The following is a 71,073-nucleotide window of genomic DNA, read 5'->3' as shown; positions in this document are numbered from 1 at the left end:
TGAATCTGTATGAAAGCTACAAATACACATTCTATAAAAATCGCACATTGCTCCTTGTTACTAATTTGTTTGCAAAAAATCTCAAAACTAAAATTATGGATAGGCACATCAGTTAATTTGGAAAATAGCTGAGTGCACATTTCTGCCAGTTTCTTATTTGTATGTATATACTTTCGTATTTACCAGTGTAAAGTAGGTGTTACTTGTACCCATGGCCCTCCCAACCCCTCGGAACTGTGAAGTATTTTAATGTGAACTCATAAAAATCTACGAAGATAACATTGCCGATTTTTTGGATATTTTGCAAGAATTTCGATTTCGTCCTTGCATAATTTAATGGGTTTGTTGTGGATAGAGCAGGGTATGTAGGGACAATCCATTCTTTTTAATTCCTGTCCCAACTTTTTTCGAACTGCAGTCATGATGCGAATATGTCTCCTTTTTTGGTTTTAGACATGTTCTTTATTTTTATAATCATTGCTATTACATAGCATTTTATTTATAAATACATTATTTTTTTAGGGGCCTCCCCCATGGCGCAGTGGTAGCGTCATTGCCTTGTAATCAAGGGGTCCCGGGTTCGATACCCGGTGGAGGCACAAGTGGTTCGGATCCCACTTTAAACTGTAGGTCCAGTCCCGATTAGCCTTACTGTGCATAAAGTGGACTTAAAACACCAATTCAAAACCAAAAATTCAAACATTATTTTTTTAAACTTGGAATTATAGGGACTGCTAAATGGTCCTGGTGTAAGAAAATTAAAGGAAACTTGAAAACATCGTTAATCTGCAGACCACAGTGCTTTCAAATACTTCTGAGAATTGAATGTAAACTTAATAAGTTCCAAGCTGTATACTGTGCGACAGCCTTGGTTTGTAAATCTGTAAATGTTACCAGGGTTGTGGTAGATTTTCAAGGAAGACTTCCCTGAGGAGATGTTCTAAGTGGAAATGAATTCCTAATTTTCTACAGTGCCAACCTGAAAATTGCCAAGAAAAACCCTGCCTGTTTTAATATGTGCGCACAGTCTCATGTAATCTGTAGATTTGTTCACATTGAGATGGCCCCTTTTTCCAACAAGTAATGTCACAACACACATTACACTGGTAAGAATATGTACAGAAATTTAAAAAACAGAATGTTAAGTATAATTTTCTGTTATTTTTTTAAAAATTGTAATTTATTTTTGTGAAAAATTATGCATGTTTTGTAACTCTACTCTTGTGTATATTTTACTTCCCCTTTCTTGGATAAGTAGAGTGTAGGGCTTATTACTGTTGCTAGAATTGTTTTGTTTGTGCCTTTAGCATTTTTAAATTCTGTAAAGACACATTTTTTCTCACCCCAGGAACATTCAGTGCTTAAAAATAATATGGGGCATTCCATCGTCACGGGTGGGACATGTGGACTACATTTTCTTATATTAAAGTAACTATTCTGCTTAACGTTTCTCTTACATCTTCTAGGTAAGGAAATACGAAACTTAACATTGTTGATCAAACCTAATACCCTCAAAATACTTTCCCAGATTTGTAGCTGAAATGAGCAATTTTGTGTCATGGGTGGGACAGACGAAACACTGCCTCTTCCCTTAATAAGAAATGTTGCCAAACGTAAGATCAGTCTGTTCTTCCTCTCTAACAAAGCTTGCCACTACAACCGATGAAGTGAAAAGTCTATTGTCGTCTCTCCCAGCTCACCGTGCCCTAGCACCGGACAATATCAACACCATGTTCCTGAAGAAAACTGGGGAATCCCTTTCTTATCCCCTCTGCATTCTTCTGAATAGATGTTTCTCGGAGGGCGTCTTTCCTCACGCTTGGAAGCAAGCTAACATCACTCCCATTCACAAAAATGGCAACAAAAACCTTGCTTCTTCCTATAGGCCAATCTCGTTACTCTCTCCTCTGTCCATCATTTGTGAAAAAATCATCAAAGACAGGCTATATAAATTTGTTTCTCCGTACCTTAGCTCAAATCAAAATGGTTTTCTTTCTGGTAGTTCCTGTCTGTTTTTCCCTCACATGCTATGAAATGTATTTCAAACCATTCACAACTGACGTTATATATTTTGATCTAGCCAAAGCTTTCGATACTGTCAGTCATCGTCTTTTGATTCATAAATTATGCAATAGATTCAACATTCATGGTAACTTTCTTAACTTGTTCACAGATTACCTTAGCGATTGCCAACAACGTGTAGTCCTTCCAGGAACTCTCTAACTTTCTTCCCGTCCTTTCTGGAGTACCACAGGGCAGTGTTCTAGGACCCCTCTTGTTCATATTATTCGTCGATGACCTTACCGACCATCTCACAGCCGCCTCTAGTAATTACTCCCTCTGTCCCATAATTATTGTCCCGTACACTTTTGTTTGTTGTCCCATAATAATTGTACAATATTCAAACTGTGACATTGTATACAGAAGTAAATGAAACACGGGAATGTGTCATACAGCGTTATTACTCAAGGATCAGTACAAATTGGCTGATCAAGTACCCAAAAGAACCTAAATAAAAAGTTACCATTTTGGCATACCGGACAATAATTATGGGACAGAGGGAGTACCTTCTTTTCGCAGATGACTGTAAGATTTTCAGAGAAATCTCCACTTCCAATGATACTCATCTTCTCCAAAAGGACATAAGAACGTTTCTTTCATGGTGCCTGACATGGAAACTTAAATTAAATCCTGAAGAATGTACTACTCTCAACATCTCTCTCGAAAAGAACCTGTTAAAGTCATCTTACTCCATCTTTGGCAATAACATCAGAGCAGTATCCTCTCATAAAGACCTAGGCATTGTTTTCGACGAAAAACTCACATTTAAAGACCATATTACAGGCACGACAAAAAAGGCTATGCGTCTGTTAGGTTTACTGTATCGTTTCACCGAAATTAGTGACATCTCAGCCCTCACCTTGTACTTCAAATCATTCATCTCCCCAGTAATAGAATACTGCTCTCTCGTCTGGTCCATGGCATGTCCCACTCAGCTCTCCAGAATTGATTCTGTTCTTAACTTTTTCCTGGCTATAGTTCGTTACAGGGTTCCCTCATTCCGCAACTTTCCAACACCACATCTCCTGGCCTTTCTAAACCTACAGACTCCCTATCAGCGCCGTTTACTTAATGATTTTAGGTATCTTATCAAAATTGTCAATGGCAAAATCCGTTGCAACACGCTCCTTCAGGAATTCCACTTTCGAGTGCCTATGCGCTCAACACGCAACACAAATCTATTTTACACAAAAAAGCTTAGACTGGAAATTCAAAAAAGATCGCTCTTCCACAGACTTCCCACCCAATATAACAACCTCCCATCAAGTGCTGATGTATTTTCCACAGAATATGCCTTTCGGTCAACCATCAGAAGATATGTTGCTAAGTAATATTTAATTGTGCTATCTTGACTTATTTATATTAATATTTTGTCTTATTTTGCTATTTTTATTTTTGTTCTTTTTTGTTATTTTCATTGTTACTGATTTCAGTGTAAAATGGCTACGTGCTGTATCTGAAATTTTCTCAATAAATAAATATATTTTGATTTCTGTGAATTGTCAAATGATGAAAATAAATTGTTTCAAAGAGAGCAGGTAATTTACCTTTGAATATTCTAATGGAGGTGAATAGGAAATGTAACAGATAAAGAAGAATTAATTGTTTTTTGGTGTGATGGGTGGGACACAATAAAAATCAAAGGTGAATCTAAAAGTTAAAATAAACAAACAATATGTAGAGGACCTTCTACATTCTAACTTAATTATGTATAGTGTAGTACTTGAAATTTTATCCAAATGACAATTTGTTCACTCTCAAGATAAAATAAAGGTACAGCATTGCATTTAATTTTAAAAATTTGGATTCAGGCTTACTTCGACATGGAATGCCCCATATACATATAATTAAGAAATATTTCTTTGACTTGTCATACGTATGGAGCATAAAATATGCAGACATATCCCCAGTGGGAACCCCAAATTTTCAGTATTTTCCCCAGCTTTTTGGCAATTGGGAGCAATTTGAAAAGCACGGCAATTTTCTAGTTGGAGGCAGGGAAATAAAATAGTTGTGATACCTTTTATGATAGTGTTTGTGTTTATTAGCCGCCCTCTTCAAATCTTTATTCATAGACTTCAAAATAAGCCAACACTCAAATAATGAAACAATTTTATGAATATTTGCAACTTTCAACCATCTTGGGTTTATGATGTTTGATTTCATATCAGATTTCCACATATATTGAAAACACTAAAGCTACTTGTAGACAAGAAGACCCTGATATGGGGTGGAAACGTCGCATGTATAGTATAGTCTTGTTTTTTGTAAATAAAGACTGACTTGGCCAGCAGCTTTAGTGTTTTTCTTTAATGGAATCAATGCTTAATTACATTACCATTTATATTGAGCATTAAAAGATACGCTTTACGATAAAGGATACATCTATATTTTTATTTCAAAACAGTGGGCCACATCGATAACCAAACATGTTGAGTGATCAACTTACAATCTCAAACCAAAGGTTCCGGGTTTGAGTCTCACCCTGAATATGTTCCTTTGTGAGTATCCCTTCATCAAATGCCTAATCATCAGTCATTCTCATTGCCGCAAATAGTCCAAAGTGGCAGAAAAGTGACTCAAAACCGGAAACTCGCAGTGAAGTACATTTTTTTTTAGCATGTCAGTATTTTATCTAGCATGGAACCACAAACACTGAAACAAAGTCATGTGATGTTTTCCACATGGTAAGTCATCAATCTGGTTTTATGTTGTGTGTTCATTTCATGTGATTTGGCAATGTACTATAGTGTCTTGTGTCGGTAGTAATGATTGCATTTAACTCTTTTTCAATGGCTTGTGTAAGTAAAAGCATGCATTATGTGGAATTTTAATCAGGTAGCTCTTAGATCTGGTGGTGTTTTATGCCCTAAGGAACCATTGTTGAAATAGAAATACATTGTAAACACACAATTTAACATACAACTTGTGTAATTGTGTTGACAAATTAAATCTCAACAATTGTAGTGCCATTTACTTAATGTGCACTTTATATTCACATGTTTGCACTTTGAACTATTATTATTTGATAGGGAGGGAACTAAATTCTCTCTGCTCATAAAATTACTGATACTACCGTGCGTCCATTTCGATCTTCAGCCGAGAGATCGGGAGAAGCGTGGCGGGCGGCGCTGACGGAGATGCCGACATTTGCGGCCTGTAATGCCCGCTTATTTTTATGGACATATGCAGACATTTATATAAATATTGCAAAACGAGCACTAACCTGTGTTATAAGAGTATGGTTTTAATTTTAGTAGCTTAGTGACTGTATGTGCCGATGATTTTGACACGCCCACCTCTTGTGAAACACGGCGTAGAGGTTTGTTTGGAGAACGTTCTAACGCTGCACCAATATCATCGAGTTTTGCTTCGGTTAGAATCCGTCGTTTTTGCTTAGGTGTTTTAAAATTTAACGATCCAGTTTCTCGTAATTTAAGGACAAGATGTCTAACCGTATCTCTGTGTTGAGTTGAAACGCCTGGGAATTTCTGTACAAATTACCTACACACGTCTCGACACAAGTTTGTTTTCACATACGTGTCATACATAAAAAATCTTTGTTCTAACGTGAATCTTGCGGCTGGCATTCCAATCGTATCACTGACACAACACACATACACACTACAATAACACAAACAAGTAACTGCATGTAACCAAGAATAACACTCTTGCGCACAGTACGAAATTAACACGCTCTTGGTTTACATTGCTCGCCACTATATTCACAAATCTGTCTTCATCTAGTCGCGAAGGAACAAAAAACTCGAGCTCGGATATTTCGGATTGCAAGGAAGCTCACGAAAACCATTCACTTTTAACGGTTTCGTCTGCAGCGTAATCTTGATACAGTGTTGCACATTCGAAACTTCCAAACAATTCCCATGGCCACAAAACTCTTTCAAGGATATAAACTTAAATAGGATGTTACTGGTCAAAACTATGATTAAAATGCTTTATTATCTGTGGCTCTTAACATCGTTTCTATAGCGTATTTATTTGTGTATATAAGAGCAGAACTTGGATGAATTACAGAAGAACTTTTGCATGTTATAACAAAGGTTAGTGCTCGTTTTGCAATATTTATATAAATGTCTGCATATGTCCATAAAAATAAGCGGGCATTACAGGCCGCAAATGTCGGCATCTCTGTCAGCGCCGCCCGCCACGCTTCTCCCGATCTCTCGGCTGAAGATCGAAATGGACGCACGGTATATTTCTATTAACATTACGAGCTAAAATCAATGTCACTGGTATAAGTTTCAGAAAATACTGATTTGAATTTAATTACTGATGTGTAGTCCAGATAAGTATGCAAAGTGTGAAACTGCCTTTACTTTTATGCCAATATTGTGCGCAAAGGTGAATATCATGACTAAATTACAACTATTTTGATATCTCATGTGTTCTTGAAACATTTATAAGCAACACTCGTTAAGATTGATGTTGCATATTTGCATTGGAACACTTGTTTAATAACATAACTTTTATATGCAACTCTCAATTGTCATGATATTCAATTATAGGTATTGAATGGATTGATTGACTTTGTGTTTTAAGTCCACTTTATGCACAATAAGGCTAATCGGGAGTGGACCTACAGTTTAAAGTGGATCCAAACCACTATGTGCCTCCACCGGGTATCGAACCCTTGACCCCTTGAAGGTCACTAAAAAGTAGTCTTATAACTTGCTTCAACAAATCTATTTATTTATTTTGTACAAAATATCCTCTTACATAAATATACAATAACATAGTTGTCTGAGCTCAAGGCAAACAACCCTTTGTGAATGATGGCAATGATTTTTGTTTGATTTTCACAAGTTATACGTCATTATATATTTACATGATAGGTGAATTTTACCATGTTTGAGCTTTAAACTATGAATTCAGATTTTCAATTTTCTAAATAAGCAGTTTCTTCTTGCCGAATGATATCGAAGTTTGGCGGAAGTGGGGGGTGGGGGGGGGTGCAGCATTGGGGGAGCATAATTTGGGTATTTCCACTGAGCAAAAAAATCTGTATTTACCACCATACATTCAGTATGACTGTTATGTATTAAATATCAACCACTTCATGTTGTATCAGTAGATTATGGATAATTTCATATTGGTAGTGCATCAGAATCAATTAAAATTTCCTGTTAGCATGTATCTATAATTGGAATAATCAAATATGTAGTGTGAATCAATTGTAACACTGAAATTCGGTCACTTAATGGTACCGCAATAATAGTCGTGACTAAAGTATGATCTAGAGGTTATTATATCGTGATGCAAATTCTTTGGCATACATAATTTCATCATCATCAGTCATTCATCCTCATTTTCAAAGTCACATCAACAAAGACACCAAGTAAAACTAGTGGCTGATAAATATTCAGGGGTCTTTTGAAGACTTGTTACTTATGTGAACTTAGTATATAATATCCTTTACCTGTTTTCTTTCATGAAGCCAAGTTGATTTTCATCACCCTCTGCTTAAGAAGTGTTAACATTAATCTGTGCAGTAAGTATTGCATTTCCTTACTTCAGTGCTCTCTGTAAGCTGTTTTAGCAACCCTTTCGTTTCTTGGAATAGCTGTTTTTCTAGAACCCCACAAAGTTGTAGTGGTCTATAATGACTTTTAGTTAGAAAGTTGTGTATTTAGTATATATAATCACATGAACAAGGCTAAAGATTTGAACAGGAGAGATTTCCATGTGATTTCATCTCCCCCAGTACAAAATTTTGGACATATTTTCATTATTATTTTTTTGTAATTTTATGAAGTAATTTTTCTTATGCATACAATCAGTGGCAAAAATAACCATAGGAAAATTTTTCATTGCTATTTTCGTTCATTTTCCTTGTTTTTAGGAGTGGGGTTGTAGTTATTCTGGACCAGAGCTTGTCATCCACTTATTGGTAGAGTGGGATTCATAAATATTAGTAGTAAATTGTCCACCACAATATTTTTTTCCCTTTGTTTCAAGCAATGAGAGCTTCAGAAAGTGCAAGAAAACACCAAACAAACTGCTGACAATCGCCGTACGAGCAAAAACCAATTTCTTAAAAACATGCAGGATGCAAGAGAAAAATTAATGAAAATGTTAGTGGACAATTTGCTAAGCAAAACTTTTGCATCTCACTGTATGTTTGTTTAATTTAATATTCACATTGCAGATAACAGAACAAATTAACATAGTGGTGTATAATTTGCATACTCTTATCTTTGCCGTTGACTACATTTGCAGTCAGAACCTTAAACAAACCATGATTGCATGAGCAAGAAAAAGTGCACTATTGTGCAGCAGAGAACAATAATATGAAAAATAAATATGCTACATTTTTAACCATTAGGCAGAAATTTCCACTCCCATGGTGAATTCAAATAATTATTGAAAACTTTGATGTACCAACAAAAATTTCGAACCTGTTGTTATTTTGAGTAAGTTTAAGTAACTTTTTAATGGTGTTTAGGTAAATAGTTTTGTAACAAATGCAGACTAATTTTCAAATAATGTATATGAGAAAAGACAGTTTCTGAGCATCTGTTATTGTTTCATAGTATATTTCTTAATTTAAGAGTTTGTTTTGTATCATATTAGTTTGAGGAATTAACTTAAATTATTGTATGGGATAATAGCTAAGGAAGTACCAGCAACCACTCAAGGAATAGACTTGGCTAAATGATTTTGCACATGTTTACAAGTTCACTATTTAATATTTTCTACTATTATCTTCACCAGTAAATGATTTAATTCAGAAAGATAATATTCCCATTTTTTAATTCACAATTACCATGATGTACAGACAAATCATCTTAGTTTCAGATTATTTGAAATAAAAGATTGTTTGAAGGCACCATTTATATTTAATATCAAATCAAGTGTTAATATTATTGTTCTCATTGTTATTTCCTAAAATAGGAGAGAATGTGCAGAGAGGAATTATGTCTTGAAATATGATATGTGCACTTTAAAAAAAAATGTTAGAAAAATGAATTTGTATTTGTGTCACGTGTGATCAGTGTTTCATTTGACTGAACACACACACACATATATATTATATATTGCACTCTCCTGGGGAAGAAAATTGTTTCATTTCTAACTGAATATGTATGTTGTAATTTTATACTTGATATGTTTGTACTACTGTCTTTCTCAAATTTACACGATCTGTCTTGTCATATCATGTAAAATGTCGTATCAGAATTTATTGTTTATTTCAAAAAAGCAAGGCATATACTTCAAGTCAGGGACCATAACTATACGCTTTGCAATGATTGCTAATCTGTTCTGTGTATCTTTAATATGAGTTAGTAAATATGGAGGTTATTGAAAACTATTTTTCATTATCTTTTGCAGTCAAATGTGTTAATCGTTAGTGTGGCACAGTAAATTTGCCAAATGTGTTACAAAACTAAAGTGATCCAAACTATAAACGTTAATAATATGAAAGAGCTGTTCATATTGGGTTTTGTGTGTTATAAAGCCTCGGTCACTGAGATATAAGTTGTTTCACCCTGCTCTCGGCCCCTGATCTTCCCCTCATAACTTTCAAACTAATGGACGCAATTCAGTGAAATTTGGTATGGACATACATTGGTACATGAGAAGCATGGTCATGGAAGGATACGATTGTATCTCTCTACTGCAGCTCATTTGACGCTTGTGCCTGTGAGAATTGAAGGCCGATTGCGAATACCTTCCATAAGACGGAAGAGGCATGCCTCAATGCTCATGGCTGCCACTTTCAGTACCCGCTACGAGATCATCATATTTCTCATACAGCAATGAATGTTCATTTCAAATTTCACTGAATTACAGTCATTAGTTTGAAAGTTATGTGTGAACATCAAGGAGCACATGAAACGCCCTATATTTAGTCCAAGCATAACTAAATACTTTGTTTCAACTTGATTTATTTTTTAATAATAAACATATCATAACACTTCTGAGTTCTATTGTTGCAGCTCATATTGTATAACACTTCCAAGTTCTATTGTTGCAGCTCATATTGTGTGCCAGGAATACAAAACAAATACAGTAAGGGGTGCAAGAGGTATTATTTTTAATAGTTCGAATTTCTGGGCAACACCATACATATAATTTAATTAGTGTTGGTAATTTTTTTAGGGATGGAACATATTAATTGGTACTATCGGTTTCAGCAAATAGAGGCACATTCATAAAGTGCTGGTAATTTTACCTAGCTGATATTTCTATAAGTAGCCTGAAATTTAATGCAAAATTCTACCATGCTTTTACTTTTTAATGACAGGTATTTTCCCATTCTGTACAACAGTTGACGTACACTGTCTTTTTCTAAGACAAAACCTATTCCAATCACCTGGTTAGATACATTCAGGTTCTTCATGGCCCATTTTTAATTTTATATCAGATTGGTAGAATACCTTTATTTGTAAATTTAAGCACAACCTACAAAGGTTCTTTCTCAAAACAAGATTCAATTGTGCATCATTTACAAGTGGCCAAGAAAAAAAAACAAAAAAAAAAAACAATCCTGCCGATTTTCCACAGAATACAACAGAAGCTTGATATACCAGTGCCAAGATATGTAGAACCTTGGAAAATATGCAAACTACGTATAAGCTTCTCCCCCTCTTTCTTTCACCCCCACTGTTCACTCTGGCACTGTTAAACAACACCATTGCCACTCCCATGACAAACTAGTGGCACAAGTACCAATGCTTCCATCCCAGGGTTTCAAATATGACGGTGCCCGACCCTGTGGCCAAGTGGTTAGCACATAGCGCTGTGATGCCAAGGGTCCCGGGTTCGAATCCCGGTCGGGCTTGGTTGTTTGTGAATGTCCATTCATCAATTTCATCATTTCATCACTCATCCCCATCTTCGCAAATTAGCCAAGAGGCACAAAAACGCGAAGTAAAATAAACTAAATCAATAAATCAACAATCAATAAATCAAATATGATGGTGGACCTATAGCATGTATATACCTCTGGCTTGAAGATCCCAATAGGAAACAATGGATGAGCAAATATGTTGAAGGTAAGTTTAACATTTGTTTCGTTTGTTCTATAGTGAACTTTTATTTTGTATAGAGAACATGGAATTAAGCTAATGCAATCAAAAAGTTTTATTTACTTTTCCAGCAGTGAGGATCTTAGCTCAGGATGACTGTGACATTGCCACCAAAAATTTAGTGAAGTTGAGAAGAGGTGAGAATTGTTTTGTGGAGAGTTTTAGCACCTTTTCCTCCAGCAATGACACTGGATGTGTATATTTTTTCATACATATTTATTTACACTCTTTAGTAAAAATTATTGCTTAACCAATACCATTGCTTCAAAATTGTAATAATTAAAAATTGTTCAAAATATTGATCAGTATTAGTAGGTGATTATTCCACTCCAGTTATATTAATCAGTTTATTATAATAAGAAAATACCTGTTTTGTAATCACAAAATATAGTTTTTCACCCAACCTTGGTGCAAAATAAATTGAAACTTTGAATTTTGCACAACTTCCAGGATAATCATACTCCACAAAAGTGTTGTGTGGCATTTTAGTGGACCCCATGCGAGCCCAAAAACACCAGAAAATTATCAGCTGATATCAGTAAATAAAATAGAACTGATACTTTCCAATACCACTACATGATTGCATGTACATATTTTACAAATTTATAGACTTGTTTTCATAAAAAAAAATTTGCAATTTTCCAGGGTCCAATCCATTAGCCTTACAATTTCACTACTAAAAATTTTATGAGTGAATACATATTATTGACATTATTTTAATACCTTGTATTAAAATAACAGTTTGTAATGTAGAACCACAACTTCAGAATGATAGAAAACCATAATACTGAAATGTTTATTAATACATTAATAAATACATATACGTATTATAATACATTTCCTTACTGTTTATTCACAATATAAACATAAGTAGAATAGCTACACCTCAGCCCGGAAATAATATCTATAATTTCCATCACCTCGTACATTTAAAAATGCAATACTGTCATTTTTTTAATACAGATTGTAAAAATACATATTTGTCCCTGATATTGTGTCTGGAAGTACACTCACAGCCAGAAGCAGTTGCACTCATTAAAACCATCATGAGAAACATACTCAGTTCGTTTAGTGGACTTTTTCCCAGCACCAGAATTATTAAATGTCCTCCAACGAAACAAACTGCTTTGTAGTTTGAGCAAACCTTTTCTTTCTCGCACTCTCTCTCAAGATGAGAACCTGATGGTCATGTAGTTGGCTTTTCCCGGCTCCAAAATGTATCCTAGTTTCTTATAGAAAGATACCATCTGGTCGTTACAGTCCAAAGTTATCTTGTAGCATTTAAGTTCCTGCGCTAGTAGATTAATTGTGGAAATAATGCTGGAATGTACAAAAAAGAAAGTTTATAGTATGCTTTCTTTTATACCGGGAAATTTAACTGATTCAGATGGTGGTCCAGGTTATATACAGAGTTGCTACAAAAGAACTCTCAAATTTCATTTACATATTGCATGCATGGCATGAGACTTAATGGAGGCACATAGTGGTTCGGATCCCACTTCAAACTGAAGTTCCAGTCCTGATCAGCCTTTCTGTGCATAAAATGGACTTACAAAACTAAAAAAAAAATCTTAAGAGAGTCAGTAGAGTAAGTAACTCAACAAGTTTCATGGAAAATTCTTGGTTACAGTGGTGGCGTGTCCAATAGGAGATAATTCTCATGATGCAGGGGGAAGCAATTACTCCTCCCAACTGCCAGATTTTGGATATAGTACAGGGTGGGGCAGAAACATTTAGAAGATTTAAATTTGGCCCCACATCTACATCTTGGTAGGTGGTGTGGTGAAACGTGCATCCTTGAGTAGAGCAGTTTAAAGCCTTCCATTTGTCATGCAGTGTTGGTAGGAAGAACATCTAATATACCCTAATTTCTTAAGATTTTCGCAATCCAAATTGATTGATTTGGTGTTTTAAGTCCACTTTATGCACAGTAAGGCTAATCGGGACTGGACCTACAGCTTAAAGTGGGATCTGAACCACTATGTGCCTCCGGGTATTGAACCCGGGACCACTTGATTACAAGGTGACGACGCTACCACTGCGCCATCAGGGAGGTCCTCGCAATCCAAATGTATTGAGGGGGATTCAAATAATGAGAGCTGGGGCAAAGACATAATGAGTTATACTTTCTTAACGAGCCATGTGGAAGAGTCTATCTGGATATTTTTGGTTTGAGAAAAGTGTTAGGGAACTATGACAAAATGTCATTAGAACCTATTATAAATATTTCATCTTGTATTTTTTTTTAAATGTTCTATAAAGAATATTAATATTCATCAGAGGATGAAGGAAGTGCTATTGCTCCATATGTCGAATAAAACAGTAAGATATGTGCAATGAAATAAGTGATAGAAACTAAACCAAGGAATCATGCAACATGTACTGTAGGATCCATGATTAAATTCTGAGAGATTATAAATTTATATTCAAAGAATTTCAAATTTGCAATTAACTGTTACAATCAAAATGTTAGGAACAATTATTTCTATTGCATTTTATGCATGAAAGCACTGAATTGAAATATACTTACAGCTTTCCCAGCTGTTTTCCACGATACTCGTCACTAACTACCACGTCCTCAAGACGACCTCTCTGCAAGAACAAAAGAGAGAAATCTGTAACTGATCTCTTTATGGCAAGTGCATCTAATGATTTAAGAATCATAATTTTATTCCAGAAACTGCATGCAAGAATTATATACTGAAAATACATCCGCTTGCAAACTATACCAACCTCCATGGCAGAGTGGTCAGCATTGTCCTGGGTTCAAATTCCAGCCTGGGTATGTGTTCAGTGTCCCTTCGTTAATTTCATTTTACCATCACTCATCCTCATCTTTGCAAGTAGTCAAAAGTGGCAGAAAAGCAATGTAAAATAAACTCGATCAATCTTGCAAACTATGTATGGATATTCTTCAAATTGGCTCTTGTATACAGAAACTGATATTTTGTAGTTTTGAATTTGGAATTTCGAATGAGTTTTGGACCATGTGGATCTACTCTACTACATAACTCAGTTCTGAGTTATTCTGTTTTATACGTAAATTACCACAGGTCCCGACAAAATATAATTTCAGAATGTGCTGATTAAACCTTATTTGTACGTAATGCATTTATACGTAATTCTGTGTTACACGTGCTAATTTTCATGAAATACAGTTGATTTGTACGTAACCAAGCTACAACAATGTCACAGAAGTGACTGTTTTTAGCTGCTACTGGTCGGCCATGGAGAACGGAAAGAGGAAAAGTTGCACACTTGACGCTAAAACTAAAATGTATATGGGAAGTGGACGCTAATCCACATAGAACTAAAACTAAAATAACTGTAGATTTAGGCATCACTTACACCACACTTAGATGATTTTTTGAAAATTGGGTTCGGTATAAGTGTTCACTAATAAAGTGCAAATGTATTGTATTTAAAATTCAAACTTTTAGATTTCTTTAATTTAGCAAGCTTTATGACAGAAACAACCTGTATTATACTGTTTTTTGTTCCTCAAAATAGATACAATTATAGTATTTTAATAATATGACATGGTATCTAAATCTGATTTGTACGTAATTCTCAGTTATACACATTATTTTCTCTTCACCTTGACATACGTATAACCCATGTTCAACTGTACTTTATTTCTTTTAATCACTGCCCTCAACACCCAACAAATTACGTGTGATAAATTATACATTTAAAGAAGCAACTCACCACAGCACAACCATGGATAAATTTTTGTTCTACAACAAGAGATGCAGCTCCAACAATCTTTTTCTTGTTCCTGTCTTCCACAACAGTGACATAGTAAGTGCCTGGGCATGACTTCATTTCATTGAAGCGCTCTGCAAAGAGAGTAGTATTGTTAGTGCAGATAATAACAGTTCGAGACTTTTCTGCCTATAAATGAATTTTGACTAAGCAGAATTCTTCTACTGAACGCAAAATAGAGATTTTTAATCATCTTAGCAGTTATGCTCGTGAATATGAAGCCAGCATTAATAATTATGACAATTGAACTCTCAAATACTTCACTCAATGTTATTCAAGTAAATAGCCAGGATTTGTTGGGCAGGGAAAGTTAATCCCAGGGGACATTAAAATTTATACTCACTCTGGGACATTTAGTTTAATCCCAACATTACTCTTCCTGCCTTCTCATTTCATTAGCTTTGTTTGCTTTCAGAAACCAGCACTGGTTTTCTATGATAATACCTAGTGAGCTGGGCATTTGGAAGGGAGGGGGGCATGCCCCTCCTGGAAAATGAAAGTCAACCAAAAATTATATATTTCATACATATAATTTCATTTCAGCCACAATAATATGTGTTAATTATTGCATGAGTATGATAAATTCAAATTTAAGCAATGTTTTTTGAGGGAACAACAATATTATTGAGGGAAATGTGCCTTGTTTGGCCCTCTCTGGAAAAAATCCTGTGGACGTCCATGCTAGTGAGATGTAACAGTATAAAAAAACAACATACATACTTCTATTGAGGTAGTGTGAAAGTAGTACACACAAGCACTAAATAATATAAAATTGTTTGTTTCATCTTGTTGTTCCCGTAAAATGGCATATATATATTATATATGCATATATAATGGTATATATTGTCATATGAGAACCAGAGGAATGTAACTCCATGCAGTTTCCAACTTGGTTAAACTTATCTCCTCTGAAGAGCTATTAGGAGTCAGATCGACGTATCTCCATCTTTTCTCATTAGTCGTGAAGTTGTCAAATATCTCCAGTTTACTGATATTTTTTTTAGTCAGACATATTCCTTAGAATACATTTTTATCTCTCCTGTAAATATGATAAAATTGAAGTTACGTCCATCTGGTTTTCGCAAGATTAACTGTATGAGCAACCTGACTGATCTTTACTAGCAAAAATCAATAAAAAAAGACACTTACTAAGAAATAGTTCTTCAGATATATCACCAACAGCAGTGAGCTGTGACAGGAGCTGAAGAAAACCTGAAAAAAATGTTGCAATTTCACTACACTTTTTTTTTGCAAGCAAACAGATACATAAGGGTTTTCTTTATTAGTGATAACAAATCTACAGTGATTGTGTAATTCTGAGATTTATTAGCTAAATGCTGCAGAAAAGTTAATTTTTCTGTCTTTTCTGTCTGTTACTTCATCATGTCAAACCTGTCATAGAAATTTAAAAAAAAATTTAGATTTTCAAATTCTCATACTTTCCAACCAGAATCAATTATACAATAACGGAAGTTAGAGCTAAGCTGATAGTAATACATTAGTATCAGAGGATATTGAATTGTTATAAATAGAATTATTGATAACCAGCCAATTGAAGGTTGAAAATTTTCAATAGATTTTGTACAAGCTTTCTGTGCAGTTGCTCTATCAAATAAGATGAACAGTTCATATGCTAATGTATTTTAAACATACCATGGAACTTTGCAGCAAATTCTATGTAAAATATGTAACTTGTACAGTTTGTTCACTCCTTTACACTTGATATGATTTTCCTATCGCTTAATTCATTACCAACTCTTGAACTGCACTATCCAATAATTTGTGCTGAAAGAGGGGAAACCAATGTACCTTTTTCATAATCCCCTGCACACAGAGGCCTCACCAAGAGACCATCCCCTGGATCTTGAATAGAGATTGCAGGTTCAAAAGTAGCAAAGGCCTTCTTCAGATCAAGGCGTTGGAGAATCCTAGGATCATACAATGGCTCCTCTTTTTCAGAAATGGAACACTGAAAAATATACAACCGTAATTAGAAAAACATCAAATAACATAATTTCTAATTTACTAAGAGCTCAAAATTTAGTAGAAAAGAAAATTTTGTTCATATTCTGTTCCTAAAAGTGGCCAATCATCTGTAACTCTTGTTCTGATTTCAGATTGGATCTTCTGCTGCTTTACCATATGTCCTTTATTTTTAAACATAAATACACAGCCCTTATTAATGTATGTTAATGTATCTCCATTTACTCTTATGTTAATTGATGTTTTATCATCATAGGGCATTCGTTCCCATTAATCTGCTCATGGCAGAAAAGTTATGGGATGTCAATTTCTAGAATAATTATTAAGTACCCTTTTTTTCTTTCTTCATATTTTGAAACTTCAATAAAGTGTATTACGTAATCTCGATATTTATTGTGTTACAAGGATCTACACTGCGCGGGCTGTTGTCTGCAAGCATATCACGTGAGTGTTCCCATCCACTTACAGGAGCGCTGGATATATCACGTGCTTCTTCTTGGCCAACCAGAACACTCCTATCTTTCGCGACGAGGGCAAAATGACCTTTACTTTGCATTACTTTACATTGCGGGCGGGGAGAGTAGGCAACTGATGCGAAATGACAAAATAATTTGCACTGTAAAGGTAAAAAAAGTAAAGTGTTCCCCTGTGCATAGCACCACGCCATGAAGGCGTATAGGGGGTGTGGGGGTAACGCCCCACACTTTCTTGATCCGGTAGTGAGTGGGGGTGATGTGATCAGCATCACGCCCCTGACCGCCTTTACCCCCCAGGGTTTCCCCCCGGTACCCATGTTATTCGACGCTGGGTGGGCGCCGGGGCCGCTTCCACCGTTAGAAAAGTTCCCGGATTTGAACCGGCACTGTGCGAGCTTCAATAATTTGTCAGTACTTGCTTTATAGACTACAATTTTTGGAACCCACAGAAGTAATGAAAGTTTGTTTTCTCTTGCATCCTCAGTCATTCACATCTCGGAAAAATTTCCTATCGTTACACACAGGAACTTTCCGTCACATTTATCGGAGATTTTTCCGCTTCAAAGTTGGTTCCGTTATTTTGTGTGGGGTCGGACTCAAATTCGTTCGAAGATGCCTGAAAATAAAAAAAAAGGTGTGGAAAACCTCATCAAATCTATCGGGGCCCGGGTTCGATACCCATCGGGTCACAATACAGTGGTTCAAATCCTCCATTTTTTAAAATTGCATATCAGTCCTGCTTACCCTGAGAATTTATTTTCCTTTTTCAAATCTAAGTTCGATTTATTTATGGTCATCATAGACGTGGCACTGTGGCAGGAATAAATGAAAAATTAATTATCCCTAATTAACATTTCTTCCTAGCGGAGGAATAAACTAGCTGCGTTCGCAACTAAAACACACGCTTTCATATGTCTATGCTTTAATTAGGTGTTCTTAATTAGAAAACGCATATACTTGTCATTGCAATAAATACATGAAGGTGAAAACAATTTTCAGCATTCAATTACCAAAGTACTATCTCATGATAACAGAATCTGTGCACATGATAGTGATACGAACGATGTAATTTCGATTTTATCACGGCTCTTGATTAGATATATCTCAGAAACGTCAGACGTGCCTTCAACTATAATTATGCTGGGAACTAACGTTACGCTTATATGATTGTGGAACATAGAAAAACTGCACAACAGCTTTCATATTTTCTGTAAATGCACATAGATTTAATACAAACAGTACATAATATAAAGCTATGTTTACAAAACACACGTTTGTCGTAAATTTCTGACGGAGGGAAAATCATACACGTAAGATCTGCTGCAAAATAAAAGTTACATAATGGAATGTGCTATAATAAATTAAATAGTAAATCGAAATGTGCGTATTTACCTCATCAGCAAAACCCATTTCGCGTGATATTCAGCTATTTCTTTACCATATGTTGACACTGGTGCAGACTGTCCACGTTTGCGTCTGCAAGGAATTTCGTTTGTCGTCTGCAGCCCAGTCAGTGTTGTCGACGAAATGGGCCAAGAGAATATATTACAAATTCGTCAAAAACTTACTGCTTGTTCATAATGCTGTGAACGTGACGGTTGTATTGAATGTAGCTCTTCACTTCGCCGTGTTGAAATAATATTTAAATCTATGATTTCAATGATAAAACAGTTCTTATCCAGAATAAAATAAACTTGATCGCTAGACCGATCTTACAGCCAGTACGACAATTTTAAGAGCACAGTTCATTCCTTATGATTATTCGTGATCTGATCTTTGTTATTATTATTATTCTCAAGTACTCGAATTATTTAATATTCATACTTCATATTCAACCTGAAGATTGTGTTTTTGTACCTGCGAAGGATCAGGCAACGCTGATGCATGACTGGCCGCATCCATGTTTCTTGCAGAACACATGATAAATGATAATCCCGGTTATGTTTGTGCACCTGTTCAACTAGTTTTGAGTTTCAGATAAGCATCGGATTCGTCAGAAATAATAAACATGCCTCGTTATAGTACCGAGGAGTGTATTAAAATAAGCTGAGGCTGACTTACAGAGGTAAATTCAAGTACTGTAAAAACTGAACGCGGCATTTGTACTTTCCCCCTTGTATTGGTTCAATATTGCCTATTACGAAAGAAAGCTCATAATACGACAAATGAATCATTCATAAATTACTCCAGAATGCAGTCTAGATTCACTAAAGTGTGAAGTGCTCTTGCAAGGCTTTATTGCATCCAGAAAGTTTGGGGTTATCTTGTGCAAGGGTCAATATATAATGTCTATATTGCTTCTCTTAATGGATGTGCGACGGATATACCTACACCTTATCTCAAGATATCTGACATAACCAACAAAAGTGTAACAATTGTCACGTATAAAGTACTCGCACAGTTGCATGAGCTTCAGAATGGGAAAAATCACATTTCACAGTTTTACTAAGGTCTGTCTCTACACGAAGTTTAGAAAGTGTTCTAAAATACTGGAAACTATTTTAGAAGGAAATTTGAAACTTGGAGAAACTAATTAGCACAGCTTCACTAAGTATTATTCACCAGATTCAAGTAGCTTCTTGAACACCCGCAGCGTGCACCCATTTTTTTGGTATACCTTCATCTCAGACACTGAGAACTGGTATATTTTCAACAGGGCTCAAAGGCTATTTCATGCTTGAGACCAGATATTATGTGATCAGTTGGAAGCTTTTATGTACATTATTTTGAAGCTAAGACCCCTAAACGTATCCATCTAATCTTACAACAAGTATTTAAGGACATAATTCCCCTTCACACTTTGTGTCATTTGACGTAATAGTAGCAGCAGTCTATATCCAAGATAAAAGTAAGCAGTCGCTATTAGCAGACAAATAGCTACACATGTAGAAGTAGAGAAGGGGAAATCATTCGCCAGAAAGCATGCAGTACGTAATCAGTAAGCCTCTGAAGTATGTGGTAACATAAATAGAAATTAAATAACGTAAAAATGCATTCGTACCATGATTAATTCATAATTAAAGAATCAGAGTGATTATCATCATCAGGTGATATAGCTACCTTTTGTGCTATTTTCACTGGGTCTCATGATTTGTCAAAGTTTGGATTTCTTTTACAAGACATTCACATTCTCTTTTGAAAAAATTAATCAGGCAGAAATTATCACAGTATTGTGTGTAGGTGCCATAGTTTGGTTAATTGCTCTCTATAATAAAAATAATACTCATCTTTATTTTCCCATTTTGTGCTTTCACAATATGTGAAATATAACAACATATGTACTTAAATAAAAAATGCTGGTGAAAATACGGTATGAATTTACAATACCGGAAGTATCTCCAATTGCTTTCAAATTCGGCATACTCACTAATTTTGGCCTCGTAATCGCGAATCTGCAGTTAAAAATTGGCGGTTACGTCTAGAAATTGAAAAATAACCTTGTCAATTACCACTATGATTCTCCATACAGTAACATGGAAACTATATGAAGACATCTTCCTTTCCGCACAACAGTCTTGCTACCAACGTTGCTCAAGTGTTGTGCAATAAGTGAGAGCGTTGATTTGCATGTGAGAAAATGGCATCTTGCGTAAAGGTGGAAAACAGGTTTGCCCCACGAACCATTCACGGTAAGGTTAGGTTAGGCAAGCATAGTAAAAATTAAGGGTCATCATAAACATAGTTTTGAAACGCTAATCATTGCCAAAAATAGTTGTTTTCTTCATAAATCAAGTGTGTTTATTCCGTTCACGGACCCACTTTTTTCGACTTATTTTGCAATTTCTAGACCTGACCGGCAAATTTTAACCGCAGATTCGTGATTACGAGGCCAAAATTAGTGAGTATGCCGAATTTGAAAGGAATTGAAGATACTTCCGGTATTGTAAATTAGCTCCGAAAATAGCTCAAACTGATAGTCACACCACCTGGTGAAAGTCCCAAGTATGCATGTAGCCTAGTATGAGTTCCAATTGTGCAATGCCCAACCTCCATGGCTGAGTGGTTAGTACAGGACACTACGACACCAGGGGTCCCGGGTTCGAATCCCAGCCTGGACATTGATAGTTGTCGTGAATGTCCCTTCATCAATTTCACCATATCATCACTCATTCTCATTGCTGTGATTAGCCAAAAGTGGCAGAAAGGGTATGCTAAATACCAAAAATCCAATCAAACCAATTGAGCAATGATTTTTTACCAGTGAATGGTATATTGGGAATGAATATGGAAGTAAGTTTAAAGTTTTTAGAATTTAATTTTCACCTTTTGAAATTACAAAAAAATAAAAACATTCATGCATAAGTTGTTTTTTTTTCCTGTGAAAATGAACATTCAAACCTAACCTAAAGGTAAAGTTGCTCTTGCATCATATGGCAGTGTGTCATGGAGGCACATTTATGGGGTTTTGAGGGTGCCCCACACATTCTCGATCTCTGCCATTTTGGAGGTGATGTGATCAGCACCAGCTTCAGCCACCTTTACCTCTGAGGGTTGCACCCAGGTATCCATTGATTTGAGGCTGGGTGAGCTCTAGAGCCACTTTATGCAGGGACAAGGCCAGAAAAATTCAAACCGTAGATCACCCACCCTGGGAATCCAACCCGGGTCTCCTGTGTGGCAGTCAGACACTCTGACACTAGACATGTAGCAACATAACCTAACCTATTCAGGTAAGCGTATGGGAGTATTATGCACGGGGAAGTTGAACCAGAATTTAAATCTCGATTACTTATGCTGCAACGTCCACATCTGCACCAAATTCATTATTATGGTGTCCTAGATTATATCTAATGGCTTCAGTTGCTAATTTCTTGCAGTTTGGTGGTGTTAATAGTGGACTGCCCGTATGTTCATCTTCTACAATAAAATGTCCACTCTCAGATCAAAATCTGGTCTGTTGAGACTTGCAAGAGGGATGTGCATGTTTGCCACAGAGTTGACCTCCCTCGAAGGAAGGAACAGTGTGATGAGATGGCAGACACACTGGTGGCTCCCGACGCCTATTGCCTCGAAACCTTTCCGCCACCCCAGTGAAGTGTGTGTCATCATGAAGACCGTGTCGAGTGAGTTCCTAGCTTACTGCAGAATGAACAGGTACATCGTGCATGCTTGCAGCCTGCAGAGGTTGAGGTTGATAGAGCGTGGCTCGTCCAACTTTATCCACATAAGATGCCGTCGGATGTTTAGCAGTGACAATGAGGAGACGGGGACACAGTCGCAAGTGAAGAAGAAGCATTTGTTGGGAGACATGTTGCAGCAGAGGACGGAGAGGTTGCGGCAGACTGAAGAGAGGATTAAGCGAACTGGACGGACTGTCCTGAAAGACTTTAAAGAAGCGAAGGAGAAAATGAAGGAAAGGATGGAAGGAATAATTGAGGTATGCACCACTATTGATAAACATAAAAAGAGGTTTAATGATACCCAGAATAGGTCTGAATTCATGTATCAATTGAAACGGTGAAAACTGATTTTGGGGCATTCCAGTGTTACACGTGTGACATTTTACACACAAAATTTCAGGTGCTAGATATGAGATTGGATTAAAATATTGATAATGAACTGATTTCATAGAATTATGAAGTATTTTGTGGTGTCTGCTGATGAATGAATATAAAACAAACTGGCATAGGTTAAATGCGAAAAAAGCATTAACAAAAGTGTGTTATGTGTCTGACGCTTTAAAAATACACAAAATTTTGACTTCTGAAGCATATAGGTTGCAGATGCTAGTAACTTTTATTGGTGAAATATGCAAATTATATGCATTCACAAACATCTAAACCTTAATGCAATTAAAACAGTAATAATGTCCATATTAATTCATTTGTTATTTGTGTGGAGTAGGACCACGTTTTATGGAATCATCCTGTTGGATAATCCAATGAGTATGACTTTTCTATCATTATTTGTTATAGAGCAATTCCAGAGGTAACAGACTGACACTTTATTATATTTTATTTATTTGTATATGATTCATGAAGAATATAACCCAGGACATTTACAAATAGTAACCAATCTTTCTTTTTACATAGCAAAATTTCTTCCAATGTGTTCTTCCAACACTACATAAAAATAAATTGGTAACAGACTGACACAATTGACAACATATGAATCTGGATGTTCTCAATCAAAGTTTGTGGAATAGTATTTCACGAGGTAATGTTTTTACACACAAATGTTAGTGTTTAGAAACACATGTATTGTATATTTGCAATCATAAGATGGTAATATAGTAAAACCTCATTAATCCGGACATGCAAAAGAAAAAATAAAAGAAAAATGCAAGGTTTTAAATGTGGCTAGAATTCAACAAGAGAACTTCCCAAAGAAAAAGGCAGTCAACCACTGATGAAATTCTGTTTACCCGCAGACTGTACTGTACAGTAGGCTCGCGATTAACCGAGGGAGTGGTTGGAAAACATCGTGCTTCATAACACACACCCTGTTTGTTTATTGAGTCAAGTCACTGTCGGCGCTGCACGTGTTCGTTGCATTGTCAGTGTATCCGATTGTTACGGTGGTTTTTAAGTCTGTGTAGGCCTATTCTAAGCGGAAAAAGTAATCTTCTCATTTATGTTGTACTAGTAATAAATAATTACTATACAGTTTTAAGTGTTGTTTCGTCATTTACGACCTATTAGCACATTATCTCTGTATTATCCAAGTTTTTCCGTATCCAAGGTAATCTCTGTCCCAATTAGCTCGTATAATCGTGAGTCTACTGTGCTGTATAGTGTATTTAGCCCTATGCCCTTTAAATGCACCATAATAAACTTGTTTTGTTGCTATAAATGGAGTTTTAATCCACTTTGTACTGTTCTTTTAGGTTATTTCAGTTAATCCGGACTTTCGTTAAACCGGTCAACTTATCCCCTCCAATAGTTCAGATTAACGAGGTTTTACTGTACTATTGAGCCTTGTTTCCATATAAACACACTACAGGTGCTGACCAAGGCAGTTTTATTGTAAACTAATGACACTTGGCACGTTACGTTTCCACCCTATATCAGGGTCTTCTTCAGACGGAGAACTAAACTAAACTGATTAGATAGAAACGTAACATGTAAAGTGTTTTTAGTTTATGATCTAAAGATGTCCTTTATAAAAAATGTACAGCACATTGCTCTTCACTGATATATACTTTTGATCATCAAGGTTGAATTTTTTCTAGATTTGCTCTGTGGCACACGTAGCTGTAAGAAAGTTGGCTTTTAAGAATGATGTTGGAATGATCACAATAGCACTGTCAATCACTTACAGGTTAATTTGGCTTGTGTTAGATAACAGTGGAAGATCTTTCAGAATTTTTTTTTTACTTATGATACTTAGGCAGTATTCAGTTGCTGGCTGATTAACATGATACAGGGTGCGGCAAAAAGATCTGATGGTTTGTAAGTAGAAATACAACTTCAAAACCTAAGCCTTTGTTGTAAACATTTTTTTTTACTGCCTGTTAAATGGTACATGTACCCCAATCTCTTGAATACATAACCATGTACAAATGTTGTTTAATATGTTCGTTATTTTTACTTACAAACCATCAGATCTTTTTGCCACACCCTGTACAAACTAAAAGGCCGCGGTGGCTCAGTCGGTAACGCGTCTGACTACCATGCTCAAGGTCCCGGGTTCGATCCCCGGCCGGTTCAAATCCGGGAACTTTTCTAACGGTGAAAGCGGCCCCGGCGCCCACCCAGCGTCGAATAACATGGGTACCTGGGGGAAACCCTGGGGGGTAAAGGCGGTCAGGGGCGTGATGCTGATCACATCACCCCCACTCACGACCGGATCAAGAAAGTGTGGGGCGTTACCCCCACACCCCCTATACGCCTTCATGGCGTGGTGCTATGCACAGGGGAACACTTTACCTTTTACCTTGTACAAACTAAATTGGACAGTATCAATTGTCTCTTATTTCTGTATTTTAATTTTAAGATGAGTTCTGAATAATACGTGCCATTCTATTTCCTGGTAGTGCAGGTGTGAAACTTTTAAAGATCTGAATTTTACTTTTCCATGTCGAGTATTTTGTATTTGTTCTTGTAGAATGCAGACATAAATATATAAGTATGATAAACAGACAAAATAAATCAAGGTCTGTTGTATTTATATTTTTCAATTTCAGAGAGAAAATGTCCTGACTATTCCGAATATACTGTGCGTGACTCGGATGCTTCTCACTCCGTACGTGGGCTACCTTATTCTCCACACAGATTTTGACTTGGCACTGGGAATTTTTGCATTTGCTGGTGTCACTGATATGGTATGCAAATTATTGTTGTCACATATAATATAGTATGTTTTTTGTTTTTTTATCTGGTAACTTCATCTTGTTTTGAAAGTCACGGACCCCTGACTTTAATCCCTTATAATGTTAATACTAGGATAGATATTCACATAAGGTTTTCTGCATTATGAAGCTTCTATTGCAAAATTTTAGAAAGTACTTTGGTATCCAGTTTATTAAATAAGGGAAACCTAGGAATTAATTAGTGGCTCAAATCATTTTTTACAATGCCAATTTTGGGGCAGAATAGAAATCAGATTGGTGCCATGCTAATCTGTGGTTTGCAACTGATAGTCATGTTCAGCACTAAATGGGTTTGGAAATGGCAATTTTATGGGCAAAGTGAAAAAGTAATATTATAGTGGCTCATAATATTGGTTGGCAACACTGACAGTCCAGAATTTTGACGGTAGATTCAGGCAACAGTTACCCAAGCACTGACCATACAACCACAATCGTAATTTTGTCTTGAAATGTCACCTCCGAAAGATTCTTAATTGCACCTGGCTACTCTGGTTTGTCTTTCCTACACTCCATTCAAACAGTTGTGGTATTGCAGAAGACTTCTGGCAACACCTTGCTCACCAGCATAATCTAAGTAGTGTTGCCAGGTGTATCGAAATTTACTGCCAAATTAAGATATTTAAAACTTGGTTCACTCCATGTGGCAATGTCTTAACATAATAAAAGTTAGGCCACAACTTCCATAGGAATAACACGTTCTCTGCCAGGGTGGTTTCACCAATTCATTCCTCTTGCACCAAAGTGGTTATTGAACTTTATTTTGCAAATTCGAAAAGTTCTGCTTTTTTCCTGTACAAAATAGAAGAGCCAAACACTATTATGTGCACTTGACTCCCCACACCTTGTCAGTCATGCCGTATGCTCATCATTGTTATACTTGTGACCGACGCCACCCTAGGAACAACAAAGTCAAGCCACATGTTTCGGTCATAATGAGCAACATGGTGCGATGGGTGTGCACCAGTTTCAGTCATTATGACCGACCTGGCAGAGAATGTGTTAACCTTCACATTTTACATGTAGCACTACAGTGATTTTAACCTTCCTAATGGATACCTACTTTTTGCTGCAGTTTCAGGGTGTAATGTTCCTGTTCATAATATAACCCTGAAGAAGCCAAGTAAACTATGCAAAATACAGGGTTACAAACTTCATGATGTGACATTTATTATATTAAAATTGTTATTTATAATTTTCCATGCAGTTGTGTGATCAGCACTTGGGTCCATGTTTCCTGTGTCAATCAAAATTTTGAACTTGTAGTGTTGGTAACTCAGAGTATATGCCTCTTTTCACTTCACCAATAATATTGTTAGTTCCAAACCCCTAAGATATTCCACATGAGCATTATTAGTAACTTGCCACAGATTAGCATGGTATGAGTCACAACACTTTGAATTGTAATCCTGCAAATAATAATAATCTTTTTCCTGTCTTGAAAATAATTCTCTCTGACTTGCCTCCTTAATTAATTTCTGGACCTCTGTGTATGGAATAAGTTCAGAATGTAGGTATTTTTTAACAAAACATATACCAAGTGGCAAGACTCGAAGATGCAGAGAACCTGGTGTAATTATGATGCATGGTTTCATGTTATTCTTGATGAAAGTTGGGTTACACGTACTTTGAAACACCCTGTCTTTTAAATAGATATATTTGTTCTTTTCATAAATAGGGATCTAATTTCTGATCGTGGAATGTTTTTTTTTTTACTGTTTATAGAGGAAGACTAGGGCAATACACATAGAAATGTATTTGAATGTAGGTTTCAAGAAAGTAATTTGCATCCCCTTAAAATCATCAAATTTTATTGAGAAATATTAAGAAAAATTGCCCCAATATTGGAATTAAATTAATTGTGTACATTTATGCAATGGTTAGAAAATAACTATAGTAACCTCACTGGACATGTTGACAACCCTGATTGAAATATAAATTATTATACAGCTGTTGTCCAAATCTGAACTCATTATTTTGTTCTCCCTTACATTTTTCTGGTCATATAGTTCTTACTTGTAACAGTGATAGAGAATCTATGGTAATTATTACATTTTAAATTTTCTAGTTGGATGGTTGGATAGCAAGAAACTTCGAAAACCAGTCATCGAAAATGGGAAGTTTTCTGGATCCCATGGCTGATAAAATCCTTGTGGGAACACTTTTCATCTGCCTAACTTATGTTGGCCTTATTCCAGGTATGATTGAAATTGTATGTTGTGCACACAGCTTCATATGTTGCGTATGTGTTACTGAGACTGGACCATGTCACCTCGATCTGTTGATTTTGCATGCTTTTTCACGGATTGGAAGGACTCTTGTTGCTTTGGTCTGATGCAAACATAGCTGATGTTTCTGAAATATTACACGAGTCAAATGAGAACCTTAAAATTCCAATAAAAATTGTAGGGCAGACTGCATACACGTTCATATTTACTATGTGCAAATTACTCACAAGATTAACAATATAAATTACAATTTTACTTACGTTTTTTGCGAGTATAATACGTTTTCTTCAATTACGAAGTTTCGAGAGATAACTTCTCTCTTCTTCAGGCGCGAGGCTTCGAAAGAGCAAGATTTTGAACTAGATATGACGTAATCAGGAGGGGAGAAATTATGAACAAAAGACAGCCGGTTCGACTGCTTCCACATTCGCAAGGGAAGCTCGTTGCAGATAACTTGACTGTGAAATAGTGAACGGTTTTTAGACTTTTAAAGGTTTTTAGTTTTTAAAAATTCATGCAGGAGGACAAATAAGTTTGTATTATAGGTTTTAACTTTGGTAAACCATGGCTTTAAAGGACGTAAATTTTCAGTGCATAATCGATCATCCTATACTTTTTCCCCGCTCGCATTTCACCTAACCCTTAATCCTGATGATTATGGAAGAAATATTTTGACGAAGCTATGACTTTATGAATTGCTTATAAAACACCGAAACCTGAAGAAGAGAGAAGTTATCTCTCGAAAGTTCGTAATTGAAGAAAACGTATTATACTCGCAAGAAACGTAAGTAAAATTGTAATTTATATTGAGACTGCATACAGCTCAAATTTACGTGAGGTATCAACTGTTATTTATGAAACTACCTCAAGGCTGCACTTATCAAGTGAGCTTCAAAATGCCAGTTTAGTTATTTTAAAGATGGTGTCTCCTATGCACACTTGCACCAGTGAAGTGTGAATGCTTGCCCTCTGTCAGCCTAAAACTTACAGAAATTTGTCGGCAGATGGGTGGAAAAGCCTTCGCAGTGACTCATAGGTGAGACTGCACGTGGACCCCAAAGACTTATTCTTCTTAAGGTATACAGGCACTTACTCAAAGTTGAACATATATGTAGATCAGGAGTAGGTCTGCTGAAGTGCAGCAAACTTGTGCAACCCTACATACAGAAATCTACTATATAAGAAACAAAAATAAATTTGTTTTCATTTGATTCTCCATTGCATTTAAAAGCATGGTTATTATTTAAATTATTTAATTATTAAAAATCTATATAATGAGACTGCTTCATTGTAACCTTCGTTCTGTTTCCCATGGCCACACTACATGTAATCACCTTAATCACGCCTGTGTATAAAGCAAAAGTAATAATCCTGTGCTTATTATATTAAAGCTTATGCAGCTAATCTACATGGCAGAGTGGTTAGCACACCATGTTACACCAGGGGTCTCGGGTTGGAATCCCAGCTTGGGCCAGGCTTTGTGAGTGTCCCTTCATCAATTTCTGATCGCCACTCATCCTCATCTTTGCGATTGGCCAAAAGTAGCCAATTTTCATTTTGGATCCTTGTCTTAGTGATTCAGACATAATTGCAGACAAGGCAAAATGTCCACCACGTGCCATCATTTCACTAAGAAGCTGGAGTCCAGTTTAGGCATGTACTTACTTTTTTCAGTTCCTCAAGCTTTGGCCACATCATGTGGCTTCTTCAGGAGTTAAGACAAGAATAGAAAAATTTTAAAACTCATCTTACCTTCCTATGTTTTAAACTTTGACTATTCTTGTCTTAACTCCTGAAGAAGCCACGTGATTTTAACACTGCAGTTAATCAGGTTTTACATATTTTCCTAACATCCTCTTGCATTTTCATCTTTCAAGTGTGTTGTTAGTAGAAATACAGTATGTAACATTCTTATTCGTACACACAGATTTTCAAAGAAAATGCTTTAGTATCTGAAAGGAAATACATTCTTTTGAAATTGTTTCTTTACAATTCAATAACTAATATCATTACGAACATAAAATCTTACCCAAATTCTGTATAACCAATGACAATAATAAATTAAATGAAACAGAAAGAGAAACATGCCATTTTTGTACAACTTTTATATTCATACACTTAATAATATGAAAGAAAAAAGTATATTCAGAGCAAATTGACTGACAGTTCTAATACTTTGATGCGCATCCTTTGGGTTTAATTACTGCTTGACACCTGTTCTTAATAGAATTAACCAGTTTACGACATGTTTCAGAGCTTATTTTATTCCACTCGGCTTGCACAACAGTTTTCAACTCTTGTTTGGACTTGACGCCTGCTTTATGGACTCGCCTCTTCAAAATTGCCCATAAATTCTCAATGGGATTTAAGTCTGGACTTTGAGCTGGTGTTTGTAGTAGTTTGAGCACATTGCATATTAGCCAATTCATGTTAACTCGCACCTTATGCTTACTGTCATTGTCTTGTTGGAATCTGTAGATAGGCGGCATGTCCATTTTTTGGGCACTCTGCTTTACATTGTTCTTCAATATATCCAAATAGACATGCATCCATGATACCATCAATAAACTGGATGGTACCAACATCTTTGGACGACATACAGCCCCAAATCATTAATGACCCACCACCGTGTTTAACTGTTGGAACTGTGTTAATGTGATCATTGTCTTTATTTGCTCCAGACCCTATTTATCCCATCTGACCCATATATAGTAATCTTGGACTCGTCTGACCATATGACACTATCCCAAAATTCCTCTCTAAATTTGTTTACTATGGATTGAACTGTGGAGTGTGATTTATTGGCTGTTTGTTCAATTGTTCGTAACGAATAACGTCTAAGGGACAAATTTATAATAACATCCTTCAGATTGGAATTAAGTTCCTTCACCTTGCCCATTTCGAACATGCTGATAGATAGACGATAGGCCTACAATAATACCTACACCAGCATTCCGTTTGATGGGGAGCGGGCCTGCATGTTAAAACTTGTTACGAAGTTGCAGACTGCACAAAATTGCCCGAATAGCGGTGGCGCTGTATGCGAGTAAGATTGAAACTCTTGCCTGTACAAATAACAATGTTGCATGAAACAGCATGTTTTTATCTTTTCACAGAAATTATATGCTCTGTTTATACACTTTGAACATAACATTTTTATTGATATTTTTTGGTGAAACCTTCATTAACATTAATTTCCAGGTACATATGAAAATGATTATATTTACTAGTAGATATGACATTTTCCCTCGGAAATTCTATTTGTACAATAACAATGTTACATACTGTATTTATTTTACACTATATATAATGGAGGCAAAATGTTGATTACAGAATATTATTTTTCTTTTCCAGTTCCTCTCACAGGCCTCATAGTTGCCAGAGATGCCGTCCTTGTAGCTGCGGGGTTTTACATCCGGTACAAGTCTCTTCCTGCACCTGTAAGTGAAGATTTATTTCTATCTTTGTATTTGTAAATAACATTTTACTTACTTACTTAATCCATCCTCTTCTACCTTGCGGTGTAGAGGTTGTAAATAACATACCAGTGTTAAATTGTGTTCCAAAAACTATTTAAATATTTTTCTCTGCTAAGGGGAGAACAATACTAATATATTGTGTCTGGATACAGTCTCTTAGATTTTATTCTCTCATAGTATGAGTATATACTGGCTGGTAATTTTAATTATAACCATCTTGAAACAGTATGGACATATAAACTATAATACCGTATAACCACTTACGATAAACATGCTGTACATTTAGTGTAGATTGAATTTTGTAAGCATAAAAATTGTAGAGGTGCAAAAAATTTCAAGCATACCCACAGTTTCCTACTTCAAAGACTGATCTAGTGTCTTTCTCAACTTGACTTCAAATATTACTATTGTTAGCAACATCACTACCTTTGAACAAATAGATTTAGCTGTACTGACTCATCTGAAAACTAATTTCTAATCGCCTCCCTTACAGCAAGTTCGTTAATGGAAGTTTCCATGCTTTTTTTAATATAGTGAGTACAGTATGTGTTAGTTCTGTTAGGGCGTCTGACTGCCATGCAAGAAACCTAACGGGGGAGAACCGGGATTTTTCCACCTGTTAAAGTGGCTCCGGCTCCCACCCAGCATTTTACAAAGTGGGTACCTGGAGGAAATTCCTGAGGGTAAAGGTGGCCAGGGGCATGGTGCTGATCACGTCACCCCTGCCTTTGGCTGTGATGAAGAAAGTGTAGGGCCCTAACTCCACACCCCTTATACGCCTTCATGGGGTGGTGCAAGGCACAGGGGCACACTTTACTTTTCTTTTTTACTTTACAGTATGTGTTTCTTAATGTTTTGTTTGTCTGTTATTACGATAAATGAAAAGAGAAGTGAGATACAGACAGTGAGACTAAATATCGAGAAGACAATTCAGTTAATCTATCTCGCTAATCAATCACTTTGATAAATGCCCTCGGTTAAATATGAAGTCTTGATTAGCACATCGTTTTATGTATATACCTATCAGAATTCAAATTAATGTTATAGCACAGTAGGAAGCTACATATATATGTTGAAAAGGAATACCAGCTTACATATGCTGAGGAATAGCGTTTATGTTCAAACAATTGTAATCATTTTTATGCAAATTATATTGATAAAAAACAAGGAAAAACAAAAGTTACAACAGAATCAAATTATGCATTTGTTAACAAGAACATTTATAAGATATAAATGTTATTTATATGAAGACAATATTTCTTTATTATCTCCTTTTGAGGTAGAGTAAGTCTTTTCCTTATATTTTAGCATGCATTAGTTCTACATCTGAGTATACTCAATATGTCAATTTCTTCAACCAGATTTACAAGATGGCTTCCATTCTTCAATTTTTAAAACTCCACATATGGTTAATTCGCATCCAAAATGCAGAAGATATTTTTCTCACTTTGAGTCTTATTTCTCAAAACATCCATGTGAGGTAATGCATTATTCATCTACTAGCTTGATAATGCAGATGCAAGCAGATAATAATTTCGTGCTTGACACTTTTCACAAGTTCCAAATCTTTTTAAAGATTATGCCATTATAAAAGCATTTTCAAGATTCTGTTATGAGCAAAAATGTCTCTATATAGTTTAAACAAACTACTAAAGATTAACTTGCAAAGTATAATCTTTCAAAATATCAAGAGTTATACAAATATCAATCCTTCACCAATAGCCACATTTTTACTTTTCCTCCATACATCATGAGATTATTCAAAAGTCACAGACAACTAGTATCAGAGAAACTAGTTCAAGAAAGATTTTTAGCATGTGTTATATTCAATTGTTTTTTTTAAATATTTTTATCAATAAGTGCTTAACAGCTTGAATGTTTGTAAAGTAAATGTGGAGCGAATTTACAATATAGAGAAAGTCTCCAATTGTGTTAATTTTCGGTATACTAACTAATTTTGACCTCCTAATCACGAATCTGTTGAAAGAAACCGGGGGTCACGTATGAAAATTTGAAAAAAGGCCGATTGAATTTTTATATATATAGGTGTATATGCGTAGTTTTAAGAACAAAAATGTAATATCCTGTCATTGTGTCTAACCACGCCGTTGTTTTACAAGAAAATGATTTATGATGTTCAATTCTAGTACGATCCCTATTTATTCGATGAATTTAGGGGTGAAATGAGTGCTAATGGAACCTAACCTAACAGGCCTAACCTAACCTTGTGTTAATGGTTCGTGGGGCTACCCGTGGATGGTTTTTGGGGCTAACATGAATGGTTTGTGGGGCTACCTGTGGATGGTTTCTGGGGCTAACGTCAATGGTTTGTGGGGCTACCCGTGGATGGTTTTTGGTGCTAACAAACAATTTTTCATCAAAATGTAGAATTTCCAGACGTGACCCCCGGTTTTTTACAACAGATTAGTGATTAGGAGGCCAAAATTAGTTAGTATACCGAAAATTAACGAAATTGGAGACTTTCTCTATATTGTACATTCTAGCCGTAAATGTACATATTTGCTCTGTTGCACCTATTTTGCCATATATATCACAATATACTTATCTAGTGATTACAATTACCATTTTTTGAATGTTGATACAACATGTCAAGAATGACATCATATTATACATTGAACAATTTTAAAGAGTTGACCTATGTATATAAACCTTGATGTCTATGCAAATGTACACAATTTTAATAAAATTAATTATAAATTTGAGTGTATCTTCTCTTGCTAGTCTGAAAGAACACATATGATTGAAGATATTTGTTTTTCAAATTGTCAGTAAAAAATAACTGTTATGAATATGAATTCAAAATATTGCACAATTTAATAATTTTGTCATGATATATGAATTGGCTGTTTTGAACATCATATTTAATAAAATTAGTTTTAAATAGTAATTTCAGACACTTAATTGCATTATATGAATACATTTTGAACAATCATATGACCAAAATTATTATAACTTTTGCACAAATGTGGAACTCTGAACTTAGCCTAACCAATTTCAAATGTTATTATGAGAATGTATTAATTTTATTGTCATACTGTATCATGTGTATCACTAAATCAGAATAATATACATGCCATTATAAATTTTTGCATTGTTAGCTGAATTCTAAAATCTGCAGTGATATGATAGAGTGGGCCATATATTAGAATGTATTGCATACTTATTCATGATGTTACTAGTAGAGTTGTCTTTAGGAGGGCTTCTCCAGCGCTAGAATTAATTTACTTTTAATCCAGTCTTGTATTAATTAATAAATTAATAATTTTGAAATGTGTAGTGTTATCTTAGTTGGATTCATGGCCTTCCTAGCCAATACTTGTGGGAAAAAATGCTCGCTTCTGAATAAAAGAGTCTGATGCCTGAATTATTTTAAGTTTTGTCCACTCATGACTTCAGTAGAACCTTTCATTTATGTTGTCAGAGGACCAAGGTGTAAATGTTTACAATGCACGAAAAATGTAAAATCTGGGAAAATTTTACAAAAAGGTTTCTTCTTTGAAGCTTCAAAGAATGAATGTATTACATGGAAAAGTGTAATAACAGAGATAATAAAATTAGAATTCCACTGTATGTATGTGATTTGTTTTTCCACAGAGGACTCTCAGCAGATACTTCGATGTGACCCATGCAACTGTCCAGTTGGCTCCGACTTTCGTAAGCAAAGTGAACACGGCAGTCCAGCTAGTCTTGCTAGCTACGACCCTTGCAGCTCCTGTGTTTTCGTTTGTGGACCACCCTGCCCTGCAGACCATGTGGTGAGTTCTCATGACATACAGTGTCCGTCAAAAAATGTATACATTCTTTAACTGAGATGGTATCTGCGTATTGTTTTTAGAGTTGCATTGAATTATCTGCGAAACATGTAGTATGGTGTTTTGTCAACATATGTCGGTACCCATATCGCTCTCTTGACTAACACGTGACGTATGATAGTAAATGAAAATGGCTGCTGCACGCCTGACGTTTGGGGAACGGAAGCTAATTCTAAAGTGGTGGTTCAAGTTTGAAAATGTCGCTGAAGTTCAGTGTGTGTGGGGGCGTGAGTTTGCAACACAATCTCCATCCAACATACTTGATAATGAAAGGACTTTGTGATTAGTTTGAGACGTATGGTACTATTTGTGATGTGCACAAGGGAAAATCAGCAAGACCTCGTACAGCTACAAGTCCTGCTTCTTCGGCTATGGTCTTAGAAAAGTTTGCACCGTCGCCTCAGAAGTCTGCTACACAGTGTGCTCGTGAGACAGGGGTTAGCAGTGCAAGTGACTACGCATTCTGAAAGCCTCCAAGTGGAAATTATACATACCAAGATTAATGCACACATTAAATGAGGATGATCCTGATCGCCGCATGGAGTTCTGCGAATGGTTTCAGCGTATGGCAGGTGAGGGTGAAGATTTTGACGATGATTGTGTGGTCTGATGAGGCCCAATTCAAACTAAACAGTACAGTGAATCGTCATAATTGTGTTTACTGGGCACCAGAAAATCCTCATGTTCATGTCAACAAGGCAGTCAATCTCCCGGGGGTGACTGTCTGGTGTGGACTGTCATCTAGGGGTTTAATAGCACCCTTCTTCTTTGAAGGTACAGTTACTGGTGCCAGGTATCTGGAAATGCTACGCACATTAATTTTGCCAGCTACACACGAACTTAATGGAAACAGTGAGTTTTTCTACCAACAAGACGGGGCACCCCCACACTACCACCAAGGTGTGCGGGCTTTTCCACACAAGAATCTGCCAGGACACTCGATACGACGAATAGGTGCATTTGAGTTCCCACCACGTTCACCAGATTTAACACCTTGAAGGATGTTGTGTATTGCAGGGAACCACCTACGCTGGATGCCCTTCGTGAAGAAATTTCAGCAGCATGTGCAGAAATCCCCGTGGACACATTGACCAACGTTGTTTAAGCAACCATTCGCCGTTGTGGACATTGACCAACGTTGTTTAAGCAACCATTCGCCGTTGTGGTATGTGTCTGGCCGCTAACGGCAGCCATTTTGAACACCTCAAGTAACTTAACATGAAGGTGCAGGATGATTGTATTAAACCTGTGAACAGATGCAGAAAGCTTGTATTAAACCTCTGATATGTAATTTAGTTCAATACTAACACACAATAAAGAATTAGTGTTTGTTAAATTGTGTTTACATTTTTTTGTGTGTCTGTCTTGTGGTAGGATCTTTTGTGTATATTTATTTTTGTAAAATACCATGTGTGTCAAATTATAATATTAACACATCATTACCATCAGGGTACAATTTACCTCCTCTTCAGGAAAATTCCCTTGCTTAATACTTGTATATGACTTGCTTCTTTTGTTGTTATTAAGTCTTATTATAGGACCACATGAGACCTGGGGTGGTTGACTTCAGGTAGAAAATTTTCTGGTGAAGTCCCTAGATGGAGCAGCTCTGGAGATAACCTAGCCTCTATTAATACCTGATGAGGAGATGTTAAGGTGGCCAGAGCATGCTGCTGATCACTTCACCTCCATGTTGCTTCATATGCCTTCAGGGCATGTTGCAGTGTGCAGGAGGAACTTTTTCCTTATATGACGTCTAAATACAAAGTTAGAATTATATATCGTCACATGAGATCCAGAGGAACGTAACTCCAAAAATGCAGTTTTAAGTTTTATTTAACGTGCCTTCTCTGAAGAGATTTATTTGGATCAGATTGGCATATCTCCACATGTAATCCCTAGCTGAAAAGTGGAGTTGCGTATCTCCAGTCTACTGACTTCTTTTTAGAGTCAGACATATTTCTAGGAATACATTATTCCCTCTCTCCTGTAAATTTGGGTTACGTCCATCTGGTTCTCACATCATGATATGATGTCTAAAAGAAGTATTGAGCTTAAATCCTGTAAAACTTCTGGAGTATAAAATGTGTTTCACTTATTCTTGCAGGTATGTGACAGCTTCAACCACTCTGATCTCCGGTTTGAGCTACGTGTTCTCCAAAAACACCTACCACTACCTGAAGAGTAAGAAAGACTGACAAGCAGAAGAGGCTGGGGTGAATGTAGACGTGACAGCCAAGAACTGTAAGAATAGCAGATAACCCCCACATTGTACAAACATGTACATTAATTTTAAGACTGTAATTTGTGAATCATGATGAAATGTGGTGTACACATTGTAAATAGATTTAATACATTTGCCAACAATACCTATTGATTTAAGTTGTTCAGAATTTTTTTTTGCTATGGTCTTAGTAGATAATGATTTTATTGTGAACATATAAAAGTCAATTGTTTTACCTGTATTAATACCTCAAGAATTTCACCACATCATGTTGCTTTTAAGGAGGATTTCAGCAGAGTTAAAACTATGAGTTAATTTTTTATTAAAAGCTATAAAACAGGTAAAAGTTGTGTTAAAATAGGCTGCCCTGTAAAGATGATTCCTTCTTCCTGTAACAAGGTGAGAGTCTTGAGGTAGTAAATACAGATACGTGTCAGAGACTTTTTAGGTGGCACGTGGCTTTATTGAGATTTTTCATTGTCAGGTTAGTGTGCGCTTAGCTTATAAAATAGTTCCTATAGAATCGAATGCATGTTGAAGTACAACCATATGTGGGTTTCTGAATGATGTCCTTAGCAATTCCCCCAGAACTTTCATTTTTTGTGATGCTTGTGAAATATGTACGTAAACGAAACTGGAAGTTCCCATGTCAACATATATTTTGCCTTCAGTGTGCCTCCAGAACTATTAGATGAACTTTCTTGAACACACGGGATCTTAAATGATATTAACACGGTTAAGCCTTGTTTCCATGTTAATAAAACATTAAAATGCTGACCAAGGCAAACTTTTATAGTATAAAAATAAATATTAAAATGTAACGTAAAACCTAAAAAACGTAAGACCCTGTTAGAGGGTGGAAATGTTACGTTTTTATGTATATTTTTATACTATAAAAGTGTGCCTTGGTCAGCATTGTAATGTTTTATTAAATGTGTATCAGGTTGGCAAGATGGGGTTCTCATTTAGAAATGGATTAATCAGACCTTATCTCTATGTACAACACGAACTGTGATATTCCTTAAGAAGAATTAAACACACCCACAACAGACTTATGGTAACAATGCTATCCTAGGACTATGCAAAATGTCCTGCCTCGGAGAGTTTCTTCTCCTCTCCTCAAGTGAGGAGCCATGGTGAGCTAGTTGGTAAGGCTTCTGACTGCCATGCAGGATACCTGGGTTCGTTTCCCAACGTGGATGATCTAAGGTTGGAATTTTTCCAGCCTTGCCCCTGCATTAAGTAAACCTGAGGTTCACCCAGCCTCAAATAAATGGGTACCTTGGGGGTTAAGTTTGAGAATGGTGCTGATCACACCATCCAAAATGGCTGAGATTGAGAATGTATATGATCCTACCCCAACATTCCCTAAATGTGCATCCATGGCAAGGTACAATATGCAAGGGGAAGCCTCCTACTTCACCTCCTCTTGAGGAGAAGGGTCCTTCCCATATTGATGATGAAAATGTTTGTGTATAGTAACTGATAATGTATGAGTTGAATACAAAAAGACACATTGAGTTTCCTTCTTGTGGTGGCGCCATTGTTTAAGCTTGTGAATGGAGAGGGAAAGAAATATACGAGGGTAAGTCAAAAATTATCTACACTTTTTCCACAACTTGTCTCAGGTTGGCCGCAGTGCCTTCAGCGCTTGTGTGCTACAAGGTTGTACTTTTGTGGTCATGTGGTTGAGGTTTGATCTTAATCGCTCCATATTTCTTACTTTTGTTACAGTGTAAGCATGGCCACTCTACTGGCAGTGTGCACCAAGGAAGAACAGCGATCAGTAATCCAATTTCTCTGGTCTCAAGAAGTCTCGGGGGTTGAAATTCATCCCAGCCTTTCAGTACAATACAGGGACAGCGCTTTACTGCGTATAATTGTGTATGAGTGGATCGAGAGGTTTAAAAATGGCCGGACAAGCGGGAAACACAAAGTGGGAGCAGGACACCCATCAACCTTCACCACTGACAGGAAGATTCAACAAGCTCAAGAGATGATTCTGACAAACCGATGGAATCGATGATTACCCATTATCCGAAGCGATTATTCTGACATAATCAGATGTACTGAAAGCCTGCGATGAATTTCAGCCCCTGATACACCTTCAGACCAGAGAAATCGGATCACTGATTGCTGTGTTTCCTTGGTGCACACCGCCAGTGGAGCGGCCATGTTTATACTGTAACAAAAGGAAGAAAAATGGAGCGATTAAGATCAAACCCCAGCCACATGACCACAAAATTACAAACTTGTAGCACACACGCGCTGAAGGCAGTGCGGCCAACCTGAGAAAAGGTGTGGCAAAAGTGTAGATAATTTTTGACTTCCCCTCGTAGTTGGGCAGAATGCTTTGCAAAAGATACACTCAGGGGCATAGCTAGGTTATTCAGTTTTGGGGGTCCAAATCTGAAAATCGTTCCCATAAAACTATTAGCAGAAACAAAACAAAAAATATATATATATATACACAGGTAATGGACAAAAATATGGAAATACCACGATATCGGAACGAGTGAAATCAATGCAATTTTTCCACTTGAAATCAAATGCGGTGCGACATTCGTTTGTTTTGAATCATGAGATAGGACCCTGTCGAACAGGTAGGAGTCTACAGTTGTGCTGTAGACAGCATGCAGTGCAGTTGATACTGAATCATGTTCGAGCTGACAGTGTTTCAAAAAGGCCAAATTGTTGGTGCCCGCCTTCCAGGGGCCTCTGTTACCAAAGTAGCCATGTTGTTTGGCATATCGGGATAGTATCCAAGGTCGTGACGGTGTATAGTGTTCAATGAGCATGCAGGCAAGGTTTCGCATCTTCCCTGACCGCCACCATCGCTGGACATCAATATCATAAACCATGAAGAATGGTCCAGGATCCCCTTATCCACCATCCAGGACTTACATTTGTCCATTGTCCTTGGAGACTGCAGGCCATTTTTGCGTTTCCTACAAAGGGTGATAGCCAGATGTTACAGGAATTGACACTGGATGGCATGAGCTGTCCTGTACGTGGAGAAAATAATAATAATCCACTGGGACATGCCATGTGCCCATTTTCCACCAAACCTCTAATTTCTAAACACTTTGTGAAATATGAGATGGAATAAATCTGAATAATCAAAGTAAACACTAAAAACTTCCAAAAATATTTCATTGTTTATTTCTGAATCCTAGTCTGCTAACGCTGAAAATTATTGTGATGAAACAAGTGGAAAATATCAGTAAGTTTTGATCTTCGAGATAGAGAAAAGTAATTTTAACTTTATTTAGGATCTTTCTGTAAGAATAGTAATCATAAGAGTCAGTGCGTTGTGAATCAACTTGGTGTAATGGTTATTGTGTGTACTGAAACTTCACATCCCAAGTGTGACAACTTTTTTTTTTTTTGGTTTAATAATTCATGGTGCTTTACAAATCAAAGTAGGGAATAAGACTGGATATGCATAGACTTACTTGAATTGAAAGCAAAATTAGAATTTTTTCCTGTTAAGAAATCCATTTGTAAATTTGTACTATAATTGCTGAATAAAACTTCAGCTAATAATAATAGTGTATCCATGATTGTTTACACAGTATCACACATCCCCAGACCTTAATATTAGGCTTATATAATACAATTATTTTCTGGATTGGAAGTTGTTTTTTTTTTAGCTCTGGTGGTTCAGCTGTATATTGCGTAATTAATCTCTATCAGTCTATACAGGGATTTGTTGGATTTCAGAACACCCTATTTTCCAAAGTATTGCACATAGGATAATGATTGATAACATGAAAAGAACCGGAAACTCACAGTTTCCATGTGACACACACCAGGTGGCAGCACAGATGCAGTGCCATTACAAAATGACAATGATTCAAGAAAAAGAGTTTCTGTGGTGGAATAAGCAAGGTGTTCATCTGTTACTGCAGTGCAACATGCTTTCAGAAAGAGTACCAAAAAGAACTGTCAGGTCATCAGAGCATTCTGCGGTAGTATCGGCAGTTAAAGGACACTGGTTCTATTTATTTATTGAGAAAATTCCAGATACAGCACAGGTGGCCATTTTACACTGAAATTGTCAACAAGGAGAAATCAATAATAATAATTAACAAAAAAAATAAGTAAAAGATGGCACTATGTGATATTAATTACAAGTATTTCTTCTGACAGAAGACCAAAAGGCAAACTCGGAGGAAAATATATCAATATTAGAGGGGAGATCATTGTATCGTGCTGCAAGTCTATAAAAGAGAGTTTTTTTTTTAATTTCTAGTCTAGGTTTTTTTGTATAAAATAATCTTGTGTTGCGTGCATAGGTACTCGAAAGTGGAATTCCTCAAGAAGTGTGTTGCAGCGGATTTTGCCATTCACAATTTTGTATAAATAACTGAAATCATTCTGCAAACGTCGCTGATAAGCACTTTGTAAGTTTAGAAAAGACAAGAGATGCGGAGATGAAAAATTGCATAATGAGGGAACCCTGTGACGGACTATAGCTAGGAAGAAGTGAAAGACTGAATCGATTCTATAGAGATGAGTGGGACATGCCATGGACCAGACGGGAGAGCAGTATTCTATTATTGGGGAAATGAATGATTTGAAGTACAAGGTGAGGGCTGAGATGTCACTAATTTCAGTGACACGGTAGAGTAAACCTAAGAGACGCATGGCCTTTTTTGTGGTGCATAAAATATGTTCCTCAAATGTGAGCTTTTAGTCGAAAACAATGCCTAGTTCTTTGTGAGAGGATACTGCTTTGATGATATTGCCAGAGATTGAGTAAGATGACAGATTCTCCTTGAGAGAGATAGTGAGAGTAGTACACTTGTCAGGATGTAATGTAAGGTCCCATGTCAGGTACCAGGAAGTAAATGTTATGTCATTCTGAAGAAGATGAGTATCATCGGAAGTAGAGATTTCTCTGAAAATTTTACAGTCATCTGCAAAAAGAAGATAATTACTAGAGGGAGCTGTGAGATGGTCGGCAAGGTCATCGACGACTAATATGAACAAGAGAGGTCCTAGAACACTACCCCGTGGAACCCCAGAGAGGACAGGAAGAAAGTTAGAAACAGTTCCTGGAAGAACTACACGTTGTTGGCGATCACTAAGATAATCTGTGAGAAGGGTTAGAAATTTGCCATGAATGTTGAATCTATTGCATAATTTGTGAATCAGAAGACGATGACTAACAGTATCAAAGGCTTTCGCCAGATCAAAATATATTACATCTAACTGTGAATTATTTGAAATGCATTTCATAGCATGCGAGAGTAAAACAGACAGGTTTGTAAGACAGGAGCTACCAGGAAGAAAACCATGTTGCTTAGAGCTTAAGTACGGAGAAACAAATTTGTACAGTCTTTCTTTGATTACTTTTTCACAGATGATGGACAGAGGAGAGAGTAAGGAGATTGGTCTGTAAGATGAAACAAGATTTTTGTTACCACTCTTGTGAATCGGTGTGATGTTAGCTTGTTTCCAAGCGTGAGGAAAGATGCCTTCCGAAAAACATCTGTTCAAGAGAATGGAAAGGGGATAGCACAGGGATTGCACAGTTTTCCTGAGGAACATGGTGTTGATATCGTCCGGTCCTAGGGCACGGTGAGCTGAAAGAGACGACAATAGATTCTTCACCTCATCGGGTGTAGTGACAAGCATTGTTAGTGAGGAGGAACAGATTGGTCTTATGTTTGGCAATGCTGCAAGGGAAGACGGCAGGCAGAAGTTACCATGAAAATAAGCGTTCGCCCTTCGGTTGCCTATTGCACTTTCACTATCATGTGTAATTTCAGCTGGAATCCTACTGTTATTTTTTCTTGAGTTTATTAGATTAAAATTCTTTTTTGGGTTTTCCGGGATTGTTGCAGTGATATTGTCTATATGTTCCTTATATTTTTTTCAAAGGAGATACTTTGAGAGTCGTCGCAGAGCAGCAAAGGTATTGTGCGTGTGTTTACTCGGGAAGCCCTTCCAAAGTTGCAATGCTCGTGTCTTGTTGGCCAGTACATCCCGCACTTCAGAGTCGAACCAACACGGAAATCTACAAGAAGATAATTTCCCTGTAGGCACGTGGTCCGTCACTGCTGCTTGAATGACACCTGTAAATAGGTCAGCTGCCTCGTCGACCGTCCCATCTTCCAAAAAGCCCCAGGGGAAGGAGTCGAGGGAAAGTCTTATCTCCTCCCACAGTGCTCGGTTCCACAGGTAGTGTTTGTTCTGGATGGAGGGGCGATGACCTCTTCTAGGGGGTGGGGGGATGAGAATAGAAACATCCAAACTGTCGTGGTCGGAGGTCAGAAGGTTCTTACGTGGCGTGATACTGATATCGTTTAGGGTGGACAGAACATATGGAAAAGCACGGAACAACCAAAGATATCTTGTGAAACCATCCTGTGTTGCTGTTCCCATACTATGCCCAGTGCCAACAGGAGAATGACTTACCATGAGTTAAAAAAAAAAAAAATCTGTGGAAAGGACTGAAAAATTACACGTAAGTATGCTTTGGCTTATATTATTTTATATTTTACTACAGGTAAATATGTTCATTCCAGAAATACTCTTAAAATTTTCTTCATTATGAAATGAGTAAAAGAAAAGATGCAAAGCTTTTAATAAAAACTACTTTACAAGTTTATTTATGTTCCTGCTACATATTTGGGTAGTTTATACATTTCATATGCAAATTCTTCAGTATGCGAAGGATCATATTCCAATCCAATGTAGTCAATTTCCAAATGGAAAGGTCCATCTACCGTGTCACAAGCTGTGATCCCAATGTTCGACACTTTGTCCAATGGGATTGGATGCTGCCTGTCCTGGACTCTGCCTTTGCTACTCAGAAAGAACTTCGAGAATGGTATCTGTGTAAATGGATGAATTGTTTCAGCACAGTTTATGACTGAAGTATCAAGCAAATAACATTTTATACTTTGCTAGATGAGTATGAAGCCCAAGTTCTAGTTGATTTTGAATGCTTCCAAATTTAGGATTTACGTCAAAATGTAAGGCATAAGTATTCATACGAAATACTAAATAATACTAAAAAATGTTACCAAATAATGTGCAACTGACATATTTTCTGTCCACAAGTAATGAATTTTTAAATGTCCTCTTGCATGCAAAAACTATTTAGAACGGTATTTCTAGTGTTGTATACAGGAACTTCCAAAGTACAGCACTTTCACCCATACACTTTTAAGCAAAGTAAAAGAAAAAAATGAACAGGAAATCTAAACAAAATAGACATTCAGTTATTCTTAGTGACACTATATTGAGTTATTAGATTATGTAAAATTATTTCTTCCCATTATCACATTTCTTGTAAATATCCTGGAAGCAAAATGTTTTCAAGAGAAATAATATTGTGATTAAATGCTGTAATTACATACTGTGGACTTATGACTATTTTAAAGCAAAACTAGTAGATTGATATAATGAAAAACTACAATACATTAAAATTTGTAAATATTCCAAACTACATTAAAACATCATTAATCCAGACCCCAATAAGCCGGACTTTGCTTCATCCGGACAGGCAAAAGGGGGGAAAAATGCAAGGTTTTAAATGTCGCTAGAAGTCAACAATCGCATTCGTAATATTGCTCCGTAACAACTAAGAATACATACATCCAACATCCATGGGAGAACATATGTACGTACTGCATTGTCATATTGCTTTACATTTTACTATACTGTATAGTGTATTTAGGCCTATGCCCTTTAAATACACCATAATAAATGTGTTTTGTTGCTATAAACGGAGTTTTAATGCACTTTCTACTGTTTTTTTAGGCTATTTCAGTTAATCCAGTCAACTTATCCCCCCATTAGTCTGGATTAACGAGGTTTTACTGTACTCTAAAATGGTATTGGTTCAGAAATAATCTCAACATAAATGCTGCACTGAACATTAAATGAACAATGGATATCGAATTAATGAATTTTATGTTGTGTCTTTTTTTGTGCTCAATTTTTCACACTCCTTAGTTTATTATTCCTTTCATCCATCAAATGCTATCTTTGCATATATCTAAAGATCAGTGAGAACTAGGTGAGTGTGAAGCAGCAGTCAGGAAGTCCCTACAGTCAGTTGGAGCTTGTGGGATGCATAAGTAGTCAGTAGGTCACAGTTGCAAGTACAATAAACGTGCTACAATGAAAGGTGGTTTCAAGAAGTTATAAATATTCTTTGAAAACATACCTTTGTAGTTTGCCAGTAAGGTCCACCTCTTGTGTACAAGGCAAAGTGGTAGATATCGTACCACATAATATCAAAATAACCTGTTGTACTGAGGTTCAGCATGTAGGACCGGCCATCTCCTCGGACGCGAAAAACTATATGGGTGTAAAAACTCCAGTCGTAGTAGGACTCCCTTTTGAAAGACTTCTAAAAATAGACAAGGGAGAATGTGTCAGATAACCACATAAATCATGACTCGGCATGAAAACATTCAAAATAATGGTTAAAACTTGATAGACTTTGTCTTAATGCCAATGTAGTTCACCAAGCTGTGCAACAATGATAGTGATCAAAACTTGGGACAACTGTTCTGTTACTTTTCTTTTTAACGAACTGACTAAAGAGGTTAATTTAAAGTCCTAAATTAGGTAAAGTTTCTCGTGTCATGAAGGCACATGTAAGGGGATGAGGAGGTAGGGTCCCACACATTCTCGATGTTGGTCATATTTTTTGGAGGTGTTATGATTGACACCACCCTCCAGCAGCCTTTACCCCCAGGTACCCAGAGGCTGGATGAACCAGAGCCACTTTGTGCGGGAACAAGGCCAGAAAAATTCAGCTCTTAGATCATACACCCCAGAAATCTAATCTGGATCTCCCCCTCCCCCCCCATACCAGTGACCAACTTGACCACTGGCTTCAGTCATAAATTTGTAGCCAAAAAAGATTTCATTACAGAAAATTTTATATTTCCCAAAATTTCTTAAAGAGCCCAATCCACATAAAAAGTGTCCCATAATATTGCTATCCTGGCATGTCACTCCATTGCAAAGATTTTGATGTAATACCAATAGTTCTGATCAATTGTTTAACTCCCATTGACAGCTAGACAAATCAATTGAAATATTGCATGATACTCACTCCTCACTTAGTACTGCAGCTATTCGTCCCTTTACACAACACATTGCCAAAAGTAAAATTCTAACCTCCATTATTCAGTTGTGTTCATTATGTTTTCTATTCTTTCAAGCCATTTTCAATACATCTTTCATTCTCCTTAACCCATCCGCTTACCTAGTCGTCGAATCGACGGGTTCCCGATTTTTCATTCAATAGATGGCAGAGGTTGTATGATCTTTCAAATCTATGACGTGTATGTTTGTGCTGCTAAGTTTTTCATACCATTTCAAGTGTGTTTTGTTCAGTAATTTCTCATGTAAACAAACCTTCATTTGTTACATCTTGCAAACATGTTGCATATGAATGTTGTAGAAGATTCTGCGATTGAAAAGTTGCTTTTCAATAGCGATGAAGAGGAAAATGTGGATTTTGGAAGTGGAGATGAACACGGGGGTTCATTTTGTGTTAGTGAAATTGAAGAATGTCGTGAAAGTGAGGAAGAGGTGGCTCTGGCAGGAAAAATATAAAAGGTTGAGGAATGGAAATGGAATGCAAAGATGTGTGAGATCAAATTTATTAGATGAGTTTCTAATTATCTTTCAAGTAAACTGCGTATGTGCATACTTATTACTATAGTTCCACTTCAATATATAAAATTTTCATTTAAATTGCTTGGATAGTTTTCACAATATTTGACATCTTGTCTTGTTGTGCAACCTTCACGGGAGATAGCCAAATTTAAATGGTATTTCATGGCAAAAAAATTGGCATTTAAATGTATGTGGATGGGTTAATGAAAGTGATTTTTTTTTCAATGTTTACAAAGCGTAAAAAAACTAATGTATCAATATGATGTTCTATAAAAGTCACAGTAGTACTATTGTTGACCCTGTACATACATCAGTATGAATATGAAGGAAGTTCTCTTTAGTGCTGAGCAATGCTTGCAAGTGTTTCATTTTTCGAGGTAAAAAAACACTATTTTTCTACAAGCAATATAATAGCTTCCTCGCAGGCCAAGCACAATGATTTGTTAACCTGTGGTCTCGCTACCGAAGGTTCTGCATTTGAGTCCTGTTTTCTTTATAAGCAGGGTGCGGGATTTTGCCTGTTTGCCTTTTTAATTCCCTTGTAGTAAAACATAGGCTTCAATGTTTTAAGTTCGTTTCATGGTGTTTCTAGTCTGAAAATGCATTTTTTATGGTGCCTAAAATGCCCATTCTGAAATTTCTGCTTCAGCTTGTTTTACGCACCTTTGGCTGCCCATACATTGAGAAAGGTAAGCCTTTGCTTATGTTGAACTGACTGAAATCTGGTATTTGCCAGATTTGATGGTCACAAGGGATGTCAGATCTTTGGAAATTTTAAATGTCCCGTAATCAAGGTAAGCAAAATAAAAAAAAAAATAAAAACTGGTTGGTGACTCACATTTGGACAAAATTATGCCAGCCCAGCTGAAAGCTTGTAATAGTCAATCCGTACACCAAAGTTTCCACGTGCGATTCCATGAGTTGGGCAAGGGTGTTTCTTTGTCGTTCAGTGTCCTTTCATCAATTTCATTTAATTGTCCTCCATCCTCATCATTGCAATTAGGCAAAATGGCAGAAAATCAAAGTAAAATAAGAAATATATAAAACTGAGGATCACAAAAAAGTGACAGTTTTTTAAAGACTGTGTGTTTAGTCAATTTTAGTGCACTTTTTATTTTAAGGTTACCCTTTAAGTGTCTTTTTTTCAGTACCTATTTGAAAGGTTTTTAGTGCCCATACATCTGCACCCTATTTATAAGTAAAGAGGAAGAAGATTGTTTGATTTGTTTCTATTTTACTTTCCTTTTCTACTACTTTTGGCTAAATGCGAAGATGAGAATGAATGATGATATGATGAAGGGACATTCACAAAGAACACCCATGCTCAGGCGAGGATTTGAATCGGAGACCCCCGGCCTCATAGTGTACTCTACCAACCACTCCACCACGGAGGTTGGCAATGATAGAGGAAGATACAATAATAAAGAAAAACAGAATACTTGTCAATATGGTGACAACTTCCTTGCAAATGTTGATGCTGCGCAGTTTATTTCGAAGAATGTGATATTATTTTGCATGGTGACACTTACTCGTATGCGCATTGACTTCATGTTACAGTAGCCGGCTCTCTTGATTTTCCCGTCCTTTGGAACATGGGTGCAGAGGTTCCCATGGAACAAGGCGTATCCAGAAGGACTCGTCGCAAGCTCACAGGTGCTGAAGCCTTCATTGTGATCCTTGTCACTCGATGTAACCCACTTATCGATTGAGCCAGGCTGGTTAAACTGCCACACGTAGTCAATTTCTCCTGTCGCAATATGAAAATAATAAATTAACAACCACACAACTCTTATGCCATTGAGATTTCACATAACAGCATTAATAAATAGGTAGCCAACATCTCCTTTGTATATTGTACAGCTGCTGTGGTTTATAATCTTGTAAAGTACTGTTCCATTAATGTAAAAAAGGACATAAAACATATGTCTTTTCTATTGAATTACTTACTACGAAATGATCACATGTCCACTCCTCAGACCAATAGGCCTATCTGAAAACCAGAAAAACAATTGTTTTCAACCATACTGTTTGGCGCACACACACAAAAGATGTACTGTGTACGAATTTCAGCAAAAAATGCAGGCTCTACCATGATTCAAACCTGTGGCATACCATGCCAGTGCTCTACCAACAGAGCTACTGAACCAGCTCTGGTTTTCACCTGGTGTGCCAGAATCGTGGTCGAGGCTGCAGTTTTGCTGAAATTTCTACTTAATTTGTCACAAGTTTTAAATGCATTATGTTATTAGCCCTAGACAGGAGAAAAAATGCAAGCGTTACAGTATACGTGGAATTCTCAGGACCCCATATAGGCAATTATCACGTGGCCATGCAGAGCAATGGAAGCATCACATTGATGCAATTGTACTAATGAAACATTGAATTTGCATACAACAATAAAGCTTTACACTAAACTAGTGTCCTCCTCCGTAGTCGAGCGGGTTAAGGCGTTCACTCGTCTTGAGATCGTTCGCTGCGGGACGGCGTAGGTTCGAATCCGGCTCTGGTCAGAATTTATTCGGCCTACGTATAGGGCCGGTGGCAACCCACCATCGTGAGGAAATTGGGAAGCTCCGAATGAGTGAGCGTAACCCGATCGAGAAGACCTGCAACGGCTGGGGGCTCGTCGGGCTGATCCCCCGACACTCCAATACTGGTCTAAGATCTCCACGCTACAACAGGTGACGGAGGAACAGTGTGGGAGGGAGACCAGCAGTCGGTAGGTAAGCCAAGGCCCTCATCGGGTTGTAGAGCTATGGGTTATTATTATTATTAATAAAGCTTTACACTAAACTAGTGTGCACACAGCTACAAACAAACTAAGGTATGGGTATACCTTCTGTCTATGATTCATCAAGGATAACAAACCAATGTTTATGTCCTAATTCTAAATATAATATGTAACTAAAAAGATTACTTAACATGGTAAATATTTACTATCGCACAAACAGATTTCTTCATTTTTACAAAAGAAACTACTTAGATCCTGTAGCATTGTCTAACATCTGGAAGGTGTTTTCTGTCATGTGGGAACGTATCATAGCGGAAATTCATGTTTTTTGTTGAAAATTAATTCTCCGATGCACAATTGCCTTTGGCGCGTACACCTTCGTAGATCATCATGCGTCGTGCTTGTGTTTTGTTGATTTTCATTGGGTATGCAAAACATTGCATAAGGTTAGGTTAGCAAACATAGTTAAACGAATTTTAACTGTTTGCCTCACCTAACTAGTTAAACAAATTTTAACTATGTTTGCCTAACCTTACGTAATGTTTCTTCGGGCTATCATCAATGATTCAACGGATTTTAACTATGTTTGTATTTTTTGGGTTAAAAAGGTTGGAAACTCTGCATACCCAATGAAAATCGACAAAACACAAGCATGACGTGTGATGATCTACGAAGGTATACGCGCCATATTGTGTCTTACGCAAGCGAAAAAACGTGAAGACACCTTAAAGAATGTTCCGCGAAGCAGATAGGTAAGTAGGAATGTTAAAAATGACGAAACGAAGAAGTGAGATGTGTTTGTGCAATAGTAAATATTTACCCTTAACATTTGTGTGGCAATTAAATAAGTAGTGCATATTTCAATTTATCAACTGAGCAAAATAAATTGCACATATTTCACTGGAATTTTCATACTTTTTCCTCATCTTGATTCTTGAAAATCATTCAATTAAGTTCTGCTTATTTGATGTTTACAATAGAGAAAATTCATTCCATTGAAACAAGAGTTCATACGCATTTAATAATAGGTGCATTTCAGATCAAGAAGCTGTGATTGATACTAGATTCAATTCCTACAAAAAATGATTACAAGAAAAACTGATCTTCCTTCCTACAAACAATCTTTTATTTATACATTGAGATGAGAGTAACCTACCTGGCCTGTACGTTAAAATTGGGTCATCTTCTAATTTCTCTTTTACTTCTTCTTTCCATAGTTTGATCTCCTCCTTCAATTCTTTCAAACCACTTCGTATTAGTTGAACTTTAGAAAACTTTTCTTCCTTCCGATATCCTCCCTTTTCATCTGCCTCCCAAAATAACCATTGGGAGTTTGATTTATGGAAGCCACGAACTTGAAATACATTCGGATATTTACACTTTTCGTGTCTTGTCAGAAAATCATTTGAAACTATTTTATTACACACAATATTGTAACTAGATGCTGCTCTGCAAATTGTCTCTCTCCAGAGCACGAAACCATGCTGAATGGGTTTGAAAGCAGAAAACATAATGGTCATCAGTCAAGCTGCATCACATACATCCCTGCTTGAGACCTGGAAAAAAATACAGGATAGTGGAAAGGAAGTGACACATAACCACAAAGAATTAAAAGAGACTGCAGAAAAAAAATGAGGCTACTTTATGCTCAGGGAGATAATCAGGATTGGGCCTACAGTTTAAAGTGGGACCCAACAAACTACACTGCACTGCACTGTCCCGACAAGAATCAAACCACAGAACCCTACATAATTTTTGGGTAACACTTTACTATATCGGAGACGGATTTCTTCAAATTTACAGGAGAAAGTACTTACGCAAATCATTTTCTGTAGCGTTGTTGATGTTCGGGAATGTAGTTTTGATCCATTTTAATGCGAATGCATGTGGTTTTCTACGAAAATCTGTTTCCGACGCGCTATTGCTGCTGCCGCCATTTGCTTTCTGCTCGAGAGCACAGTACGCTCTCGTATTGTTCGTATATGCTAAATTGAACGAAATGAGTACTAATGGAACCTAACCTAACAGGCCTAACCTAACCTAGTAGGCATACCTCGTCCCCGTGATGGTTTGTGGGGCTATCGTGAATTTTTGGGGTAACGTCAATGGTTTTTGGGGCTACCCGTGGATGGTTTGTTGGAAATAAGGAACAACAGTAAGTACTCGTTAATGTAAGAAAAAGAAATTATTTTCGTTAGAAATTCATTATTTCACCTAAAGAAATGTTCCGCAATGCAGAATAGCACATTAGCAACGTAAAAAATTGCGAAATAAATCATGATAGGTGTCTCCGGTATAGTAAAGTAGTACCAATTTTTGTTACTTTTAACAGTTAACTTCCCATGTGCAGTTTCACAGACCACTAGTTTATTGTTATTTTGTTGTTGATGCATAGGGGTGGGGTAGGAGATTGCAGCACTGTCTGGTTGTCCCTTCCCAAACTCTGCATTGGTTTACATCGTCAGTAGCCAATTGAATGTGACCTTGAGCGATATTTATAGCTTTTTTCATGCTTAGCGGTTTCCAAAACCGGGCCTGGGCCTATACGTTATGGATTCATTACCCAGCCCTTCCTCTACTGTGTGTGTTACAGACCCTGATTTAGAGGATACTATTTTAAAATGGTTTGATGACCCTTTAGGAAGTGATGTAGGATCAGACCCCACCCCTACACATAAATAACAGAATAACAACAAACGCTAGCGGTCTGAGACCGCACGTGGGAAGTTAAGGGTTAAATGCCTAAGGTGTTAGGTTTGGCTTGTAAGATTTAGATCTTTTAGCATAAATAATACATTTAAAGTGCATTTATGCTAAGATAACCAAACCTAACAACATAAGCATTCCTATAGCATTCAGCAGTTGTTAAGTATTTTTTTAGTGTTTATTTTAAAATAAGAGGTCTGCGAGACCGGACCTGGGACAGTGTGTCACAAAAACATGACCTGGGAAGTTAAGAGTTAAGTTACTTGTGCTTGTTAGATGCGAGGATGCGATAACGCCTGGACACCTTTAACTCATTTATTTCCTTAATTTTACCACTGGTTCTTACCTTTTCTGCATTGCGGAACATTCTTTAAGGTGAAGTTATGCCTTTTTCCATAAAATAGTGTCAACTTTTCATATTACAAGTCATTATTTGTCTTCCTTGTTCTGCTTGGGTAACAGACAATATGACATGCACTCGTCATGGATCATTGCGCCATGCTTGTGTTTTGTCGTTTTGGAGTGGGTATGCAGTGTTTCAACCTTCTTAACCGAAAAATACCTACTTTCGTGTTCATTATGTCATCACAAACCATTGACGGATAGCCCCAAAAACAATTCACGATAGCCCCAAAAACCATTTCTGGCACGGTTAGGTTAGGTAAGCATAGTTAAAAAAAAAAAAATTCTCGGTAAAAAATGCCCGTTTAGAAACACTGACGAGACCGTGACTTTCGGCGCTCTCGCCATCTGCACGCACACAATGGAAACAATAGCATAATATGGCAAGCAATGCAAGTTTCTTACGTAAAAAGTGATTAATTCTTGTTCGGCAGCATTCAAATATGAAGTTTTTAGTTTCCCGTGAAAGAAAATACCTCCAAGAACGTCCAGAATGCTAAAGAAACTCATTTCAGTAAGTACTTTCTCCTGTAAATTTGAAGAAATCCGTCCGGGCGATATCACATATTTACCAACTTAATGAATGATTTGTTTTATTTTACGTTCCACAAGTTTCACTGAGGATTAATACTGGCCATGGGTCCAGACGCCAGCCTCGTTAGTGTGTACTACGTGGAACTGGGGATGACATTTTGTTATCTTATTAAAGGGTCACCCCGCGAGGTTAACGTGTTTTCAGGATCAGGATCAATCAGATAATGAATCTGTACAGATCCGACGCTTCTTGAGATTCGAACCACGGCTGGTCAGGATAATAGCTACAAGAGGGCTCTGTAACAAAGTTATCTCTTGTGTGATACAAAATTGTTTATTTTACACCACTCACCGGTACGACTGCTTCTATGTAGTGAAAAAATTATTCACTTTTATGCAGTACCCAAAGGTAGCCAGCCTACCGTTTGTTGTTTCTTCAGTAGCAGACGACGGAAACTACTACCAAACACATTTCATTTTTTAAATACTAGAGAATACGTATACGTGGTGTTTCGATTAATGGCAATTAACGGCATTAACCACAGACATTAAACAGCTCCCATATTGTGTTTTCAACTTTTATTTTTTTAAAAAAATGTCGTTAAAATGCTTCTCGCTTGTATTTCCATTCCATAAAACGCGAGATTCACTGTTGCAAATACTCGGAATGGAATTTTCACGGAAAAAACAACATGGCTGTCCAGATAACTATGATTTTCTCTGTGCAGGGGTTGGTAACATTGTTAATCATAATTGGCTATTGGCTAACTAACCTTGATCTGTGCTTGTCTCCCTGCCTTACTTTGCTTTTGCGGAAGAGCAGCTGTTATTTGGCAATCGACGGTGGGTGTGTTTAACGACAGTATTTGTCTTGTGCGATACTTGTGAAGCTTACAGTAGATAAAATGGGAAACAAATCATCCTTATTACTAAGAGAAGAGGAAATCTCTGAAATTCAAAATGAAACTGGGTGTAAGTTATCCATACAATTATTTCGTGAATGGAATTCTATTTGTCATTTTATTTTCATAGGTTTATTGTTAATTTACTTGTTAAATGCATAATGGTTGTCGGAAAATAATTCTTACGATACCTAAACTTTCCATACAGTGCTTACGATAAATTAAGGATAAGTACGTTGAGGGAAAGTTGAGCTGTCAATGTAGTAACCTTGACTCGAAAACTTGACTCTTACGCAATCACAAAAGAGATTAAATCCATCCATCCAAAGAGCGTTTAATTTTCGATGTATTTCTCAATGCCCATTTGTGATAGTTACATATAATTCGATATTCTAAATATACCTGATGTTATCAGTCATATTTTGAAAAGGTAATAAATTAGGCAGTTTACCTTTGCAGGAAGTTTTTGAAATCCCGTCGCCCTTCTAACTAAAAGGTTCGATTTGCAGGGAATGATTAGTAGTTTAATCAAATAGAGCCGCATACGTGTACGAATGCATGTATAGATTTCATACGTTTTAGTAGGTTAGCACGTGTTTTCACGATGTAAAATTTTTCTTTCCAATTCAAATGGTAATATTTACAATATTAACGATATCACCCTAGAACACTAACCTGCATTCCACGAGAAGTGGATCTACCCCATGTAAATAACAAAATGAATTAGTTGAAATTATTGTTGTTTTCAATTGCAAAAAGGTTTAAATATTTGTGAATGCATAAAATTTGCGTATGTCACAAAAAAAAATTATGGGAACAATTTCGGTAAATTTCTCATATCGTCAAACGGCTGAAATTTGCTAGTTCTTTTAATTTGAATATTCATACTTACGTATTATGCATTGAGAAACATTGTTGAAGGTGTGGAAATAAGCTCTATTTGCAACATATCGAGTAAGTTTTCTTCGTTCTACGTAGCCCCACAAACCATTGACGCATAGTCCCATTAACCATTCCCAGTAAGGTTAGGTTAGGTTGGGTCACGTTTGTCGCAATAGTTAAAAATTGGTTTAGAGAAAAAAATGCGTAGCCCCACAGCCTTTCCTGCATAGCCCCACGAACCATTGACACACTAAACTAAACTAAAACTAAACCCACAGCGCTACAGCCCTTGAAGGGCCTTGGCTTACCTACCGACTGCTGGTCTTCTTCCCACACTGTTCCTCCGTCACCTGTTATAGCGTGGAGGTCTTAGACCAGTATTGGGGTGACGGGTGATCAGCCCGACGAACCCCCAGCTGTTGTTGTAGGTCTTCTTGACCGGGTTCGCTCACTCACTCGGAGCTTCCCAATTTCCTCACGATGGTGGGTTGCCACCGGCCCTATACGTAGGCTGAATAAATTCCGACCAGAGCCGGATTCAAACCTACGCCGTCCCGCAGCGAACGATCTCAAGACGAGTGCACGCCTTAACCCGCTCGACTACGGAGGAGGACCATTGACACACAGCCCCCACAAACCATTTGCGGAAATGTACCTTCTTCAGTTACAAAAACACATGTTTGGAAACACTGACCGGGATTACGTCATCACACATAGGCAACATCCGGCTGGAAGGAAATGGATGCAACAGTTTTCGTGCATCGGTCACAGATTTATATCGAAAAATAGATGATTTACTGGCAAAGTTCAATGAACGATGCGAGAAAACTCTTCCCCGAACTTCCACAACTATAAAGAAACTGCGTTCTCCTGTAAATTTGAAGAAATCAGTTTGTCTGAAAAGAGAAATTTACCACAGTTTCATACATCGGAGACACAATTCTTGAATTTTAAGCAAGAAACTACCAATCTCATGTCTGTAACCTACATTTTGTGTGCAAGATGTTGGACACTTAAGACTGGGATGCTCCACTAGCTTGTGGCACACACAATTAATATCCCTGTGTATTTTGGTTCACTTTTTAACACTAGGTGTAGTGCAGGTGTATCCCGGTGTCAGGTTGGTGCAAGGAAATTATGATCAACCAAGTAGACGAAAAGCGGTGTTCAAGTTCAGAAGATTCAACAAATGCCTGTCTGCTGCTTTAAACGTTCATTTGATTAGTTAGCACCGCTACAGAATGTAGTGCAAACTGTGCAGGCACCAAATCAATGAAGTAGACGAGTTGGTGTTGTACCATGTAACCAACTAGATGCACAGGTGCAGAAAGAGCCAAAATGTGCAGCAAGCTAGATGGGGCTAATAGATATATTAATTCCTATCAACTTCAAAATTAATGTGACATCTCACTATTAATTCCAGAGTTTTTTCATAGTACACACTATCACTAACATTTGTAAATTTAATTGAAGTGACTCTCTTTTTTCTTAAAAATTTATTAATTCACAAAAACAGAATAATTATTCTGTCTATGCATGACAAAACATTTAATGTGTTGTCTCCACCCCCCCCCCCACTTTAACCTTGTGGTAAAATTTTCGTATCCGCAAAACGTATTTCTTCAATTTTACAGGAGAAATTACTTACCGAATGCAGTTTCTTTATAATTGTGGAAATTCGGGAAAGTGTTTTCGCGCATCGTTCATTGAATTATGCCGGTAAATCATCTATTTTTTTATATAAATGTGTGACCGATGCACGAAAACTCTTGCATCCATTTACTTCCAGGTGGATGTAGCCTGTGTGTGATGACGTAATCCCGGTCAGGGTTTCCAAACACGTGTTTTTGTAACTGAAGAAGGTACGTTTCCGCAAATGGTTCGTGGGACTATGCGATAATGGTGTGTAGGGCTACGCATATTTTTTTCGAAACCAATTTTTAACTATTGTAACCTATACGTGACTCTACGTAACCTAACCTTACCGGAAATGGTTTGTGGGGCTATTTATGAATGGTTCGTAGGGTTATCCGTGAATGGTTCGTGGGGTTTTCGAACCTGGAAAAAAATACAAAATCAGTAACATGAAAGTAGTTATTTTTCGATGAAGAAGGTTGCAAAACTGCATAACTACTGATGATTGACAACGCTAGTCAAGATTTCTCCGCCTTATTGCGTGTAACGCAAGCGAAAACGAACAAACAAGAATTACTCGATATGTAGAAAGTTGAGATTATTTGCGTGAAAAACAAAATGCCACCTTGAAGAATCCTTAGGAATGCAGAATACGTAAGTACCAATGTGAAAAAGAAGAAAATAAAGAAATTTCAGATGTTTGGTGGTTACTGAAATTTTACCAACCTTGTTTATTGCACCAAATACAAGATTGCTCAGTGCTCCCTACCTATGGATTGCATGCAAACTAAACAGTAGTTGAAAGCCATTCTTCCATGTGATCTATTTAACCAGTATATGAAATATATGATTGATCTTCATCAAGTTCATGTATATTAACTTTTTTTTTTCTAGTCCAAGGGAAATCATTATTATATGTTCAGACATTGGAATAACAAGTTTTTGTGCAAAATTGTATATGAAAACAAGAATCTCGGAAAGCAACAAAGTCACGGAACTATCAAAATACAAACACCATCAGTAATACCTCATAAAATTCATGAACAGAATTATATATATCACAAATAAGCTGGATAAATGTGAAATGCAACTTTAGAAAAGCAAGAGCTTTTGTTCAACAACGGAGACTAGTAGAGAAGGCAGCCAGCACGCATGCATGGAGGAAGGGAAAATACTTTCATGTTTCTTCCCGTTCGTCCTTACTTCCTTTTCTATGAAATCTCATTCTGTGCCACCTTCAATGGCTTTAAAAATTACTGTATCTAATGTTAACCCTTCTTGTTCACGTGTGTATATGTCAGTAGAGTACAGAGACCATCAGTTTATCCAGTTCTGTGTGGATTTGACAGCTAGGTCTTTTATTCCTTGTCGACTGGTTGAAGTGTACTCTGGAAATATTTTACTTGTTTTAAAGAGCTGCCTGGTTTCATTCCATCAGGTTTCCCAACAAGTATCCTGTAAACTCTTCTTTCCTCTCCAATTCGTGCCACATGGCCTGTCCACCTAAGTCTTTGATTTAATTATTCTAATATCTAGATATGAATACAAGTTATGCATTCTTAATTATGTAACGATCTCCACTCACCTGTGGCTGAGTGGTTTGCACATTGCGTTGCGATGCCAGGGGTCCCAGGTTCGAATCATGGATGTTTGTGAGTGCCCTGTCATCCATTTCTTCATATCACTCATCCTCATCTTTGCAAATTAGCCAAACGTGGCACAAATAGCGAAGTAAAATAAAATCGAGCAATCAAATCCACTAAACTGTCACCTCATCCCTTTTAGGTCCAAATATTTTTCTAAGGATTTCATTTTCAACTACTTTTAATTTATTTATAGTGACTGAGGAAAAATACTAACATTTTCATTCTGTTTGTTTCAGTCACGCCAAACCAGATCGAGCGACTCTACAGTCGATTCACCAGCCTGGATCGTGGTGATTGTGGATCTCTGAGCAGAGAGGATTTCCTTCGCATTCCAGAGTTGGCCATCAACCCTCTGGGCGACAGGATTGTCCATGCTTTCTTCCAGGACAGTTCAGACGACAGAGTGAACTTCCGTCAGTTCATGTGTGTGTTGGCACATTTTCGCCCAATAAAGAAGAACAGGGAAAATAAACTCAACTCCAGAGATGAGAAGCTGAAGTGTAAGTGAAAATGCCGGATCTTTTCCATATCTTTTTTGTACTCTATGGAATAAATATATATATATATATATATTTAGGTAAATGCCTGTGTACACAGTTTGTTTCAAAATATATCACATTTCAATCTGTAATAAAGTACATTGAGACCATGAACCAGTCATGTTCTCTAAGAAACATTTGTAATTTTTGAGTTGGTAAAATATCAGTATCTGTTATTTTTGTATTCATTCTCTATTAATATTCACAAAAAATTCATATTTGTGCATCCTTGGTATTTACAAACACTCATATTTTGTATCAAGTATAACTGAAAAGTACTATAAGTACTCACCTTGCACATCAATATCTACAATATGATCTGAAAATTCCATTGTTATTATTACCTTGTTAATGTATTCTATTCTTGTAACTGAAAATACAAAATACACAACAGACACTGGAAAACAATCAAATCCTGCAGCTGCATGCTCCATCTAGGGGAAAAATGTAGTGAAATGAGAGTTCGATCTGCAATGTTGCCAGGTTCAGAGCAAAGATATAGTCAGTGTATGAAAAATGTAGTTCTCTCACCAGGCTTGTTGAACATTTTTAACAGTAGGGTGTGTTGGGATAAGGTTAGAAGGGAGGGTTTGGAGTGGGGAGAGTGTCGAGATGGGGTTTGTTGGGGGTGTGGGTTCACTAATGGCTATGTAGGCCCTCTCCCATCTTTTCTGTACTGAGGCATGACGGATTGGGGTAAGGGGTGGATGATGCCTACCTGGAAACTGTCATTGAGAGATTGTGATAGTCGGTATGGACAGTGACAGTGAAGTCCAGGTTTTGGGTGTAGGAGTAGTGGTTGTTGATCCAGAGACTGAGCTGTGGATGTTCCATCATGCAAAAGCCACCACAGAAATTGCATGTAAGGATATAATGGCATTTGAGGTATAGCAGGTCCCTTGACAGTATGCATTGCCCCTTAATGTTTTTTAAGTCTTGCAACCTGCAGTTTTCCCGCTTTAGATGATAAACTCTTAAACATGATGCTACACAGAAGGTTATAATGCAATCAGGTCAGTACTGATCCAGTGCTAGACTTCTCTTTAATGTTAGATGTGCTGTCTCCATGTAAATGTTTACTGAACCTCGCTACCTTGATTCACTGTGGTTACAAAGTTTTTTTTAGGTGCTATGGGTTATTTGAAGAACAAATTCATACAATGATCTCTTTGATTACCCCTCATATGTTCTAATGTGCAACTTGATTGCCCAAACATTTTTAAGGTCTACTTTATATTGTACGAGAGAAGCTTTAAAATCAGTCTCTGGAATGCTTTTATGGAGGTTTATTTCCCTAGCCGATGGTCCAAATTTGTATCTTCGTGCATTATACATTCAATCCCCATGGTTCCAACACAGCATAAGCTGGCCTCCTTGGTGGAGTGGTTATCACAGCTCTCTGCAATGCCAGGTTCGAATCCCAGCCTGAGCATGGATGTTCTTTGTGAATGTCCCTCATCATATAATCACTCATCCCCATCTTCATGATTAGCCAAAAGTGGCAGAATGTGAAGCAAGAGAAGCCAAATTCAAGAAAATACAGCGTAGTGTTATAAAACTTGTCAGTTTTACTTTCTTTCCTCTTGGTTTCTTGAAAACATAAAATCTAGGTTCCGCTATGTGTATATGTAATGGAAAGAAACCGTGAACACAACAAAAATTGAAAGTTTGTGTTTCATGGCCTCGCCACATGCTAATTTTAAGAAACAAAGATTGCATTGCACTGTAGAACTGCCAGATGGTGAATGATAGACATTGGATGAGTAAACACTTTCACCAGTTGGTTTATTTGTTGGATAGAGGTTGGGTGGGATGGAAAATGTCAGAAATTGTGATGGGATCAGAAGGTTATGGATTGGTTAAGATTACAATTTGGTGACTGAGTGGCCATACTAGTAGATAGCGTTCCATTGCATTTCCTTATTAACCACTTGCCTTAAGACTTTTTTTCAAAATTTATGTCAAAATTTTACACTTTTTTTTTATTTTATATTTTACTACTACTTTACATGCAAAATTACATTAACAATGATTTTTGGTACAACAATCAAAAATAATCAAAATATTCTACTCCAAATAGGCATTCCTTTATTAACCCGAGTATACTCGGAGCTGTTAAATGTGATATAAATTGTGATATTTACTAACAATAATGCAACGAACAAAATGGTATGTTATGTTATAAATGATATAATATTGATTTCAAAAGACAAAAGAAGTAATTATTATTTTCACAAACCACTCACAATTACTAGCCCGAGTAAATTCGGAGCAACAATTTTCTTTTTCATTTGAAAATGTTCGTTTTACCAACGTTTAGGTGTTCTGCTACCTGTAGCATTTCACTTCAGACACTAGGTGCTGTGTGGTATACATGGAAACAGGGCACTACACACAAAGCCTCAGGACAGTAGAAGCGGGATTCCCTTCTGATTTTTTGCCCCGGGCATCACGTACTCTTGAACACATATAACACTGCTTCGTAGGATTTGATTTCTTCGGAGTGGGTGGCAAATACTCGAGGAAATGATGACCTGAAAGCCGTAGTGGACTTGGATGTATGCTTGGTCGTCCAAATCTTGGTGACAGTGATGGTGTGTGGTTCTGTTTGATCAGGTCATTCACAAGTTCCAGACGGAATTCCATGTGTGTTTTTGTTTCACCACATTTTGTGTACAAAACAAACTGGTTCCATATGGCCAGATCAAGAAGGTGTAGGAAAATCTTCTTATAGTATTTTTTGCCACGCTTTCTGGGTGTTGCATAATCAGCAAGATGCTGATCTACCCTATCCACCCCACCCATAGTGTCATTATAGTCAATAACAACCCGAGGTCTATATTTTGCTTCTCCCTGCCTCTCTACTTTCACCATATCAACTGTGTGTACACTCGACAATAGACCAACATATTTTTTGTCGTTCCACTTCATAACTTACTTTACCTTTCCTGAAACCTGCGATTCCTCCATTTTCAACTCGTGTATCTCTCAGTTCCTTTGGTAAGTCTTTTCTGTTTGTATTTAGTGTACCATAAACGTCTGTCTTGTTTGATATAAGAATATCTGCCAGCTGGGGTGAATTGTAATAATTGTCCATTGTTACGCTGAATCCCTGGTTTAGAAGAGGATGTAAGAGAGAAATAACACGGGAAGACACCGGTAAATCTTTGTATTCTTCCATGAAGTTTCTATCTTTCCCAGTGTAAACAATTATATCCCAAACATAGCCACTTTTTGATTCACAAAGCATATACGACTTTATACCATGGTATGTACTGAATCCAACCCAACCTTCCCTTGAACATAAGAAGACTTTCTTCAATAGATAGTTCTCTTTCTGGTGTAACAAGTGTTTAATTTCTGCCGCAGATGTTCAATAACGGACCATATTTTATTTAGCTTTGGATTTGGATGGGTTGCTGCATCATAGGTTTGATTGTTTGAAAAATGAAGGTACCTTTTGATCTCAAGGAAAAGATGGTAGCTCATTGTTTGTGAAAAAAATGGAGTTAGCAACAATGGATTTTTTGTCCAATAAAACTGTAGGTCAGGTTTCTTTACAATGCTTTGTAGTATTGTAAGAGCAAGGAAAATTTGCATTTTGTTCACACTTACTTGATTCCAAGTTGCATTCCCTTCTTGCACTGCAAATGTGTTCGTTTCATTCACTATTAGTCACAATATCATTATCAATGTACTGTTCGAAAAATTGTATCAAGCCCTTACTTTCGTCTACATCATACTTGGCACGTGGTTGAGCAGAAAACTGAAAGCGTTGTTGAGCTGGTGCTGGAGATTCAGGATCAAGTTCTTGCCACACTCGTACAGACATCAAACTAACATCAGAATGCGAACTTTCGATTGAAATATCACAGCCAGTTAGCGTTGTTTCACTGCCACTAGCACTTACACTACACTCTCATGCACTTATGTCTGTGCTTATTTCACTCATTTTGCTGCCAAAAGGACGAGAAAGTTCCAACCGAATCAATGCTTCCGAACAATGCGTTCTTGCAAGCAACCGAATGTCACGCAATGCAGACAAACTGTTGTCTTTCTTCACTTCTTGGCGCCTCAAGGCAGGCACAAAAATTAGTGCACGCTCGAGACATCTGTTGGTCGGACTTGCAACTAACTCCACCTACCAAATTCATCATGAAAATTCCGCCCGACTTAGTACGGGCTGGTAAAAAAATTACATTCAAACTCTCCAGGTTTCCGAGATAACTCGGGATAATATTTTGCCGGAAAAGTACCACATCCGAGATAATTAGGGTTAGTAAGGCAAGTGGTTAAGCCCGCCAGGCATTATGATGCTCTTTGGCAATATCTTATATATGCAAATCTTTACTATTGGGAACTTGGGAATTCCAATCGGGTGGCTTTACCAAATGCTACATTTATTTTCCATCAACCAGTCTAGCCATCTAAGTGGTCTAAACTCTCGAAGAAAGGAGAGACAAGGGATATCCACGGGATACCGGTAGCCCTTGGACATGAAGTTCCTCGTAAAAGTGGTACAAAATTGTTTGTGTTATGCCAAACCAGCCTTTTTATAGTCAGGGTTGAAGTCCGTGGTAGTTAAGCTAAGTACTGATTATTGGGCGAATCCTCGAATCAGTTAGATATTAATCCTAATATTCTGGGTTAAGAATGCATTGCTATCATATTTTATGCATTTTTATTTTACAGATTTCAGTGCCCTTAATTAGAAATCACTGGATGTTAGGTACTTCTCAGTTAGAGGAGTAGCAAATGACTAGGTCAGGTAGCAGAGTTGCTTCCAGCAATGTAAATCTAAAAGATGAGAAAAGTGACAAAAATCAGGCAAATCTTGGTCTTGCAAGTGTGAGTGGGTGGGTGTTCTCTTTGGTTCTCAAGTGGACATGTGGTCAGGCTGCAAAATATAGAACAGGGGTTCCCAAACAGCCGCAGCACCCAAGTCAGAATGTAGGCCTATCAAACACTTTCAACGCTCAGTGTGGTTATATATTTTAAATTCAGAAATATTTATACATTTAAAAAGTATTAAATAAGCACATATTTGGAACAGTCATGTCATTGATTGAATTTCAGTGAACATTTCATACATTTGGAACATTTTGTGATGCCCCTGTAAGCCAGCTAGCGGGAACCACTGATATAGAAAATAAGTGTTAATTATGCTGTTGTGCTCAAGAGAAGCTTATTACTGCTTAAATGTGTGAATTTAATGATTTAGTCATACCTTAGGAATTAACAGCACTTTGAATAATGCATTGTTTTTCCTCCTTTCAGTTGCATTTAAGATGTATGACCTGGATGATGATGATAAGGTGTCTCGAGATGAGCTCCTGGCAATTCTTCACATGATGGTGGGAGCAAATATCAGGTAGGTTGCTAGTGATGGTACTGAAGTATATGCATTCTAGTATTTTACAGTTTGTATTGTTTATGCACCTTTGTTGAGATTGTCTGGTTTTGTTTTACAACCACATTATGCACAGAATACAGATAGGCTAATTGGGACCTTCAGTTTAAAATGTGATCCGAACCTGGATGTTGCCGCTATGCCATGCTATGTGGTTTTTAACGCATGTCATTCCAACTTAACAATTTCTGCCGCTACTCACCAAATGGTGCTGATGCCTGACTGGTCTGCTTCTACCAAGATACTTATAAAGTCTGGGGACTTGATGATCAGGAGGCTTTTGGTTTAAGTATTTTGGCAATTCAAACACTTCTGTCGTTGAGGAAGCAATTCATTTCAACACAAATGGAATGAAGACTCTACCGATAAGTTCACTTATGTCTTCAGTGTGACAACTGTGGGGCATTACCCCCACACCCCCTATACGCCTTCATGGCATGGTGCTAAGCACAGGGGGGCACTTTATCTTTTTTTTTACGTCTTCAGAATGATCATTCTTCGTGGAACAGAACAACATATTGCACTATTTCAAAGGTGGTAGTAGGCTCTGTATTTTCTTGTAGGTTTCGCTTCAAACATGCATTGGGTAAGAGAAACACAGCATTTTTTGATAAATTTTTGAGTTGTCCACGAAACACCAATAAAGCTTGTTGATGTTTTGCATTTGGAGCATGGCATGATTTCTACAACTTTTTTAGTTACAAATCCAGCAACATAAAACAGGGGAAGATTTTTTACCAAGAAGCTCAAACGAAAGCCAAAATAAATATAATTTATGTCCCCTTGTAATAACATGGTGACATTCTGATCATTACTGAGTTACAAAGTATAAAGTATAAAGTCCTCCTTCAATATTCGTGCATAATTGCCATGTCATGCAATTTGCATTGCACTCGTTGAATTCGTCTGATATTGGTAAACACAACACGAAAACAATTTGTCTACAGTATAGCTACTAATAACCTTTCTGCTTAATGAACTCAATAATGACCAAATTGTCACAAGACTATATTCACCATTCAGCTACAATCACCATAGTAACCTGTAACAAGGCAAAAGAACATCAACATTCCTTAAAGTTCGTACAACAGAAATATCTTCATTCTTTCAGGATTATTAAAAAAGATAATAACAATTCAGAATATCATTGCATAATGTATTTTATTTAAAGGCCTGTTGTAAGGAATATAAAGAATGCCAAGGCGTCAATAAGCTGATACCTTCTACTTTGTGTAATCATTGTCAGACCATACCTTTAAAACTTTCGCCACTGCAATACATGTCATGTAGTTGCTATGCACCTTTCTTATATTGCTTCCTAGGTTAGAAGCTAATGATCCAAGATAGAGGAATTCATTGGCTACTTCAATTCATCACTTTTTACAATCATTAATTTTGTGTGTTGCAACATGTTCCACCTATGTAGAAATTTTAGTGAAAAATGCAGGCTCGTCCACTACTTGATCCTGTGTCTCTGGCATACCGTGCCATTGCTCTACCAACAGCTGAGCCCTTGCTTCGCCTAATTTTTTGCGGTCTGTTTTTATGTATGTAGAGTTGTCTCTGTCAGTGCTATTGCAGCAGGATCCTGTTTCCTTTGAAACTGATTACATCAACAGTGCATAGATTTTCAGGCAAAACCAGGGCTGCCTTGATAGCTCGAGAGCAATGGCACGGAATAACACACACTGGTTAGAGTCCTGGACGAGCATGCCTTTTTCACAAAAAATTCTACACAGTACATCTCCGGTGTGTTTCAGATCATAATGTTTTATCTAATGAAGATTTTTATTTTGCAGCGAAGAGCAGTTGACAAGTATTGCAGAGAGAACCATAATGGAAGCTGACCAGGATGGCGATCAGATGATTTCGTTTGAGGAATTCTGCAAAGCTTTAGAAAGAACAGACGTGGAACAGAAAATGTCCATAAGGTTTCTTAACTAAAAACCACGTATTAACATATAAGAATCTTGATTTATGAAATATCTGCTTAATATAGCTCTTCGATACATTGATTACAAAGATATATTATTTTGTAAATGTAGAAATTGTACAAAGTAGATGTGTATAGTTGTTGCACAAAAAAAAATGTAGTTAGATGATATGGGTGCCTTCAAATCTGTGTATTTGTACTTCCTTAAAATGTGGTGTTAACTACAGATGTACTTTCATTCCTTTGAGCAATATTTGTAACATATATATAAATATATATTTTTGTATAAAATGTTTTTCTTGTAACTATTATAACAATTATACCCCCCTACTCCACCCTTGAGCAAAGAAAAACATGGATGTCTGTACAAGTTTTTCACCCAAAGACATACATGGTTATTCTTCAACTAATTTTATGACATCATTAAATCCATCTTAATTCATACAAACATACTTTAAACTTTTGATTTGATTTTATATTTAATATAATCGTTAAGAACAAGCAAAATTGCTTGTTGGCGCCCCTCGCAGAGAGGACCCACCTCTCCATCACCGCCAACCAGCCGAACCATTCCCCTCTGCTCAGGACTCCCACCCACATCCCTTTCCACAGCCTCTCCAACCTTCCCATGAACAACATAATACGTGCATTCCTGCATGTAAGCACAAAGGGAACAATGCAAGAAAATATTATGTTCCCTCCCCCACCAAAAGCCGCACCCACCCACCATCCCAATCTATTAAATTCAGTTGTCATGGGTTTGAGGCAAAAAACTGGTATCCGCCTCCTTTGAAAGCTGCAACAGCACTTTGTTCGTACTTCCGTTCTGAAAGTAATCAAGTAATTAAAATTTGCATCAATGCACGAGGAGGATCTATAAAATTAAGACATCTGAGTCAGTGCTATTAGCACCACACGAATTAATGTGAGTACTAGACATCTTAAAACTAGGGTTACACCGATACAAAGATTCCCACAAATTCCGAAGCTTGAAAATTGTAATTAATAAAAGTTCAAAATATTTAATAATACCAGTGGGCAAATATTTAATTTGAATTATAAGCATCAATTTTCCACAGTTTTGCTTTACAATATTAAAAAATTACCTCTGATTATTAAAATACCTGCCTTGTAATCACAAAATAGTATTTGCACATAATATTGGTACAAAATCTATGGGAACTTCAAATTTTGCATAACTTCGAGGATTATTACTGCGAGAATGTCAACATGGCATAATGTTGCGAATAATCAAAATGCCTGAGAAGTATCGGTAAATAAAACCCAACCAATATTTTCCAATACCGATAAATCAGATAATTTAAATGTAACTATTACTACTTGTTACCTCTTCTCCTGTCAATTTGATTTAAAAAAATAAAAAAAACAAACGGTCATGACCACTAAACACAGAATTAAAGCTTGTATATTTCAACCAGCTCCCCAGCTTGTCGCGCTTGGAACTGAAGCAAATTTGTAATTTATATACTGCCTTAAGAATGTTTCTCAACTGAAGGTAAACAATGAAGGTTGCTTACAACGGTAGAGTGACCTTTTATTGACTTAGCAATAGTTCAAAGTGTATATTTTAAGGTTACCTCAGCAACAACAACTTAAACAAATTTTAAACAATACAGTTGTTTCATGTAATTAAATACAATGTATTGTTGGTGATATTGCATATGATATATTGACAAATAACTACTGCATTACTTGTATGCATAAAGATCTAGCACAAGGAACATTGTTGAGCCCTAAGGCTACCTAGTATAGAGTTGGATACCACGTGTAAAAAAAAAAAATCCACAGTACACAATTTTATTTCCAATTTCATGTTAAAATTATTTTTCAAAGTAGTGTCTGTGAAAACTAATACTTATGAAACAAGATATGCATATCTGAAAAAACTTCAGGTACTTACCTATTTTACTGAATGTTCAATCCATTTCTTAAAACTAGTGTTAGCCCCATTTTACACAGCTGTAAAAATTCCTGAGAATAAAAATAACCACACATTATCTGTATGACCTTGGTGCATAGAAGTTTTAACTGTGACCAGCCCCCAGTATGTGTTGCTTTAAACTGAACATATTTGTAATTTATTTCCTAACTTGAGAACATTTCTCAAATAAAGTAAGGTCACAGGCAAACAATGATGGTCATTTTTACTTCAACAGGGAAAGTTATTTTACAAGATGATTTGCCCTTTTGGTTACTTAGCAACAGTTTATTGTATTTCTTGTAAGGTTGCCTAAGCAACAACAGTATAAACAAATTTTAAACACAGACATAATTTTGATTTGTTTACAAATAACTAATTTTTTTGGAAATTTATTTATTATACAGGGTGTCTATGAAAAGGCCAGACACATTTTAATTGTGAATAAAACCCAAATAGAATGAAGATACAAGGCATTCATATATGTATAGATATACTCGACATTTTTTGTACTTTAATATTATTTTACACTCACTTCAATTAGTACTCTGGCAGTTTTTTTTGATACAGCATATTTGCAGAGATGAAATTCAACTTACAAGTGCATCAATATACGCTGTGTAAAACGCACCATATTACTAACTTGGTTGACCCTGTACATGTGTTCAGTTTGTAACTTGGAGAACATCATGACGAAAGTAAACTTCTTGCCAGATTCGATTCAGTGGCTTGTAACGTAGTAGTCGGGCATCAAAAAAATAGCAACAAATTGGAAGCCTACTCGGAGAGTAATTAATCGAAATAGCTACGTCACTAAACTACCAGTCACCAACGTCTTACTTACTTTTGGAACCTTTGGACGCGTTGTAATGCTCTGTCACAGTCTCTTACGAGATCCAACCTACGGGCAAATACATGCGGTCATCTCATCTGTGTTCCCATACAACGTCATGTGTTTTTTTTTTTTTTTCAGAACCCCCAAATTACTAGCAAATAATCTCCAAGGTTGTGTCGTGGAACTCCCAGAAAATAGCTTACGTACTAATAACCAGTGTGTGTCTAGTTGACCTACAAATCAATAATACCAAATATAATTTAGTATTCTTTCCATTAATCAAGACTTGGTATTGAATTATGCAGTACTTACAATACTAAAAGGATTGTATTTTTTTCTCAGAAAAGCATTTTTAAGATTGCAAGTCCAATTTTAAACCCCATATTCTTAGTTTACAAGAGGTGAAAGGCACACGATATGAGAACTACCGATTACCACATTTTATCTTCTATGGTCCTCCTTTCCCCCCAACACAATGAGGTGTTGCTATCTACTTACATGAAAATATTCCACATTCTCTCCTTTCTCTCCCCCCTCCCCCTTTCCTTCTCTTCCTTTGCTTCAACATTATAATGTAGAAATCATTGCTGTACGCATTCAATTTCATCATCAATTATTCACACTCCTATCCTTTTATATTCCTCCCCTCCACTTTTCGCAGACCATCCCTTTATCCTCCCTCACTGAACTTATAACTTTACTCCCAGGACCCTACTTAATAACCGGAGATTTCAACAGCCATCACCAGCTGTGGGGCAACGTCCTAACAGATAGATTAGGTTACACCATTGAAAACTGGATCATTGAGAATGACTTTATTATTATGAATGACCCACCATCCACACAATGGTTCCCGTCGGACCAGTATTGATTTAACATTAGTGTCCCCTAACCTTTTCTCTCATATCAATTGGATCAATGATTTTGACTTACGAGGGAGTGATCACACTCCAATATTTCTTTGTTTACCGAATAATTTCTCGAATACAGGCGTGAATGACATTCCTGTCCGTCGATGGACACGTGATTCTATTAACTGGACCCCCTTCCGCTCTTATTTTCTTCAATTATATTATACGGATGATATACCCTCCCACCGGACTATGACATATACCCAATTCCTGCACATGATTACGTTAGCTCTTGATCGGAGCGGCACTCGCCAAAAAAAATTTTCCATCGATCAATTTCCCAAGATTCATTGGTGGAACACTCAATGTGCCGCCATCAAAAACAAAAAAACAGCACTCACAGAACTTTATGCCAAACACCCCACGCCCGAAACCTGGCTGGTACTACACAAAATTCAGACTCTCGCCAAAAATACATATACCAAAGCAAAACGACAGGCATGGAAACTCTTCTGTCAGTCCCTTGATATGAATCTCCCAATCGGAGTCATTTGGCGCAAATTCAACTCTTTACGACACCCCCATGTTCCTCATCCCCGACCGATTACTAATGCCTGGGAAGTTGAATTTATGGATCTCCTCACACCTCCTACAGTCACCTTACCTCCCCCCTTTATAGACCAGACAAACATCACATTTACAGCAGATTTCCCTCCTATTACAATACCGGAACTCCAACATATTCTAGAAAACATCCCATCTACTGCCCCAGGATATGATGGTATCTCTTATGACATCCTCAAACATTTACCAGAACAAGGACTTAATATTCTCACTGTGATTGTAGTATCGTATCGTAGTGGCAAAATCCCGAGAGGTTGGACCCAACATGTTGTTATCCCGATATTAAAACCGAATAAACCAGCTATACATGCTACATCTTACTGCCCTATTGTTCTCATACCAGTTATGGCTAAACTTTTTGAAAGAACTTTACAACACCGAATATCTTGGAATTTAGAAAAATGCAATTTTATTCCTCCTTCCCAAATGGGTTTTCGCACAGG

General features: G+C 36.9%; 4 protein-coding genes across 4 annotated transcripts; 2 read left to right on the top strand and 2 right to left on the bottom strand.

Annotated features, from left to right (window-relative positions):
• Positions 1-11,915: 11,915 nt before the first annotated feature.
• Positions 11,916-18,810, bottom strand: LOC145999876 (putative glucosamine 6-phosphate N-acetyltransferase). The gene is made up of 6 exons (XM_083137146.1): positions 18,728-18,810; positions 16,686-16,845; positions 16,026-16,088; positions 14,820-14,950; positions 13,642-13,703; positions 11,916-12,431 (listed from the first exon to the last, which is right to left on the bottom strand). Exons 1-6 carry the CDS (start codon positions 18,743-18,745, stop codon positions 12,278-12,280), a joined length of 588 nt encoding a protein of 195 aa, XP_082993272.1. The 5' UTR covers positions 18,746-18,810; the 3' UTR covers positions 11,916-12,277.
• Positions 18,811-19,240: 430 nt separating this feature from the next.
• Positions 19,241-37,583, top strand: LOC145999875 (cardiolipin synthase (CMP-forming)-like). Its single transcript, XM_083137144.1, has 7 exons — positions 19,241-19,400; positions 22,153-22,712; positions 25,461-25,598; positions 27,712-27,841; positions 31,226-31,311; positions 34,966-35,126; positions 37,291-37,583. Exons 2-7 carry the CDS (start codon positions 22,182-22,184, stop codon positions 37,379-37,381), a joined length of 1,137 nt encoding a protein of 378 aa, XP_082993270.1. The 5' UTR covers positions 19,241-19,400; positions 22,153-22,181; the 3' UTR covers positions 37,382-37,583.
• Positions 37,584-43,903: 6,320 nt separating this feature from the next.
• On the bottom strand, positions 43,904-54,050 carry LOC145999874 (complex I intermediate-associated protein 30, mitochondrial-like). Its single transcript, XM_083137143.1, has 5 exons — positions 53,787-54,050; positions 50,949-51,348; positions 48,591-48,808; positions 45,593-45,778; positions 43,904-44,252 (listed from the first exon to the last, which is right to left on the bottom strand). Exons 2-5 carry the CDS (start codon positions 51,310-51,312, stop codon positions 44,028-44,030), a joined length of 993 nt encoding a protein of 330 aa, XP_082993269.1. The 5' UTR covers positions 51,313-51,348; positions 53,787-54,050; the 3' UTR covers positions 43,904-44,027.
• Positions 54,051-54,213: 163 nt separating this feature from the next.
• On the top strand, positions 54,214-67,902 carry elm (calcineurin like EF-hand protein 1 elm). Its single transcript, XM_083137142.1, has 4 exons — positions 54,214-54,406; positions 58,736-58,999; positions 64,316-64,409; positions 66,248-67,902. The coding sequence occupies exons 1-4, from the start codon at positions 54,340-54,342 to the stop codon at positions 66,390-66,392; spliced, it is 570 nt and encodes a 189-aa protein (XP_082993268.1). The 5' UTR covers positions 54,214-54,339; the 3' UTR covers positions 66,393-67,902.
• Positions 67,903-71,073: the final 3,171 nt, after the last annotated feature.

This window comes from Lepisma saccharinum, chromosome 16, assembly GCF_977018435.1.
Source record: "Lepisma saccharinum chromosome 16, izLepSacc3.1, whole genome shotgun sequence".
NCBI classification, from domain to species: Eukaryota; Metazoa; Arthropoda; class Insecta; order Zygentoma; family Lepismatidae; genus Lepisma; species Lepisma saccharinum.
The sequence above is the reverse complement of the archived record's forward strand: the minus strand, read 5'-3'. Positions and strand labels throughout refer to the sequence as shown.

Coding starts and splice junctions, on each gene's coding strand:
- LOC145999874 (XM_083137143.1), bottom strand. CDS start 51,312: ATGACCATTATGTTTTCTGCTTTCAAACCCATTCAGCATGGTTTCGTG. Junction 45,779..48,590: donor TGAAGTCAATGCGCATACGA/GTAAGTGTCACC, acceptor GTCTATTTTTAG/AAGTCTTTCAAAAGGGAGTC. Junction 44,253..45,592: donor CTTACTGGCAAACTACAAAG/GTATGTTTTCAA, acceptor CCATTTACACAG/ATACCATTCTCGAAGTTCTT.
- elm (XM_083137142.1), top strand. CDS start 54,340: ATGGGAAACAAATCATCCTTATTACTAAGAGAAGAGGAAATCTCTGAA. Junction 59,000..64,315: donor CAGAGATGAGAAGCTGAAGT/GTAAGTGAAAAT, acceptor TCCTCCTTTCAG/TTGCATTTAAGATGTATGAC. Junction 64,410..66,247: donor ATGGTGGGAGCAAATATCAG/GTAGGTTGCTAG, acceptor TTTATTTTGCAG/CGAAGAGCAGTTGACAAGTA.
- LOC145999875 (XM_083137144.1), top strand. CDS start 22,182: ATGTTCATCTTCTACAATAAAATGTCCACTCTCAGATCAAAATCTGGT. Junction 27,842..31,225: donor TTATGTTGGCCTTATTCCAG/GTATGATTGAAA, acceptor TTTCTTTTCCAG/TTCCTCTCACAGGCCTCATA. Junction 35,127..37,290: donor CCTGCCCTGCAGACCATGTG/GTGAGTTCTCAT, acceptor TTATTCTTGCAG/GTATGTGACAGCTTCAACCA.
- LOC145999876 (XM_083137146.1), bottom strand. Junction 16,089..16,685: donor TGCAGGGGATTATGAAAAAG/GTACATTGGTTT, acceptor CATTTTTTTCAG/GTTTTCTTCAGCTCCTGTCA. Junction 14,951..16,025: donor ATCTGAAGAACTATTTCTTA/GTAAGTGTCTTT, acceptor CTCTCTTTGCAG/AGCGCTTCAATGAAATGAAG.